General features: G+C 51.4%; 1 protein-coding gene across 1 annotated transcript; it reads left to right on the forward strand.

Annotated features, from left to right (window-relative positions):
- Positions 1–18,992: 18,992 nt before the first annotated feature.
- Positions 18,993–37,753, forward strand: KCNG1 (potassium voltage-gated channel modifier subfamily G member 1). Its single transcript, XM_004430270.3, has 3 exons — positions 18,993–19,205; positions 31,087–31,886; positions 36,538–37,753. The coding sequence occupies exons 2-3, from the start codon at positions 31,113–31,115 to the stop codon at positions 37,306–37,308; spliced, it is 1,545 nt and encodes a 514-aa protein (XP_004430327.1). The 5' UTR covers positions 18,993–19,205; positions 31,087–31,112; the 3' UTR covers positions 37,309–37,753.
- The last annotated feature ends 23,195 nt before the right edge of the window (positions 37,754–60,948 follow it).

Here is a 60,948-nt window from a genome sequence, read left to right on the forward strand (position 1 = left end):
CTGACCTGCGGGGGAGGCCCGGGGTGTGGTCTGCAGAGTCAGCGCAGACAGCAAGGCAGGCAGGCACCTCGGCTGGGGGTGGTGTGCCTGGGTCCATCCTCTGCCTGGGCCACGCAGTAGCTCTGAGACCTTGGGCCGCGACCTAGGCTCTGCGCCTCAGTCTCCTCACTGGAGTAAGAAGAATGAGAGTGGTGTTACCTCACAGGGTGACCGTGAGCAATACATGAGATGACATGTCAAAACACAAAGCACCAGGCCTGGCCTATGCTGCGGACGCAATAATCATAACCGCAGCTGCCAGATGTCATGGACTTCACCAATACAGTTTCACACTTCCACATTTATAAAAAGTGATGCTGAAGGTACAATTATCCTCTTTTGCCAGAAGCATCTGAGACACAGAGCGGGTTAAATAATTCATCCAAGTCCTCAGAGCTACATGAGTGACAGAGCCAGCATTGAAACCCCGCGCCACCAGACTCAAAGCCAGTCGCCTTTCCAGCACGGTGCCCTTCCCAACCGGTCCAACGACTGCTGTTCTGGAACGCAAAGAGCTAGATCAGGCGGCTGGAGGTAGAACAGCTGTGGGGATGAAAAGGCAGCGGGCACAGGAATCGAGGGTTGATTTGCAGCCAGAGATGCATCCCAGCTGAGGCTGTGACTACTGCAAATGTGACCCTGGCATGTCTGTCCCTACCTTCAGCCACTGCTCGGCTTCTCAGCCCTAAGCATCCACAGCGGACCTTGGCGTATCAGTTTTCACCAACTGCTCACACTCGCAAGCCTGCTCTTACTGTTACCTTTACTGAAGGCATACGCTCTTAGATTCAACCTTCCAGCATGACAAAACTCATGTTTACCAAGCACCATTGAGGGGCCCGGCATAACACCAGGCGTCTGACAGAGTGGTGGTGGCTGGAAAACAAAGAGATAGGAAATTGAGAACCCTGCCTCGAAGAGCTCATCTTCTTCCTGGAAATTCTGATATACTTACTCATTCACTCATTCATTCATTCATTCGTTCAATTTATTCAACAAAAATATTATTGCACAATTCACAAAAAGAAATGCAGATGTCTACTAACCATACAAAAAGATGCTCGACCTCGCTCATAATAAGAAAAATTCAAATGAAAATTTCACTAGTAAACCACTTCTCCTCTTTGGCTAAAATCCAAAGATTTGCCAAGGTTTGGGGGAAACCAGCTCTCTCATACATTGTATGTGGTGACGCAAAATGCTATAACCACGTGAAGGGCATTGGCAACATCTGCTAAATTGCATGTGCATTTACTCTTTGATCCAGCAATTCCACTTCTAGGAATGTCTCCCAAAGTTGAACTGGCAAACATATGAGAAGATCTATGCACTGCAGCACTTTTTGCATTAGCAAAAGACGGAATAATCTGATGTTCGTCAAGAGGAGACCAATGAATGACGCATGGTGCTTCCACACAATGGACTTCTGTACGTCTCCACATACTGCTGTGAGCGGTCTCTAGAATATTCTGTAAGTGAGAGAAACAAGGAAGAAAAGAGCTGTACAGAACGTTATTAACCTAATAAGGGGATACATATGTATATGCATTTGGTTATATGTTTATATAGTTGATAATATATATATTTTATCATATTTTTAAAAGATGGAGGGATAAGCCACAAATATACTTTCAAGATAAGAAAAGGGGGAGGATGGAATAGGGTAGAAGTGACAGGAATAAATGTTAGACCTGGTGTTTGGGACTGCATGAGTTTCCTACGGCCATTGTTGCAAATTACCACGAGTTTCATGGGTTAAAACAACACAAATTTATTCCCTTACAGTTCTGGAGGTCAAAGTGCAAAATGGGTCTCACTGGGCTAAAATCAAGGTGCTGTCAGGGCTGTGTTCCTTCTGGAGGCTCTAAGGGAGATCCATGCCTCGGCTTTGCCAGCTTCTAGAGGCCGCCTGCGTTCCTTGGCTTGCGGCTTCCATCTCCATCTTCAAAGCTGCCGGTGTAGCATCTTCTCTCCTCTCTGACCTCTGCTTCCATTACGGCATTTTCTCTCTGACTCTGACACTCCTGCTTCTCTCTTATAAGGACCCTTATGATGACACTGGGCCCACCTGGATTGTCAAGGATAGTCTTCCCATCTCAAGATCCTTAACCCCATCTGCAAAGTCCCTTTTGCCACGTAAAGGACATATTCATGGGTTCCGCGGATTAGAATGTGGATGTCTTTGGGGGAGGGGGCATTATTCAGTCTGCTACAGGAACCATACAAATATTTTACATATTTATAAATGAAGTTAAGTTTTTTACAAAGCAATCCTTGAAAAACGAAAACAACTTCAAGCAAAAGACCCTGTGGATGCAGTTGGTGGCATAACACGTAGAGAGGAAGTATGCCAAGTGACTTAAAACTACAGTATTTTGGGGCCACCCGGTGGCATGGCGGTTGGATGCTCGCACTCCGCTGCGGCGGCCCAGGGTTCGCAGTTTCAGATCCCGGGTGCGCACCGACGCACCACTTGTTGGGCCATGCTGTGGCGGCATCCCATGTAGAGTAGAGGAAGATGGGCACAGATGTTGGCCCAGGGCCAGTCTTCCTCAAGAAAAAAGGGGTGGATTGGCATTGGATGTTAGCTCAGGGCTAGTCCTCCTCACACACAAAAAAAAAACCTACAGTATTTTGACTTATATTATTCTAAGGGAAAAAGGACTTCAAGTAAATCTTAAGCTGTTTTTAGTAATTGTATTGTTGACAGTAATGTCGACATTGCTCTTCTGAGACTGTGGTGTGTGTGTAATGGGATAAAGAAGATGAGTAATTATGTTTCTGTCAAAAGAATGAGGTTTTTGGCACAAGAGAAGGAAGACACAATGTAAAATTAACAACGTTAAGCAAAAACCCTGTAGTTCTGAATTTGAAATAAGAAATCATAACTTATTTTATGTATGTTCTTTTTTTTTTTTTTTTGCTGAGGAAGATTCACCCTGAGCTAACATCTGTTGCCAATCTTCCTCTGTTTTGTATGTGAGCCACTGCCACAGCACGGCCACTGATAGACGAGTGGTGTAGGTCCGCACCTGGGAACCGAACCCGGGCTGCTGAAGCAGAATGCGCCGAACTTAACCGCTAGGCCAGCAGGGCTGGCCCTTTTTAATATATTTTTTAAAGTAATATATCCTGACTTTATCTTCTGAAAAGACCTAGCAGCAATGACCAACCTCATAGCAATGACCACCCCAGTGCCTAGATCATCTCCAGATGTCATTTCCCGATAAAGGAACCAGAGCCCCTTAGAGAAATGACTGATTCTAGGTCTGGGGCACAAAATACACAAGACGAGTCTGGGACATCTCGTCATAACAGAAATCGAAGAAGCTGTCGAAGACACTAGTGGTCACCCGCCAGGAAAGGCCTCTGAGGGGAGGTGACTTTTGAGCTGAGACGTGAAGAGCAGAGAAGAGGCAGCCAAGAAGGGTCTGGAGGGAACACTGAGGGCGAGAGCAAGCCCTGAGCCCGTTCAAGGTGAGGGGAGAAGCCCAGGGTGGTGTGCTGGCCAAGGCGAGGGACAAGACACAAGGCCAGAGGGGAACAGGGCCCCACCGGACCCCTGGAAAGGAATCTGGATTTTATTCCTCAGTGCTATGCAGGATTTTAAGCAGGCAGATGACATGATCTGAACTAGATTTTCAAAAGATCCCTCCGTCTGCAGGGAGGAGAATGACTTGTAAGAGGACAAGAATGGCCCCAGGGAGACCAGCTGAGAGGCTGCAATGTTCCTCCAGGTGGGACATGATGGTGGCCTGGATCGGGGGGACAGTGGAGGAATGAGACGTTAGATTCAGGATTTTTTGAAGAGAGAACCAATACAACTGGTTGATGGACTGGATAGGGGGTGGGGAGAGGGGAGAAATAGAGGATGACTCCTAGGATTTCAGGCTGATACCGTGAGGGTGAGGAAGATGGGGCAAGAGTGAGCTGGAGGACAAGATGAGGATCAGTGGCACTCTGTGATATCTGAGCGGAGTTGTTGAATAGTGAGTGAGACAAACGAGTCTGCAGATCAAAAGAGAACCCACGCTGTAGATGTGAGTTCAGGATTCATCCAAATATAGGTGGCTTTCTAAGACTTGGGCCTGAATAGGATCACTTAGGGGCTATACATAGACAGGGGACAGGAGAGACGCAAAAGCTAAGCTGTGGTTTTCTTCAATCTTCAGGAGTCAGGAGGAAGAGGAGGAACCAGCAAAGAAGGCTGAGGAGGAGGGTCAGGGAGCCAGGTGGAAACCAGGGGCATCTGGGTTCCCCAAAGCCAAGGAGAAAGTGGTTCAAGAACCACATCGACTGTGTCGCCTGCCGCTGAGAGTTCAGTAAGAGGCGACCGGGAATGGATCCCTGGCTGTAGCAAGACAGAGACTGTTGATGGTTCTCTTGAGCAGATTCGGCGGAGAGGTCAAAAGACGATGGGCGGGGAAGGAACTAGAAACATAGGTACATACAACTCAAGGGAGTCGCTGTCAAGAGAAGCATGAAACTGGGATGGCGATTAGAGGGGGCATGGAATATAGGTAGAGGTTTTCCTTTTAATGTTGAGGTGGAGGAGACAACACAAGAGATGGAGAGGAGACAAACACAGGAATAAAGTCCTCGAGGAAGGGGGTGGGTTCCCGGGCACAAGTGAGGTTGGTTGTAGATGGAGAAGAGAGAAAAGGCGGAGCGTGTGACTACCGACACAGGTATGCTGAGGGCAAGGAGAGAGTTCTCTTCTGTTCCTTCCATTTTCTCAGTGAAATAAGAAGCCACGTCATCAGCTGAGAGTAAGGAGGGTGAGAGCCTGTGAAGGTTGAAGAAGGAGGAAAAAATGCAAAATAGTAATCCTGAGCAGGAGAATGAACGGACTAAGGAAGTGGAGTGGGACTGTCGGGCACTGCTGAGGGTCCACTTAAGGTTTGCACATATAAACTTAAAAAGAGACCCTTCGCACTGTTGTGTTTTTGTCCAGCTCTAGACAGCTGGGGTCGGGGTTTTGCTGGAAGAACTCGACAGAGGGAGGACAGGAGAGCTGAGGGCGTGTGCGCGGGAGCAGCTGTAACCATGGAACTAGAATTTAAGATGGGCCTGCGCCTCCCAGGGTTGTTACATCAGAAAGTAGGCGTGATTCTCATCAGCTTATTTCAAAGACTCACAGAGAAACAGGGCTTGATCTCATTGCCCCTTGGCCATGACTTATCAATCCATCTCGGCCTTCGTACTGGGTGGAATTGTATCCTCCAAAAAGATCTGTTCAAGTCCTTATCCCTGGAACTGTGAATGTGACCTTCTTTGGAAATAGGGTCTTTACAGATATAACCAAGTTAAGATGAGGTCACACCAGATTAGAATGGGTCCTAAATCTAGTGTCTTTGTAGGAGAAGGGAAAGGGAGATTTGGACACAGAGACATGGACACAAAAGGGAAGAAGCCCATGTGAGGACAGGGGCACAGGTACATACAGAGACATGCACATATATACATGTGTATATGCATATATGTGCATGTCTTGAATAACTAATAACAACAACAACGACGACAATAATTTACCCTCCAGAGTAATACCAGGGAAATATTTCCCACAACCTGCAAAATCTTTAGCCTACACCTTGAATCAGTAGTTCTCAACCAGGCACGATTTTGCTCCACAGAGGATTTTTATTGTTAATTTTTATTGGAATCATTTTTGTTTGTCACAACTTTCGAGGCGGGTGCTATTGGCATCTGGTGGGTGGAGGCCACTTGATGCTGCTAAACATCCTCCAATGCCCAGGAAAGCCCCACCACAGAGAATGATCCAACCCAATGTCAATAGTGCCTAGGTAGAGAGAACCTGCCTAGAAACACAAGATATTCAAATTGGAAGAAACATCTCATATCACAGAAAAAATCCCCCATAATGGGTAAACTGAGGCCCAGAAAAGGAAGCAACTCGTCCAAAGGTATAAAATCAAGGAGGGGCGGAGCTGAGACAAATACTCAGGCTCTCTTTGCCCAGGTTGGAGTTCTGACTGCTGGACCCAAGACCCCATTTCTGGAAATAAGAATGGAGTCAAAGCTGCCAAATGAGGAAAAGAGGCCCTCTTCCCCACCCCCAACAACCAACATGGTTCTTGACTCATTGTCAAAGCTGGAGACCGACAGCAGGCAGGGTGGCTGGCTGAGAACCGCCTGTAACCCTGCACTTGGTACAACGTACCGTACTCAGCCCTGAATGCCAGCTCACAGCAATTAGCCACGCCGTGCCCACCAGCCAACTTCCCGCTGAGCTAGCGGCCCAGATTGCTAAAGAGACGCGCCCTCTGCAGCTAAACGCCTTGGCAACACGGGCAATGTTCTCTGCTCTCCCTGGAGCCAGGAACACAGGGCTCCAGCCGTCGGGTGTCTCCTCCTTGCTATAGAATGGTGCACGAGCCCCCAGACAAAGGAAGGGAGGTCTGCAGTTTTCCGTTCACACTTCCTACAGCTTTGCAGGCAGCACACAGCTCTGTCCACCAGGCTGCCATCCCCCCTCACCCTCGGAGAGTGCTCCCTTTGGCTGGAGTGAGGGAGGAATGGCGGATGAGAACAGATCACTGCTTGAAGCATCTATTAAGCTGGAATCAAGATCTTGTCCGTAGGCCTCCAGCAAAAACTGGGTATCTTGCATAGTGATGGGTAACAGAACTGCTACCCACACCTGGGATCTTCAGAATTTTGTGGATTTTTCCACTAGAAACCAATTTAAGTACATCGATCAGGCTGAAAACCTCTGTCATTCCCAGGTCCTCATGGTGACCATAACCCATTCTGCATCTAGACTTGGAATATCCGAGTCAACAATGGAAACATGGGCTGGCGGCTGAGGTTAAAACAACCAATTTTATCCAAGACTCTGCCGTTTGCAAAGCACTTCCACATCCTGAACCTCAAAGAATCTTCACAACCTTCCAGAGAGGATGTGGAGTAGGGATTTTCAGTTGCATTTAACAGAGGAGTATCTAGGCTCAGAGGGTATGGCGACTTGTCCAAAGCCACACACCTGGTAAGTGGGACAGCTGAAGTTCAAATTCAGGCCTTGTAATTCTCCACCTTCTCTCCACCACACACACACCTGTGGAAATGTTAGTGGTCTGCTCAAAGTCCAGTCCACTGGCTCACCCCTTGCCCACTGTGATGGCCCCAAAACTCTTTAGTAAAACCCTAGGGCTTCAAATAAGAGTTTAAAGGCCAAGTCCCCTCCATATCAATTTTTCCACGCTTCTCTGTGCCCTTGGAGGCTGACTTGTTCCTGCCCCCATCTTCTGATTGGGCAAGGCCAGTGGGGAGCCTCAGCAAGATGGAGGGAGGAGGGCACAGTTGCATCAGGCTGCCTGGGTCCCCCAACTGCAGGTCATTGGTCCTCTCAAAACAGCTCTCTATCTCCACAGCGCTCTCCCTCTGGATTCCAGTAGTTGCTCCCACGCCTCATCCCTTCTGACCTAAGGGTAGTAACACCTAATCCAAACATACAGTATGTCAAAGGACGATAAAGAGCTAAGGAGCGAAAGAAAGCAGGGTGGAGGGTGGAGGGTCTGGAGCGGGGGTGGGGTTGTTGCAATTTTGTATAGGGTGCCCAAGAAAGACTTCACCTTAAAGCTGGCATTTCAGCAAAGACCTAAAAACAAGTGAATGGTCAAGGCGTGCAGATATCTTGAGGAAGAACTTTCTAGACGCCTGGTGTGTGGGAGCAGCGGCAAGGGCAGCTGGAGCAGATGCACAAGGGGTGGACCCGGGCACAAAGGGATGGACAGGGCCAGGGATGGACTGGGTTTAGGGTAGTGCAGGTGCGGCGGGAGCCAAAGAGAATAGGGCGAGGGTGGCCACAGCTTAGCCCAGCGAACCCCTTCCTAGTAGAAGAACACGAGGGACAAGCTGCTTGGAGAAAGGATCTGCGGCTCAGCTGTAAGCCCTTCGAGAAGTGACTATTGAGTGAGCTGAGTGTACTCAGCCCTGGACATCACTTTCCCAGAGCTGCCCCCATGGTTCTAAAACCCTCACCCACTTTACTTTTCCTCCCTTCGTTTATCATTATCTGTCATTACACGTCTTTGTTTACTTGTTTATTGCCTCTCGCACATACTAATATTTAAAGTGCATGAAGACAGAGACCTTCCCTGTCATGGCCAAGGCCATTTCCCCAAGATCCAGTAGAAGGCTTGGCACACAGCTGGTGCTCAATAAATGTTTGTTTAAAGATGAATAAATGTGTGGATCAATAAATGCACAAACTACTACTAGCGTTGATAGCTAATTTTTTTCTTTTCCCCCAAAGACTTTTCATTCCAGTCCCTATGAAAAGAAATGTAAGAAGCATTACCACTGAGAAGAAGCGTGTCTTTTAATCACTCAGGGTCCACGAGTCACAAAGCATTTGGCACACAGTAGGTGCTTAATAAATAGTCACTGACTTGACCAGGGATGTAACCTGAAGTGCTGAGGAAAGCATTAGCCTGAGAGCCCCAATTCTGCCCTGAACCTGTCTCACAATTTCTAAATGTCACAGTGTACTATCTTGAAATATGTCTTTAGGCTTTTGTTGCCTTCTCTGCCCATCCTTCCCGTACAAGACTCTGCTCTGATAAATCAGAGGGTTCCACACCGTGTGGAAGAGAATTAAAATTGTTTCAGCAGAAATGAAAGGAGGAATTGATAATGTTCCCTTTTTTTTCTTACTTCAAAAAAAGCTCTTGAAAATAAATGGGATGCCCCAAGGGAAACAAGGCATTAAGGGTATGCTGTAATAATGGTATGAAAAGAGAACAGAGAAATTGCCAGAGACCCCCATCCCAGTGGTGGCTGGACGAGACTGGGAGACTGAGGGGACCAGACTTGGCAGGACCAAGAATAGGATTCAAGACAGCATGAAGAGAGCTCTGGAAGCTCAGCCCACCCCTGCAGACCCCCTGCCGCCAATTAAATAACCCCCTGAGCTGTTCAGAGCCAGACAAGGGCCTTCCATTGGCAATGGTCAGAAGCCCTCAAGGATCACCCAGCAGGATGGTGCCCACCTAAAACCAGGACTCTGTTGAACACTAACTGAACTGCTGTGGGTCAACCCTCTTGTCAACAGTTTGAGATACTTCTAAGTTCCACCCACATACCACCCTCTCAACGTCCATGGGTTGGTAGTATATGGGAGCAAAAGTCCTATGAGACCTTTACCTCTGGAGCCTCTGTCTCCTCTCCTGTAAAGTGGAGAGGGTGGTACTTCACCACCACAAGCAGATAGCCAGCAGATTAAGAGGAGAGGACCTTTCCTCCACTCGAAGTGCTCTCAGCAGCACTTGTGTAGGAGAAGCACAGGGGAGGGGGTGATGGCTCCCCAGGAGCTGGCCTCCAAACAGCTGGGACAGTAAGCCAGGCCATCTGTGGCAGAAGTGCTTCTCGAGGAAGAGATGGTGGGATCAAGGCAATAAGCATTCATTCATTCGGCCAGCCAGTCATTCATTCTACAAATATTTATTGAGCATCTTGTATGTGCCACTGTGCACTGTGCACGACCCTGGGAATAAAGCTGTGAACAAGAGAACACAGAGTTTAGTGAGGCAGACAAGTACTTCAAGATACTTAAAGATAAGTATTTAACTACAGTTGTCAAAAGAGCTGCAAGAAAAAAAAATACAGAGATCTCTTTTGTCAAGAACTGTGAAGGGTCTGAGATTCACCCTACCAGCAAGCTGACAAGTGAGCCTCCCACAGTTACATGGATATTGGCAGAAGACACGAGACTCCTGGGTCAGAGACAAAGGATAGTTGATTACTCGCAGCCATAGCAGTAGCCGGAGTATCAACATGTTCTTGCACTAGTTCCCTAAACCCTGATGCCCGCAGAGCAGTGCAAAGACACGCAATGAGTTGCATTATAGGAGACGAATCCTGAGCTTAGGAAATCCAAATCTTTTGTGTGTGCGTGGTAAAAACATATAATATAAAATTTACCATCTTAACCATTTCTAAGTGTACAGTTCAGTAGTGTTAAGTATAGTCTCATTGTTATGCAACAGATCTCCAGAACTTTTCCATCTTGCAAAATTCTGTACCCATTAAACAACTCCCCATTCTGCTCCCCACCCCCCAGCCTCTGGCAACCACCATGCTACCTTCCACCTCTATGAATTTGACTACTCCAGTTGTCTCATATAAGTGGAATCACACAGTATTTGTCTTTTTTGTGACTGGCTTAATTCACTTAGCATAATGTCCTTAAGGTTCATCTATGTCATCACATGTGTCAGAATTTCCTTTCTTTTTAAGTGTGAATAATATTTGGAAATCCAAATCTTTTATAATAGCCGGTAAATATGCCTGCCGTTTGCTCTGAAGAGAGACACTATCCCTATCTTCCAAGACCAGTCACTACAGGAACATCCTCTAAAATATAGTCTGAAGGAAGGCAGTTTGTGCCTCTGCTTGCAAGATGTGCAGAGACACAAGACACTCAGGAGTATTGTCTCCAAACAACTCTCAATCCAAAAAGAGATTCCTCTATGCTGGGTATAGACCAGCTACTAAACACAGCACTTCAAATAGTAATGGTCTGTGCCCTCACACAGTTCACAACTGGTCTTCAGCCACCTCTGCAGACAGAAGACTCTGGTACAGGGAAGTAGTATATCATTGTCATTGAGGACGTGGGATTTTTCACCTAGCAAGGTTGCTCCCAGGAATTTACTAAAAATGAGTGCACATGTCCACAAAGAGATTTGCACAAGAATGTTCACAGCAGCTTTATTCACTGTAGCCCATAACTGGAAACAGCCCAAATGTCCATCAAGAGATGAATGGAGAAACCAAATGTGGTGTGTCCATCCAAGGCAACATAACTCAGCAATAAAAAGGAATGAACTACGATACTTGCAACAACACAGATGCTGAGCATGGAACTTGACGCTGAGCAAAAGGAGGCAGACACAAAAGAGGACACTCCATGTGCTTGCATTCACATGCAATTCCAGAAGACACAAAGTTAACCTACGGTGAAAGAAATTGGAGCAGTGGTTGCTCTGGGGTAGAAAGGCCAGGGAAGGGGGCTTGACTGGAGGAGGGGAAGGAACTTTCTAGGGTGATGGAAATGCTCTGTACCTTGATAGGTGTGTGAGTTACACATGTGCATGCATTTGTCAAAACGGCTCAAACCATACACTGAAGATCTGTGCATTTCACTCTGTGTAAATGATACCGTAATTGTTTAAAGTACTTTTTAAAGAACATGGGCTTTGGAGTCAGGCAGACCAACCCTAGACTTTTCAACCAAGTGAACCAGTGGATTCTTCTTTGTGTTAAGCCAGTTTGAGAAGAATCCTGGCTCATTCGGCGTCTCCTCGTGTCTGCGTGTCCAGTACCTTGCACAGGGCATGGCACAGACCCGGAGCTCAGCAACGGTGTGAAATGCACCAGTAGAAGGGGGACTAGATGTATGGCCTTGAAGCATTTTTAGGAGTGGGCTTTGTTTCCACAAATAAAATCTTATCTAAAGCAAATGAAAGTGATTCCACAGACATTTAAATTTTCATTGCTTACTGAAAACTGTTTCCTGTTTAAGGACCATTTGAAGTCCCCGAAATCCCCCTGACTAGGTTTATTCCTTCATTCCATACACAGGTACAGAGCACCTCTTGTATACCAGGCGCTTGAGGGATGGCGGTGAATGAGACGGACACCAGACGCGGTCCCTGCCCCGTGGAGCTCGCATTCTGGTGGGAGCAATGATAAAAATGTAAATTAAACTCTGACGGGAGATCATTTCAGGTACTGATCAGAGCTCTGAGGACAAAACAATGGAGGATGTGAGAGAATGTGATAGAGCGTGACTGGGGGGTTGCTTTAGACAGAGGCAGCAGGGGCGGCCTCTCTGAGGAGGGAACCTCTGAGCTGAGGCCAGAAGGGGAGAAGCAGCAGCTGTGAAGAGCTGGCGGAAAAGCACTCCAGGTAGCTGGTGCGTAGGGAGGGGTTCCCTTGAGGCTTGGCCTTCTGAGACTCTGAAGAGGCAGCTGGCATAATGTAAAAGGGCTGGGGCCAGAGCCTGTCAGTTTTGCTCTGCCACTCACTTGCTGTGCAATCCTCACAAGTCTCTTGCCCTCTCTGGGCTTTGTTTCCTTATCTGAACACTGAAAGAAGGTCTGACAACACAATCCCTAGGAGCCATTCCAACTATGACCATCCAGGGGCATTTGACAGGACACTTGCAAAGCACCAGCTGCACTCTCTCAAGGTTTTGAGTGCAAAGGGACAAAGACGGAGGGCCAGAGTCCACCAAGGCAGCGCCCTCTAGGGCAAAGCAACATGCATCTCGGGCCACAGGGGATGAGGGCTGAGGCTCGAAGGCTCTGACAGCTTTGCTCCTGCAAGATGAAGATGTTCTCCTGTCTCCCATCCCTGTCTGCAGGAACAAAGCAAGGTGGCAAAAACCCAGAGCACTCCGCCGAGCTGTCGGCAGCCCTCCGACTGGCTGCAGCCTTGGAAATAAATGGTCCCATCAGCTGCCGAGGAGGGTGAGCTCAGGATTTCAGATGAAAATGAAATAAGAGGGAACACAGCCCAGAAGCAATGCAAAGTAACGACAAGGGGACTGAAATCTTCCACTGCAGCAAGACGGATGCTCAGAGCCGTGCGACGGGGCGCTGACCTCAGACGTGGGGACACTGAGGGAATGAGCTCGTGCCCAGGGGCTGGCAGGTGGGCCCTGCAGTTCTGAGATCCCTGGGCTGTCTGGGGGGACCCCGTCTGGGCTGGCAAGACCCCTGCTGTCTTGCCCCACCCCGACCCTGTCCTCCTCTTGCCGAAGCCTTATAGTCCTGGGGGGCCAGCTAACTTCAACCCTGGCCAAGAAAAGAAAGCCTCAAACTTGACAGACTCCTGGCAGGAGGGAGACAGATTACAATCCCAGGAAATGAGACGATGCAGAGAAGACAACAATAAACAAAACCCCATCACACCAGCACCTCCAATCCTGCTAAAATCGAGGTTCCACGGTCATCCTGGCTATGTTGCAATCACAGCTTCTTGTTTTCTGGCTGTGCGTTCCTGAGCGAGTTACTTACCTGTGTCTCAGTTCCTTTGTCTCTAAAATGGGGGAAATAATAGTGTTGACCACACAGAGTTATTGTGAAATTAAATGTAAAAATCTGAGAACAGTATCTGGCACACAGTAAGTGCTCTCAATAGGTTAGTTTTAATTTTTATAAATTCATTGTTTTATATTCATATTAAGTATATCACTATATGTACAGGTAAAGCAACATAGTAGCAGCCAAGTTCAAACACTCGAGTTCATTGATACTAAGCATCTACAGACTGATTCATAGCCTGACTCTCCCCTCCCTTATCCACCCAACAATCTTCAGAATGATGCCCAGCCTCCCTTTGAGCCATGCTAAGCATCTGCCAGTGCATAGCATTCTGATGTGCTGTCTCTCTTCTTAAAGAAAAAAGTTAAAAGAAGGGATTAAAATCTCAAAAGCCTCTATGGACCAGGAAGGTAAAGTAGATAAGTAAAGGGAGCCTAATGCTATACATTAAGGAGTAGTGGGGACTATGGTAAACTGGAGAACCCATGCCCCATTTAAGGAAAAGTTGCTACCAGCTCTAGCCAATTTTTGCCAGGGAGGAATGTACGTTTAGGGTTGGCACATCTTCTAAGTTTTCAAGGGAAGCCGGAAATCCAGATTTTTATGTGAGATCTCCTCATTTTCAAGTATTGGCACATAATTCATTATTTTTAAAACGTGGAAGTCCTGGCAAGATACACCTGTTTGTACCCTCTGAGTGGAGGGTCAGAGCCCTCCCAGCTGTTACAGACTGCCAGGCAAGTGCCCTCTCCCTGCAAAAACCAGAACATTCTGGCTGGGCTGAAGCAACAAGGAACTCTAGACAGATCTTAATTAAGCTCCAGGCAGAACGCCTATTAGTTGGTAAAGGCTTTGGGAAAGAGCGAGGGAAAGAGTCCCCTGAGGGCCGAAGCAGTGGAGGAGAGCTGAAGGAAGGAGGTGGACTTCGAAATGGGCTTTGAGGGTTGTCAGCACCAGGAAAAACTGAGGAACAAACCACAGTCCAGAGGAGGGACGGAGGCAGATGGGGAGCTAGAAGGAACTGAAATCTGAGGCTCAGAGCTTCGCCCATTCACGTGTGGCTGCAAAACGGAACCCTGCAGCACTCTCTGGAGGAGAGGCATCAGGAAGGCGAGTGTACGCTGCTCCGGGCTGCTGGCACTTGGAGACAGCCCCGAGGATGCAGGCTCCTCCCGGGAGAAAGGACAGGGCATGGTTCTCTCCACGTGCCCTTCACTTAGCTGGAAGTCCTCTACCCCAGGCGGACTTCTCTCAGCACACGGATCTGCCTACGTGTAGTCTCCCCTGCCAGAATGTCAGCTCTTCTGGGGCTGGAAATGTGTCTTTTGTATCTCGAGTGCTTGCTCAGTGCTTGGCATATAGAAGGCTCTTAATGAATGTGTGTCACATGATCCAGTGAATGAAACCAAAGAACGAGAAGCAAGACATCAAAGAATAAGGTGCACGGCCACCCCTCCAACCCTGAAATGTCCCCCCAGGACAGGGAAAATGACAAGGGCATCAATGCACATTGCACGAAGCAGCCATGCAGATGTTGGCACAGAGGAACACCTCACATGGGATGCTGGGAAAAGGAAGTGACATCCCAAAATGGCCAGAGTCAGAGGCCTAAAACAGCCCCAAAGCCCCCAGGAGACGGACCCAATGCATAAGCTCTCAGAGCTCTAGTGAGTGTCCTGGAGCATTCTAGAACTAGAGTCAGGTATAACCCCTTCCCTGGATACATGGTGCAGCTGAGAGGCTCAGGGCGCCGAGGGGACTTGTGTTCAATCACACAGCTAGTCTAGCGGCACAAGCTGGACCAGAACCCAGGTCTCCTGACTCCCCGTCCAGAGCACCCTGGACTAGGAGCCGAGCTGGGGCTAGGGAGAGGTGGGAGGGGCACTCGCCGGGGGTGTAAAGTTTAAGGAGGCGCCAAAAAGCTCAGGAATCGAGATAAATAATATTTTGACACAATATTTTTTTTTGAAAGATTTGCCCTGAGCTAACATCTGCTGCCAATCTTCCTCTCTCTGTCTTTTTTCCTCCCCAAAGCCCCAGTACATAGTTGAGTATTCTAGTTGTAAGACCTTCTAGTTCTTCTAGGTAAGCTGCCGCCACAGCATGGCTACTGACAGACGAGTGGGAACCAGACCAGGCCGCTGAAGCAGAACACACCGAACTTGAACCACTAGGCCCTCGGGGCTGGCTCTGATATGATAATTTTTAAAAAATAAAATTTAGTGCAGAACAAATCCCTGATGAACAAAATATCAACTTGTAAAATAAAGACTTAAAGAAAGTTATTCCTTTGCATGCCTCAACCTCACCTGCTGGACCCCAATCCTGCCCAGGAGTAGGAGTCCTGAGGTGGCCGTTGACTGAGACCCAAAGGAACTGGTTATGTGGAAGTCTGCAGGAAGATCATTCCAGGCAGAGGGAGGCAGCTTTCTTGGGGTGTCCGAGGCACAGAAAGGAGGCAGAGTGCCTGGAGCAGAGTGACTGCAAGAGAGGTGGTGGATGAATGTCCCACGTCCCCATCCCCACCGCGACTCGCAGAGCAGTGCTTTTCCTGCAACAAGCCATGCTCAGGGACACCCAGTTAGACTCCCTGCCAGGAGAGCTGAAGGAGAAAATGCCCCCTACTCCCCTGACTCCCACATCCCCAGACTCCTCTCTAACTCTCACCAGTTGTCTTGCAAATCTAAGCCTTTTCATCGTGAGGGGGAGAATGGACAAAGAAGCTTGGACAGCTCTGGACAACCCTTCATGCCATGGAAAAACAACCCAGGACTTTATGACTTCCTGACAGTTGGTTATGAATGGGAGGAAAGCATATTCTTAAACTGCTGACAGTGACTCCCTTTTAAGGTATTTCATCCGGGCCAGCGAGGCCACATCCTCCCCCTGCCCCCACTACTAATAGCAGCTGGTTTTTCAGTGACAAGTTGGGCTTTTAGGTCAGACAGGCCTGGGTTCAGATCCAGCTTTACCATTTACTGTGTGATCCTAGACAGTTTACCACGATGAGAGGGCAGCACCTCCTGCTTCCAGGGGCCCGGTGTGACTTAAATGACATGATGTGGGCTGAGGGGCAAACCACAGGCAAAGAGGGCCACGACCTAGCACCAGCACACCACTCACGTGAGGATGTCAGCCAGATCTCCCAGTGTTTCAGAAGAAAAAACTTTATGTGAAATCTCCCGATTTTTAAAGATTGGCAAATAATTCAAAATTCTAAAATATTTTTAGCCAGAGAGCCAAATAAAAGAGGTCTGCGAGCCAGAACCCACTGACTGGCCCATTCTGTGCCTCTGACGTCTACAAATCACCCAGCAGCCCACCCAGCACCTCGTACATGCTCAGCAAGCATCCATCGTTCCATCTTTCCAGAAAACTCTCACAGGCATCATCAGCATCCCTTTCCACATAACAGCTTGGGAAGGGATGCTTCTCAGGAGGGAAATGAAGATGCGAAGAGAAGAGCTGAAAATCTGGAAGGCTCTAAAGGGAGGGAGAAACTGCAAAGAGGGAATTCCTTAAAAGGATTTAAAAGAATTTTATTGGACATAGTTTAGCACAAGTCAGGGATAAGATCAGGCAGTAATTTAACTCCCAGCCACAGCAACTGAGTCTGTGCACGTGGGGGGTGCATGGGGGCGGGAGGGAGGGATCGTTCTTACTGATGGGCTCCACCCAGTGTTTCCGGGTCTTCTGTCCACAGGTCACCCCAACATTTGACTCAGGCACACAGTGTTCTGAAAGGCCCAGCCCCCAGGGATAGCCCCTCTGAGATACTCACAAGGTTCAGCTAATCCTACACAATAGGAAGCAAGGCTCTAGTCCACAACGGATCTGGTAGCTCATGGGAGCTCTGCAGTCAGATCCAGCTGGGTTAAGTTTCAAGTCTTCAACATCAGTGGTTCTCAAAGTGTGATCCCCAGAAGAGCAGCATCAGCATGCTGCTCCCCAAACCCACCGAATCCGAAACTTGAGGGGGCAGGGGGCAGCCATCTGGGTTTTAACAAGCCCTCCACAATGAAGTCTGGGAACTCCTGCTCCACATCCTCATCCTGTGGGCTTCTGCAAGCCCTATGTCTCTCTGAGGTGATCAAGTCTATCCCACAGGATCGTCCTGAGCGTTCCTACAGCGTTTATTTCAGAAGCCTGGTCTGTGTTCGCCTGGCAGTGGAAGATGCTGGGGGAGAGCACATAGCCCTGGCCCTGATGGAGCTTGACGGCCTAGTGGCCAGACAGACAACAAGCAAGGAAAAAAGATACAAACGCCAATTTTCAGACAGAAGAAGGCAGAGACCTGATGCACCACCTAGAGCTGTGTTTCTCAAAGTGTACTCCAGGGACCACCACACCGCGAAAGCCCACACGCCCTCCCCAACACCCCTCTCTGAGGTCCCTGCTTTTGCTCAAACATGCCTCCTCTCTCCCGCCTCAGGGCCATTGTCTTTGCTGTTCCATCCACCTGGAACGCTCTCTCCCCAGATCTTCCAAAGATGGGCTCCTTCTCCTCGTTGAGGGCTCAGTGTAAATGTCACCTCCTCAGAGATCTACCTAAAGTGGTCTCTCCCCTCGCTCTGTACCTCCCACCCTGCTCTGGCTTCTTCCTTGTCTTTCTCACAGACTGCAACTGTGCGCTTTCGCGGTTTTCCTGGTTCTGCCTCTCCCCCAACAGCTGAGTTCTTGGGGGCAGGTCCTTGTCTGTCGCGGTCGCCTCCACAGCACCAGTGAGCCAACGTTTGCGAATGAATGAACGCTCCATCCCTAATTCTCTTCATGAAGGCCCAGAAAGAGTGGGCACTCACAACTCCGGAGCCTGCTCCCCACCCTTAAAAAGAAGGCCACAGGCGGGACCCACAGCAGGGCTTCTGCACGGCCTTTCTTGGTTCTCTGATGGTGGAAAAACGCGGTAGAGACTGGAAGGAAAAGAGGAAAGGAGGGTGCGAGGCAAGCGACTCTAAGAGGCCGGCTCTGCGGTGGCTCCCTTCCGGACAGAGCCCTCCAACCCAACCTCAGCAAAAGCGCGACTCCTACCAACTCCGGGGCAGGGCGGCGCTCCCAGCCGGCTGCCTGCGCTCCGGGCGCGGGACGCTGGGATCCCACGACCCATTCCGAGTGCCCAGCCTGGGCCGGGGTGCGGGCGGCTGGGCCACGCGGACTCCGGGGCGGTGGCGCATGCGGGCCTAGAAGGAAAGGCACCTGGCGTGGCCCGTGCTGACCCTAAGAAGTTGACGTGGAAGGCGCGTGCAGCCCGGGTCCCGCAGCAGCATGAGGGGCAGAGGGCAGCGGTGCACTGGGACCTTCAGGGAAAAGCACAGGACACCGCGCGTGTGGCCCCGCGATGTAGAAGCGCGTGGAGGACGCGGCCCCCGGACAGCGGAGCATGGGGACTTTACACGGCACGTGTAGACCCTGGGACAGTGGCGCAAAGGGTCCACGACCGGCGGTGCCCTTAAACCGCCAGGGATAGCACGTGATATGGCGCACGACCCCAGGAGGCTGGCGCACGAGGGGCGCGTGCAGCCCCGGGGCAGCCGAGCGCGGGGACCTGAAGCGCGGGCGCGGGTGGGCGCAAGGGCAGCGGCGCGCGGGCGGGGGCAGGAGAAGAAGGGGGCGGCAGGGGGCGCTTCGCGCGTGCAGCCGGGCGCCGGGGCTCTGGAAGGTGTCGCGCGGAGCCCTGCCCATGCGAGGGACCGGGCCGCGAGCTGAGCCGCCCGGACGCCCGGTGCCCACGCGCGTTGTGCCTGCCGGGGCTGCGGGGCGAGGCCGGGCGCCGGGCTCTCCGCCCCCTCTCCCCGCCCCGCGCGCAGCCCCTCCCTCCGTCCCGCCTCCTGCCCGGCTCCCTCCCTCCGCGACTGGCGCGCGGCGCACTCGGAGCCCGGCGGGGACCGGGGCGCAGAGGCGGGCGGCCCTGGGTCCGAGGCAGGAGCGGAGCTGGGCCCGGGGGCCCAAGTTTGCCCGTGGCTCCGAGAGGCGGCGCGGGCGCGCCGGGCGACTTCCAGCCCCTTCTCGCGTCCTCGCCGGGGACCCGGTGGCAGCCCGGGGGACGGAAGCCGCGGCACGGCCAACTCCGAGGCGGGGACGCCGCGACGGGAACTTGAGGTGGGAACTTGGCGCGCTGCAGCCTCGCCGGGCGCCGCCGAACCCCCGACCGGCCCCCGCGCATGCAAACTCGGGCTCGGGGGGCGCTGCACGTGGCTGTAGCCCCGGGCTCCCCTGCGGGGGCCTCGAAACCCGCCGAGCGGGAAGGCTAGGGCGACAGAAGAACCGGGGACAGCTGCGGGAGGCGGCGTGGGGCGCGCTTGCCGAGGTCACGGTGCGGGTCCAGCTTCAGTTCTTCCCGAGGGGTCCCCGGGGCTCCAAGTGCTGGACGTTCGCGGCCGCGGTGACCGGGCGGGGGGCGCATCCTGGCTGTGGCGGAGATTTCTCGCCGCCTGGCTGGATCCAGGGAGGGGGGAGGCGGAAGGGGGGCGTCTGTCACTCGCTCATTCACTCTATCCTTAGGCACAGAATGGAGCATCCCCACCAGTGGGCTTTATTGAGTCATTCATTAACTCAACAAGCTCTTATTGAGCGCCTACTGTGTGCTAGGCGCTGGGGATTCCGAGACAGCTCTGTTCACTGGAGGCTCCAGCCTCTGGTAGGGAAGGTGGGTGGTCGCCTCCTCAGCCTCGGAGCTTCAGACCTCGCGGAAGCGGCTCAGTTTGAATGGATGGGAGCCTTTGAGTGAGGAAGGAAAAGAGAGAAGAAGTTCATCCATTCATGGATTGGACAAAGATTGATTGAGCACCTACTGTGGGCAGCTCAGCATGCATGATTTCATTCATTTCGCAAACAGTTCTTGAGGCACTGTGCTGGGGAGAGAGCAGTGGAGGAGAAGGACGGTGTGGGGGCGGGACGGGATGGAAGCCGCGTAGCAGCCTAGAGAGAAGTGGGGATTAAGACCGAGCCCTTCCCTTGAGGAGGCCCCAGCCCTGTGACAGGCTGAAGGTCACTAGATAGGTTGCAGCATGGCCTTTCCTTGGCTCATTTAATATGTTCATTCTCAAGGGGAAGGGGAGGCTGGAATAGGTTCTTGGACAGGAAGAAAAGGTCTTTAAACAGCTCCCTGGGGGGGGGGGGGTGGTAATGGGGAGGGGTGTTGAGAAAGGCTGATCTAATCTGACTGATGAAGGCAGGCTCCCAGCAATGGGGTTTATTAGTTAAGCTGCCCATTCCGCAGGCATTTTCTTAAGCACTTGCTATTCTTAAGCACTTAAAGGGTGCCAGGCACCAAAGTCCCCCAGATAGATGAGACAGACCCCCTTCACTGACACCTTGAGATAAGTGCAGGGGGAGGTGAGAGGAGGGGCAGGAACTGCTCTGATTCACTGCATGTGCGTGGTGGGGGGAGGCCTGCCTCTGCGAATCTGAGCGGAGGTTTATTCACTAGGGTGTGTTTGATACCCACACACATTACTGCAGCCAGAGTCACTATGGGGGGCCTCGCCAGAGCATGTCTCCAAGGAAAGTTCGGCACTGCTGGAGACCCAGCCCCAGTGCTGGGGCCAGGGAAGGGACACATGGCCAGGGCGTGCCGTCTTTCTTGAGTGGACTTCCCGGGCTCTGCCGGACCTAAGCTCAACCCGTGTGTCCTCTGTCTTGGAGCTCTGCAGAGGCACCTGCCGAGTGGGGAGGGAGGGAAGGTGTGTTTGAAAGACAGGCGAGGATGGCCCCTGGGGATTGCCCCCATCAGTTATTCCCTAAACCAGCCCGTTCCAGTGGAAAGATGTCTGTCATGGGACACACTCCAAACCTGTGGGGAACCATGAATGTGCTGGAAACGAGACAGCCTTGATTCCTGTCCCGAGACTTAAGAACTCAGGCTGGGGGCACCTGGAGCCTGACTGGGGCAGATCTGGGAGCCAGGCTCCCGTCCCACTGCTGCTTTGAATTCTCTACACGGGACACACAGCTGGGCTCTGGCAAGAAGTGTGAGAGATGCCTGGAACCGAAGAGCAAAGAGATGTGTCCCGGATGCAGGGCTGAGAGATGCAAACCCGGACTAAGGAATGAACCCCCAGCCCCTGAAGGGCGTCTTGACTGGGCTGTCCTTTCTCCACATCCCCTTTCTGAATCTGTGATCAAGAGTCAGCATTTCCGGTTGCCAAAGATAAAGGGGTCTGGGAATCCACTCTTGGACTCATTAAACCCGGAAATGGAGGCCCGGGGTGGAAAACGGCGGCTGGAAAAGCCACTCTGGATAGAATTAATACAAAGGGAGAGGCAAGGAAGGCTAGTTGCAAGCTCTCAATCACAGTTGGCCATTTTTATTATAGAGCAGACAGTATTTGATTAACAAAATCAGAACATGCAGTGGATGTGTTACAGATGGGGTCTGATTTGTGCCTTGGATTCTCCCCTGCCCTGTGGTGTCTGTGCCACACCCCGCGCCTCCCCAGCCAGGCGGGCACGACCATGCTCTCCCTCCTTCCTTCCTCACTTCCCCAGAGCCTGCAGCCTCAACACTTACTAAGGAAAGAGAACTGAGGGATTGTTTAAGCAGGTGTCCCCTTCCTGCTGCCCCACAGTCCCCCTTGGTCCCCCCAGCCTGCTCCTCTACTGATGCCTGTGTTCCCAAATTTCAGCCTGCAAGGAGACCAACAGAAAAGGACTTTCTGGCTCCTACCCCAAACACTTCCTGGTAGGAGGCAAATGTGCGTTTGGTGTTAATTTGCCAGCAGCAGAGTGGGGAGGCCCCAGACGCCGCCTCTGTCTTTTTTATAGCGGTGGAGACTGGCACGTTTTCTCATTTGGGGGCAGGAGGGGGATGGAGGGAAGAGCCCAGCTCCCAGCGAATATCCCCCTCAAGGGACTTGGACCCCAGCTCACAGGAAGCAGGCCTGAGGTCCAGCATGGTTGGATGGTGACGAGGATGGATGGCAGGTAGCTAAGAAAGACAGATTCTCGCGGGTGCAGCATGTCTCAGAGATTCAGCGTGCCAGGACCTGGGCCAGGCTAATGGCTGGATCCGTTTTGATTAATATGTTAATTGGGGATTAATTCAGCATGACCCGCCCCTGAGTCAGCCCAGCTAGGAACCCTAACCCTGACAGATGAAACCGCACTGGCAGGGGAAGGGCAGTGTGGAGAGATCGAGGGTCCCCTCGACACCTGCTCGGAGTTAGAGAGTGACACAAGTTGAGAAGCGTTGAGGGAGAGAAACCAAGGCCCGAGGAGCTCAGGAGAGAAATGCTTTTCTTTTAGAAAGCTGCCTTGGAGGTTGTGTTAGTTTCCTCCTGCCACATATTACCACCAGTTTGGTGGCTTAAAGCAACATAAATTTATTATCTTACAGTTTTGGGGGATCATAACTCCAAAATGGGTCTCACTGGGCTAAAATCAGGGGTCAGCAGAGCTGTGTTCCTTCTGGGGGAGGATCCATTTCCTTGCCGTTTCCAGTTTCTAGAGGCTGCCTGCACCCTTGACCCCTGGCTTCGTGTCACTCCAACGGCTGCTTCCATCATCACATCTTCCCTGCCTCGGATCTTCCTGCCCGCCTCTTATAAGGACCCTTGTGATTACATTGGGCCCACCGGGTGATCCAGGATCATGTCCCCATCTCAAGATCCTCAATTTAATCACACCAGCAAAATCTTTTTTGCTCTGTAAGGTAACATATTTGCAGGTTCCGGGGATTAGGACATGGACGTCTTTGGGGGACCATTATACCGTCTACCATAGGGGCGTGCCTCATCAGTTTATGTTATGGATGGGGAAACCGAGGCCCAGCGAGGGAGTGACTTGACTTCAGTGCCAGGTGACGGGGAGAGCCAGCACTGAAGTCCCTGCTCTGGAAGGTGTTTTCTGCTTCACGTTCCTCCTCTGAGAAGGGAAATGTGAGGGGAGTTGTGGGGAGGTGCCAAGCTTGCTGCACAAAAGCCGCTATAGCAAACACAGAGCTGTTCCACTGTGCCAGGCGCAGCCCCAAGCCCTTATGAGGCGGATGCAATGATTACCCCAGTTTACAGCTGAGGACGCTCAGGCACAGAGAGGTGAAGTCACTTGAGTGAGGGTGCACAGCCTGTAAATGCTGAGCCAGAGGCCATACCCTAACCCCTGGCTGGTTCCTGTCTACACTACTGGAGAGCTCTTCTGCCCAGAGGCCAACTCAGAATTTGACAAAACCAGGGTTTTTGCTGATTTCTTACTCTGCTCTTGTGCAAATACACAAGAGGAATAAAGATGTTTCCCCCAACCGTGGGTAGTTGCCTGCTTTCCCCAAAGACGTTCCAAAAGCTTGTCCGTAGAAAATAGAGACAAGAGATTCTGTCCCTGGCTTGCTGCAGGTAGTGGACACACACACACGCACGCACACACGCACACACACACACACACCCAGGAACCAGGAATCTGGGGAGGCAGTAAAATACAGAGGTAAAAGAGGTTTGACTTGGAGTCTCACAGACCTAGTTTGATTCTGACTTCATCCTTTATCACCAGAGTCGTGAGTGTTCACTTCTCGAAGCCTCAGTCTCCTCATCTGTAAAATGGGGGTGTTAATGGTACTGCCTGCCTCTTGGAGAAGGACGTGGGCTCACACAATTAAAGCTCTTAGCACAGCCCCTGGCACTTAGTGAGTGTGCAATTAAGAGAGGCTGGTTGTTGCTGTTACAGCCCAGTGGGCGTGCAGCACTCTCTCCTCATCCTTCCCTCCCACTCGAAGAGGGACAGAGAGCTCGGTCCTAAGGGATGGGCATAGGACTGGAAGAGCAGAGTCAAGAGAGGCCAGTGATTTGTTGAAATCCTGGAGAGAAACCCAGGAGGTATTTTTGCAGTTGGGATCAAGACGCAACAGTTTCTGGAAACCTTTCGTGTCCTTGATGGGATGTGGCCATGGGGACGAGAGATCAGGTGACACTGCTAATTCCTGCAGCAAACCTCCACTCACCAGATCCTCATAACAGCCCTGGAAGGTAGGCACCCTTATCCCACCCTGTAAGAAGGAAACAGGCTCAGAGAGGGCCGGTGACTCAGGGGGTGCAGATGGCTGTCTCAGGCCAAAGGGTTATTAGTGGGATCAGCAGTGATGGCCAGGCCAGCCTGGCTTGGCCCTTCATCCATCCTGCCACCTCCTCCCCAGGCCCTGCACCCCGACCCGTGGTCAAGCGCTGACCACAGAGCAGCCTCACCGTGGGGCTGCCACTCAGAACTCTTTTTGGTTTAAATGATCGTTTATCTTTAGAAATGTGTACTCAGCCCTCGGTCTTAGCTTGTGGACATCATCTTTCTCCCAAGAGGAAGGGAAAGAAATTGCAGGGGGAGTGCCAGCCGATCTGTGGGCTCACGAGGGGGAATTTGATCAAGGCAGCCCCAAAGCAGGTTTTTCTCTCTAACCAGAAGGGTTTCCACTTCTCCACTAAAGCTCCCTAAGTGTGGGACCCACAGCGCCTTCCAGGACCCCAAGGAGGCTGAGAAGCTGGGCAGGGGCTTCCCTCCAAAGCCCAGAGCAGCTGTCACCCCCCAGCCCCGGGGGGGTCTCCAGGCCTTCGTGCCACCCCCCTTTTCTCTCTCTGGATCTTCAGCGCACATAAGAATCTCTAGGGGAGCCTGTCAAAAATGCCACTTCCTGGGCCTCCCGCAGGGATTCTGTGTCTCCCCTGAGCGCCCAGGGCCATTGGGAGCCTGGTGTTTGGTTGTCCTTGTGCTCTTCATTTTTTTTCTTTTTTTAACCTGGATTAAAACCCAGAGTTGTGTTCGCCACACTCTTGACTTCATAGCCCTCCTCCTCACTGGCCCGGCCCAGGCCGGCTCACTCGCTCACCCCTTTGTTCCAGTCTCCGTGCTTACTCCCCTGCCCTGCCCCCAGGCACCCTCCCCCTGGCTGATATAGATCCTTACGTGTGCTTGAGTATCTGTGAAATACGTAACGGTGTGTGTGTTCATTTGCATAAATAGCATGGTGCTGTTCTGTTTCTTCTTCCACTTGGCACCATGTTTTGCAGACTTAAATGTATTGCCAAACCTACATCTAGTTCCTTGCTTCTAATTCCTGCGCAATCTATGGGAGTCCGCCATCTGTATCTATCACTTGTCCGTTTCCCCCAGGATGGATGCTAGGGGACCTCACAGCACCAAGAGCAAGATGGGACACACTTTCCTATACCTTGTTCCTCTTTTAGATCTGATTCTCCAGAAGCAGATCCTGAGTCAAGGATTTAAGTGCGAATAATTTATTACTAACAATGTCTGCCACAACCCCAGGGACCCGGATCTGGGAAATATAACCAGGAGTGGGATTCCTGGGTCGTAGAGCACCAGCATCCTTCATTTCCCACTGTACCCCTGATGGCTTTCCCAGAGGCTATACCAGACCACACTCCCTCTAGCAGTGGGCTCTGGCGGTCAGGCAATGCTGGGTTCAAATCCCGCTGGATCAGATTAAGAAAGAAGTCACCCCTCGCTGGTGGAGGGGGTGATGACAGACCCTCCTCATAGCTAATAATAATACAGCAGGTATCTGCTGAGGGTCCACTGCGTGTCAGGCATTGGGTCAAGCACGTCACCCGTGTCATCTGTTTTAGTCCTCTCCATAACTCAAGGAGGTAGGAGCTATTCATATCCCCATTTTACAGATGACGAAACTGAGTCTCAGAGGCAGGACAAGACTTGCCCAAAGTCACAGAGTGACTGGCCTTGAACCCAGGTCTCCTGATTGCAGAGCCAGTGGGCTCTTCCACTTCCCCAGCTTGGTGTCCCCCAGCTGGAGGAGGGCCAGCTTTCTCTCAGCATCGCCTGTGTTCGTTTCCTCTTGCTGCTGTAACAGATGACCACAAACTGAGTGGCTGAAAACAACACGAACTTATACCTCACACTTCTGGAGGACACAAGTCTCAAATGGGCCTTGCGGGGCTAAAATAAAGGTCTCGGCAGGCTGCATTCCTTTCTGGAGGATCTAGGGACAGTCGGTTCTTTGCCTTTTCCAGCTTCGAGAGGCTGCCTGCTTTCCTTGGCTCGTGGCCCCTTCCATCTTCACAGTGGCCGTCAGCATTGGCCAGTCGGGTCTTTGTCACAGCGTCGCATCACTCTGACACCCTCTCCTGCCTCTCTCTTCCGTCCTTTAAGGACCTTGTGATTGCATGGGGCCCCCAGAGAGTCCAGGATCATCTTCCCACCTCAAAGGCAGCTGATTAGCATCCCTAATTCCTCCTTGCCATATAATCTAACATATTCACAGGTTCCAGGGATTAGGATTAGGACGTGGACATCTTTAGGGGGGGTGGAGGGGGCATTAATCTGCCTACCACATCCCCCCTAGTGGTGTCTACGTGCACTAACCACTCGGGCCTGGTGTGGAATGCAGCTTCAGCAGGGAAGTGGGTGCTGGGCGCTGGGCACAGGGACCACTGGCCTCTGGGCTTTGCCCTATCTCTGCTAGCCTGGCCCTCCTACCCTCTCCAGCCCAGCCAGGTCAAAGCTACCAGCTAATACCACCCTCCCCAAACACACACACACACATGATCATCAGGTCAGCTTTGGTGGTCCGACACCGTCCATCCATGTGAGACACCCCATCCCTGCGCTCTCTGCAATTTGCCCACACCCTCTCCTGTCCATCATCCCCCAGCCAGGAAAGGCTGCCTCTAACTCAGGTCTCATCATAGCGCCACCTATCCATCACCTCAGTGAATGGCACCACTGGAATCATCCTAATTCATCTCTTTTCCTCTCACTACACTCCCGTCCCTCAGCAAGTCCTGTCAACTCGTCCTCCCAAGTCCATCCCAAATCCATCCAATTCTCCAGGCCCCTCCACTGGTCCAAACCTTGGTTGCCTCTTTCCAGAATGACTACAGGGGCTTCTAGCCTGGTCTCCCCAGCCCACCCACAGCCTTCTCCTGAGGACTCCCTGTCCCATGTAGAATAAACCCCAGCTCCTTGTCATGGCCCACTAGGCACTGCTCCGTCTGGCACCTGCCAACCTTCCCACGCTCATCTTCGCCCACCTTCCCCTCACCCACTCTGCCAGGTCACTCAGCCTTCTGTTTGGTCTTTGACCATCCACGCCCATCCCCAGGTCGGGGAGCAAGCTCTTCCAATTCCCTCTACCTGAGACACCCTCCCCCAGGTCCTCACAGGGGTGGCTCCTTCCCATCCATGAGGCTCAGCCCCAAGGACCCCTCCTCCGAGAAGCCCTCCCAGACCCCTCCGGCTAATGATGCCCGCAGTCATTTTCCATCTGTCACCTTGTTCCGTTCCCATCACAGCACTCACGACAGCCTGAAATGATCTGTGTACTTATTTAGAGACTGTCCCCCACTAGAATATCAGCTCCATAAGGACAGGGGCTGGGTCTGTCTTGTTCTCTGCTGTGCCTCTAGACCTAGCACAGGTCTGACGCGTGGTAAGTGTTGACTGAAGGAGTAACGGCTTCCTCAGGACTCCTCCTCCTCATCCCCACCATTGCAGCTCCTTTTTCAAACGGCTTCCTCTTTTCGGGCATCCATATAGAGCCTCAGAAGCAAACTCACTAATACCCATCATGCTCTAGAACTGACAGAGCTAACACTGCAGAGAAATTTTAAAAGACCAGACTTTCTGTGAGGGTATCAGGTGGGGTGAAGAGGAGCATCATTTTCCAGAAGCAGGACTGTGGGGCCTGTTTGATCTATGAACTTCACTCGCGACTCTGGAGTCCAGCATTCAGAGCCATGCTCCCCAAACCCATCACACTGGGCTTCCCCAAGACCCAAGGCCAAGGAGAAGTGTACCCACCCTCATTTAGCAAATTCCAGCGTCTGGCCCTCCCCAGGGAACTCGGGCCCTCTCTGGACAAGCAGCCTGACCGAAGCGTGCTTTTTCCTTTTCTCCGTACTGCACAGTCTGTTGGGACAGGCTAGCTTTCCACGCAGGATGCTGAGGCTTTAACCCACAGCTGACACAGTCCTGAGAGAAAGAAATGAAGAATTGCTGATTGAGGGAGCTTTCTGCTGGAGGGCGCGCGGGGAGGGCTGAAAGAAGCGATTCCCGGGGAGAAGAGGTGATTACAGCCCTGGGGGTTTCACAGGAGCCCCCAGGGCTTGCAGGATGAGACGAACGTTCCTTTGCCTTCATCACCATTCTCACTAAACAGAACATCATTTTTCCTCTCGTCTTTGGTGGCAAAGATAAAGCAGCAGAGCTGAACCGCGGCATCGCTGATGTGAAGAGCCTAAGAGGGATTCTTCCCACTCGTCCAAGGGATTCTGGCAGGCTCTGCCGGAGGAGACGGGTTCCAATTTTAGGAGAAGTTAAAAACATTCTCAACATTCTAAAATCAAATCATTTTAATTTCAAACACAGGTGTAGCCTAGCTTTCCAAAACCCAATCTGTGAAACTAGCTTTTCCCAAAGATAAATGAGTGGGGTGATGATTGGCTTTTGTAAAAGAATTCCTGTTAGGAAGGATCCCCTTTCAAATGTGGAACCCTGCCCACCACTCCCCCCCCGCCCCGCTCCTATAAAACTTTACTGTTTCTCATCCGTACAGGAGTGTGTGTATGTGTGTGTGTGTGTGCGTGTTTTCCCTGAACATGTCCATAGCACAGATTGACACTCAGATGTTGGAAATGGGTTTCCATTTCCAGTAGATTTTGCTGGTACCATTTGCTTCCATGAGGAATTGGGCTGGGGGAAGGATGGTGATATTAAAAAGCAAAGTATTAGAATCTTACTACTTTTCTATGCATTGGCTTAATTCTGGAGAGCTCTGTTGCTATAATCCAGGGGTCTCAAACTCAAATGCCTACAGGGGCCAGGAAGGAAACATACGTGAGAGAAGGGGAGTGGGTGTTAGGAAGACAATGTGGAGGAGTGGGGACTGTGGTAGATTGCTGCATACATGCCCTGCCTAAAGGGGACAGCCATTTCTCAGCTGGAATTTGGGCCAAATGTTGCTGGATAGTCTGATTTTTCAAGAGAAACCAAAAACATGAATTTTTACATGAAATTTCTCAATTTTCAAAATCTTCTCCAAGCCAGGCAAAATATCTGTTAACCAAATTCAGCCCATGAGCTATGACTGAATAAGCAACCTTATTCTAGTAGTGCAAACTCTTAGCTTTGAGGATTGGGAAGGAAAGAGAAACTGAGAGTTTGACCTCAGTTTCTCAGAAGTGCCCTCATCATGTTGGCCTCCCCGACAGGAAATGTACTCATTCGGTGAGCACTTCTTTGAGCTCTTACGCTGCTGGGTACGGGGATTCAGAGATGAGTAAAGCACAGTTCTTCCTCCACAGAGCAGGCAGTCTAATAAAGGAGCCAGGCTTGCACACAGATAATTCTAAAACAGAGTGGGAACTGCGGTGAAGATAAATGCACCAGGTATGGAGGAGGGGGACTCACTTTAGCTGGAAGAGCCGAGGAAGGCTTCCTGGAGGAGTGAGCATGCCTGTCCAGTGCACCCCTGTATCTTCAAGATGATGTGTGCCGATACCTGAGCAAACATGGCACCGTTGTGATAACTGTGCATGTCTTTGGACATTGCCTCTTATTTATGGCAAACGATATAGGTTTTCCATTTATGGAAGTAATACAAGGTGTCGCTTTAAGATAAATGCGAATAGTAATAATAGACAACAATTATTGAGTACCAACTATATGCCAGGCATGGCATTAAGTGCTCTTATGTACATAATTCATTGAATCCTCTCAGTAATCCCATGAAGCAGGTCATATGGTTACACCCATTTTACAGATGAGGAAATTGAAACACATCAAGATTGAGTAACTTGCCTGGGCCGTGAGACTCCCAAGTCTGCCTGTAACCACAACATCAGAGCCTCTGGCCTCAGCACTGTGGATATTGGGGGCCGGATAGTTCTCTGTTGTGGGGTCTGGCCTGTGCATCACAGGACATGTAGCAGCATCCTTGGCCCCTATCCGCTAGATGCTGGTAGCGTCCCCCATCATGACAATCTAAAATCCCTCCAGACATTGCCACACGTCCACGGGGGGACAAAATCGGCCCCGGTTGAGAACCACTGGTCTCCACTAAACTACTTTTCCAAGCTAAATAAATACAAAAAATTGGGGCGAATTTAAAATCAAGTGTTACGTAAGTAATAGTACAGATGTTGCATGCCAGTCCACTGGGATGCAGCTCTGGGGGCCTGGGGACCATGTCTGATTCTGTGCTTGACCGCCAGCCCCCAGTGCTTAAAGCAGTGCCTTTTATAGCATCAATGAGGTGGATATGGAAGAATTAGGAAATGCTGAACCATGGTGTTGCTAGTTTCACTTTTTTTTTTTTTTTTTTTTTTGGTGAGGAAGACCAGCCCTGAGCTAACATCCGATGCCAATCCTCCTCTTTTTGCTGAGGAAGACTGGCCCTGGGCTAACATCCATGCCCATCTTCCTCTACTTTATATGGGACACCGCCACAGCATGGCTTGACAAGCGGTGCGTCCGGTCTGCGCCCGGGATCCGAACTGGCGAACCCCAGGCCACCGCAGCTGAGCGCACAAACTTTGCTGCACCACCCGAGGGCCCGCTATTTTCACTCTTAAGTGAATTTCTTAGTCAGCTTGGGCTGCTGTAACGAAGTACCCAGACTGGGTGGCTTAAACCACACACATTTATTGCTCACAGTTCTGGAGGTTGGAAGTCGGGGTCAGGGTGCCAGCATGGCCGGGTTCTAGAGAGGACACTCTTCCTGGCTTGTAGATGGCTGCCTTCTCGCTGTGCCCTCCTGGTGGAAGGAGCCAGCGAGCTCCAGTGTCTCTTCCTCTTCTTATAAGGGCACCCATCCCATCATGGGGGCTCCACCCTCATGACCTTATCTAAACCTAATTTCCCCCCAAAGTCCCGCCTCCTAATACCCTCCCATTGGGGGTTAGGGCTTCCCCTATGAATTTGGGGCGGGGGGCGGGGCACAATTCAGTCCGCAACAGCAAATATCTGCAGAACCGGCGTTGTCCGCCAAGACTGAGGAGTCACTGCAGTCTTTCCTTGCTTCTCCCCCCAGGCCCCAGAGGGATGTGAAGGCCCAAAATGACCCTCCTGCCGGGAGACAATTCTGATTACGACTACAGCGCCCTGAGCTGCGCCTCGGACGCCTCCATCCACCCGGCCTTCCTCCCGCAGAGACAGTCGCTCAAGGGCGTCTTCTACCGCCGCGCCCAGCGGCTGCGGCCGCAGGACGAGCCCCGCCAGGGCGGCCAGCCCGAGGACCGCAGGCGGCAGATCATCATCAACGTGGGCGGCATCAAGTACTCGCTGCCCTGGACCACGCTGGAGGAGTTCCCGCTGACGCGGCTGGGCCAGCTCAAGGCCTGCACCAACTTCGACGACATCCTCAACGTGTGCGATGACTACGACGTCACCTGCAACGAATTCTTCTTCGACCGCCACCCGGGGGCCTTCGGCACCATCCTGACCTTCCTGCGCGCGGGCAAGCTGCGCCTGCTGCGGGAGATGTGCGCGCTCTCCTTCCAGGAGGAGCTGCTCTACTGGGGCATCGCCGAGGACCACCTGGACGGCTGCTGCAAGCGCCGCTACCTGCAGAAGGTCGAGGAGTTCGCCGAGTCGGTGGAGCAGGAGGACGACGACGACCCGCTGGCCAGCGAGGACCGCGACAGCGAGGGCCCGGCCGGGGGCGAGGGCCGCCTGGGCCGCTGCATGCGGAGACTGCGCGACATGGTGGAGAGGCCGCACTCGGGGCTGCCGGGCAAGGTGTTCGCCTGCCTCTCGGTGCTCTTTGTCACGGTCACCGCTGTCAACCTCTCGGTCAGCACCTTGCCCAGCCTGAGAGAGGAGGAGGAGCAGGTAAGAAAGAGCCCAGAGCTGTGTGCGGGAGGCTCGCTGCAGTGAGGGAAGGCCTCTGAAGACAGGAGATAAAATGGTCTGCTGGACCACTGTCCTCCCAGAAGTCTACATCCTTCACGCCCGCAGTCACCTCCTCCAGGAGGCCTTCCCTGACTGCGCTGTCTGAGTAGCATCCCCATTCCCTCCTGACATCGTGTGTACATGTGTCCTGTCCACCTCCATGTTCAAAAATGAGCTCTCTGCCTGGTGTGGTCTCCCCTGTGCCCTCAGTGTCAAGAATGATGTCCAGCATGGATGAGGCACTCAGCCACTCTCTGTTGAGTGGACGACTGAGTGAATAAATGGATGATGTGATTTGTGATGTGTCTGGCCCTAAGCTAAGCACATGACATATATCATCAAAATTTATTGGAGTCCTTTCTCAGTCTTCCTAGTTCTCTTGTGTAAAAATATCCTGGAAACATTTTATGGGTCTTGAACATCATTTTTATTGATAGGTGTGTGTGTGTGCTCGTGTCTTCAAATAGTGAGCATTTCTTTGTGTTAAATGAGAGAATGCGGGCAAAGTGTTTATCCAGGGCCTCACACGGGTGTGTGCTCACTTCTCAGGGCTGCCCCTTAGCAGGCAGTTAATAGGCACAGGGGCTGGGCTGCAGCTCTGCCTGCGTCTTGTTCTCTGGGGGAACCTTCCAGCAGCCCCGTACAGGAGGTGTCCTCACACTCACCTAACTGATGAGGACACTGAGGCAGAGCAGCTCGCCCAGACCCCGATCTGACCGAGTCCAAATTCTGTGTTCTTAAACACAGAAGTATGCGTCCCACATGGCAGGACCTCATTAGCCACGGAAGTGTGATGGTCCACACTGTGCTTTCCAAAACTTTGACTTGGTTGCCAACATTTAAAAGTAAGGTGTTTTTCATTTAAAAATTCAAACTCCCAGCTTCTCTTAAAATTTGTATGGTCGGGCCCCCTGGCCTGCGGTCCCTCATGGCAGCTCTTGGTGGGAGCTGGCTCCACGGGACTTGCGTTCCCCAGGTCAGCCTCCTGATGTCTGAGACCCTCAGGCCTTTGAGTGGGAGCCCTGCCCACACATAAGGGTTCTGGAAGCGAGTTTCAAGACAGCCCGGAGTTTCACACAGGTACAAATTACATGAGTATTGGAGAAATAGATATGGCAGTGTGAAATGAACATAAACGTCATGGCAGCCAGCATCTATTGAGCACTGGCTGTGTACCCTGCATGCGCTAAGTGCTTTATATGCTCTCTGATTGCACATTACAACTCCTCACCACGTGCGGGTTTTTCCACGTACAGATATGATGGAGGAAGTAGCAATGGCTGTTGCATTTGTAACTCACAGGGGGTTTCTGGGCCTTTTTATCTACATTGAATTTTAAAAATGAGTATTCAGAAAACAGCCCTCAACTAGTAAAATTAACTTCTGATAAGCATAAAGGGCAGTGAGGAAGAGGGCAGGGCCAGAGCCACATGGCCTGAATTTGAATCCTATTCCGTCCACGCTGGCTGTGTATCTGTAGGCAACTTACTTACCCTCCCTGTGCCTCAGTTTCCTCACCCGTCCACGGGGCCGTGAACAGGCCCGCCTCACAGCATTGTGAGGATTCAGTGAGTGAGTCCACGTGAAGCGATTGGAACAAGGCCTGCGCACGAGCGTGCGGGAAGTGCAAACTGTACGGATTATACGCGCCTGCCAAGAAAAGAGAGAAAACGCTCGTCGTTTGAGACCTGTTGGAAGTGCCTGTACTTCGTCTAGATTTCTTCTTAGCTCCAACATATGCAGTCCTGATTTTATCAGGAAAATACTAATAACACCACTGTTTTCTTCAACTTCTGATACTTGCTTTTTTTTTAATACAGCCATGTGTCGCTTAACGACGGGATATGTTCTGAGAAATGCATCGTTAAGCAATTTCATCGTTGTGCAAACATCATAGAGTGGACTTACACAAACCTAGACGGTGTAGCCCACTACACACCCGGGCTGTATGGTGCTCATCTGTGGGACCCCCGTCCTACGTGCGATCCACCATTGACCGAAACGTCATTATGTGGCGCATGACTGTAATACCTGGTCTGTTTCGTGATTCAGTGAAAATGCTGTTCTCTCCCTTCATTTTGGGGACCAGTAGGTTCACTGTTTCACTTGCTCCTTAGCACACATTTGAGTGCCTACTGTCTTCAGGCACGGTGGGGCAGGCAGAGTGACCAGAATGAGCCTTCCAGCTTCAAGGAGCTTCACGTCTAGTGGAGGGGGGACAGTGACACCCCCATATGTGTGAGACAAGCTGAGGGGGCTCTTGTGAGAGGCCCCCCAACTGTGCTGGGGATACTTGGAGGGGGCGCACTCCAGGAAGGCTTCCCAGAGGAGAGGGCTTCCTGTCCCAGAGGTCTGAGACCTCTAAGCCCCACCCAGTACTAGTGCATCTCTCCGGTCTAACGGATTCCTGGAGAGCGTGCCATTAGAGCAGGACTCGAGAACCCGCTGTGCCCAGGACCCAACAAGATGCCCCAGGCTAGAACCGTTAGCGCCTTCCCTCTGCCAAAGGCCGCTTTGAGCTTGAAGGTCAAAGCCTCTAGGGACCGTCTGCCGTCCAGTTATATTCCAGAGAGACGAGCTGGCAGCCAGCATGCCAAATACAGTGCACAGATGTGTTTGAGTGTTTAGGCCCAGAGACTGTTTCCTCTCTATTGAGTTATCACAACATTTAAAACCCAGGAGATTTCACATAAAACTCCAGATTTCCAGCTTCTCTTGAAAGCTTCAGTGAGGCAGCCTCAAGCCTGTTCGCTGGGGCAGTGATCCGAGGGTGCTGAGCAGGACAGCCTTGCTCTCCAGCGGGCCTCCACCCAACCTGGCCCTCCTTCCCCGTTTTTCCCTTGCCTGCCTGGCCTTGAGTTGGCACCTCTGTCTAAACACCAGTCCAGCGCTCTTCGGCCAGCCCGGTGGCGTAGCAGTTAAGTGCGTGTGCTCTGCTTCGACAGCCTGGGGTTCGCAGCTTCGGATCCCAGGCCTACACACCACTTGTCAGGCCATACTGTGGCAGCGTCCCATCTAAAGTAGAGGAAGATGGGCACGGATGTTAGCCCAGGGCCAGTCTTCCTCAGCAAAAAGAGGAGGACTGGCAACAGATGTTAGCCCAGGGCCAATCTTCCTCAGCAAAAAAAAAAGGAAAAAAGAGAGAGAGACCCAATGCTCTTCCATCCATCCCAGTAACAAATGTGAGTTGATCACCTGCCACATGCCAGGCCTTCCCACATGCTGGGGTACTAGCAGTGGACAAACCGCCCACCCTGTGGGGCTACAGTCTGCTGGGGCAAGGCGGCAGGCAAGGCGGGGGGCAGAGACAGACAATAAATGAGATAAATAAGTAACTTATAAAGCATATTCAAATATGGTGGGCTCTTCGAGCAGACAGCACAGGATAAGGGGAATGGGGGGAGGACAAAAGGGGTGGTCACAAAAGCCCTCCCCAGGAAGGTGATATGGAAGCAAAGAGCTGGGGGAAGGGAGGGTGGGTGATGTGGGTGTCTGGGGGAAGAGGAATCTCACAGGGGAAGCAGGAGGTCAAGGCTGGGCTCGGGGGTGAGCCTGAGGTTGGAGGAGCCATGAGGAGCCCATGAGGCTGGAACAGGCAAGCAAGGTGGGCGGGGGGTAAGGGAGTGAGAGAGGTGGTGCCGGGGCCACGGTACCCTGGGGCCAGAGGAGGGGACTGAGCTATCTCTCTGTGCCATGGAGGGGCTGAGCAGAGGCGGGACAGGGTCTGATTCATGTTCTCAGGGTCCCTCTGGCTGTGTGTACAAAATGGACTGTAGGGACGAGAGAGCCCAGGGAGGGCGTGCCAGCAAGAGAGGATGGGGGCTGGACCAGGTGGGGGCAGTGGACCTAGGAGAAGTGGTTTGATTCTGGAATTGTTTTAAATGGACAGCCAACGGGATATCCTGAGGATTATATGGGAGGTGGCGGGAGGAGGCCAAGTCTCCTGTCCAGAGCAAGGGGAAAGGTGGGATTGCCGATGGCTGAGAAGGGAAACCACAGGCGGTGGGTGTGCAGGAGAAATCAGGAGCCCAAAGAGACTAGATCTTATTGTTGCTGCCACAGAAAAGAAACGATAATTATGTGGCGTGTTAGAGGTGCTGGCTAATGCTACAGCGCTACTAATCACACTGCAATACATAGATGGATCAAAGCAACTCATCGTACACCCTAAGTTTACACAATGCTATATGTCAACTGTATCTCAATACAAATAAATTTAAAAGAAGAAGAAGAAATCAGGAGCCTGGTTTAGGACATGACGAGTTTGAGACGGCTATCAGACGCCCCAGGGGTGTCATCAAGGAGGCAGTCTGTCTGGGGTCTGGAGGTCGGGGGCGAGGTCTGGGCTGGAGAGAGAGTTGAGGAGTGGTCAGCTTCTAGATGGCACTTCAAGCCCGAGGCCTGGACGTCATCGTCAGGGAGTGAGCATAACTGCAGAGAGCCCCAGGGCCACACGACATGGACAGGCGGGTTGGCCGTGCCCAGACCGCCTTTCACCAGGTAGCGAGCGCAGCCCCCCGCCCCACAGAGCTCCGTGCTCCTTGCTGGTGGGACCTCTGACCTCTCCCGTGACCTCTCCCCTCTCTCCCAGGGCCAGTGCTCCCAGATGTGCTTCAACATCTTCATCGTGGAGTCCGTGTGCGTGGGCTGGTTCTCCCTCGAGTTCCTCCTGCGGCTGGTCCAGGCGCCCAGCAAGCTGGCCTTCCTGCGGAGCCCGCTGACGCTGATCGACATGGTGGCCATCCTGCCCTACTACGTCACCCTGCTGGTGGACGGCGCCGCCGCGGGCCGCCGCAAGTCGGGCGCGGGCAGCAGCTACCTGGACAAGGTGGGGCTGGCGCTGCGGGTGCTGCGGGCGCTGCGCATCCTGTACGTCATGCGCCTGGCCCGCCACTCGCTGGGGCTGCAGACGCTGGGGCTCACGGCCCGCCGCTGCACCCGCGAGTTCGGGCTCCTGCTGCTCTTCCTCTGCGTCGCCATCGCCCTCTTTGCCCCGCTCCTCTATGTCATCGAGAACGAGATGGCCGACAGCCCCGAGTTCACCAGCATCCCTGCCTGCTACTGGTGGGCTGTCATCACCATGACGACTGTGGGCTATGGAGACATGGTACCCAGGAGCACACCCGGCCAGGTGGTGGCACTCAGCAGCATCCTCAGTGGCATCCTCCTCATGGCCTTCCCGGTGACCTCCATCTTCCACACCTTCTCTCGCTCCTACCTGGAGCTCAAGCAGGAACAGGAGAGGGTGATGTTCCGGAGGGCCCAGTTCCTCATCAAAACCAAGTCGCAGCTGAGCAGCATGTCCCAGGACAGTGACATCTTGTTTGGAAGTGCCTCCTCGGACACCCAAGACAACAGCTGAGGCCAGAGGACACGCCTCGTCACCATCACCACCAGGACACCCTCAGCCCCGCCTGCCCTCTGCGGCTTGAAGCCATTGTCATCACTGCAGAAGCCCTGGAAGGCACGTGCCGCTTCTGAGCGCGGCCCTGGCATAGGACTGACTGGAACCACACCCCAGGGAGGACGTCGCACCATCCGCAGAGGGGCCTTGCCCTCCGCAAGCGAAGAGGAAGCTGTCCTGACCCCAGCACACAGCTGCGACCAGCCCCCCCCCCCCCCCGCCCCAGCCCCTGTGTCTGTTTCCCTTGGTAAGGAGATGGCTTGTTCTTTCCACCATGTAAATAACATGCCCAGCAAAGACTTGCTTTATGGGTGTGCCTAGAGAAAAATATACAAACAGCAGCAGCAGTGTGTCTGTCTGTCTATAGTGTGGATCATATGCAATTAAAGAAAACCTTTGAAAAAGAGAGAAAAAGCCTTCTGTCAGGCTCTCTTAAGAGAGGAAACTGTCTCCCAGCAAAGCCAGCCAGTGTGGGTGCCGGAAGGAACGGGGCCTGTCTCCCTGGGTCTTTCCAGCCCGATGGGCCCCAGTGGGTTTGGAGGAAATGGGAGAAAACAGAGAGCTACCTTTGGGAAAACTGCTGGTAAATACTGCATTCCCTCTCTTGTTTGTCTCTGACTCCTCCCACCTCCAGCCTCTCTTTCTCCCTTTTTCCTTTTCTCCCATCCTCTGTTCTCCTCTTTTGTACCTTAAGGCCTATTTTGCAAACTTTTCCCCCAAGGCACCCCTAACAGTTGGGTGGACCCCAAGGGGCCTGTCAGCACTGCTGACCACAGGTGAAATCGCTTCATTTTATCTCTAAAAACTAGTGTGGGTTTTTATTCTACTCCACATTTATTTTAATATTTGAAAAAAATGCTTTAAATCATTTACCTGAACCTAAATCGACACCTAGAGTGGGGTTGATGCTTCGGGAAGGTGGGCCATGGTCCCCGGGAAGTCTGAGAAGCACAGTCTGAAGCCCCCAAAGGCCTCGCTGTGCTCCACAAAGACCTGCAGAGCCCCCGCCTGACCGGGAACAGCTCTCTGCCCTCACGTGGTATGGATGACATGTGGTAGAGGGGGAACCCAGGCCAGCCCACCAGCTTGACTCAGCTGGCAGGGATCAGAGCCCCTCGGTGCCAGGATGGGGAGGGGCTTCAGCCCAGGTCGCAGTCACAAGTCTGTCTTCACCCTCAAAGATACGAAGATACAGCAGCATCACTTTCTTCTTCATTCCAAACCTCCTGCTGCCTTGGCCATGGCCCTCCCCTCGGCCGGCAGCAGAAAGCACTCTCTCGGAATCTGATCACACCGCCGCCCTGCCTAAATCCACCAGTGGCTGTCCCTCACGTTCAGAATAAACCCAATGCCCTGCGTGACCTGGGCCCTCCCCTCCTCACCAGCTTCATCTCCCACCTCTCTCTCTGTCGCTCACTCCACCCAGCCACACTGGCCTCGGTTCTGCTCCTCCCGCGCACCCAGCCCAACCCACCTCAGGGCCTGCCCGCATTCAGATCCCTCTGACGGGCATGCCCGTCCTACAGAACATTGCATGGCTGGCTCTTTCCCATCACCTTTCTGACCACCTCCCTATAGACTCCACTCCAGCACCTCTGCCACCACCACTCTCCCCCCTTACCCAGCTTGATGTTCTTCATCCCCTGATCGACCTCTGAAATTGCCTTGTTTGTTTCTCGGCTACTCAGTTACGGTCCGTCTCCCGCACAAGGAGGTCAGGGATACACTGGCGGGGACTCAGCGATATGGCTGACCCCTGACCCCCAGCACCTAGCACAGGGCCTGGCACCTGGTAGGTGCTCCATAAACGTTTGTGGAATGAATGAACGAATGAATGAATGAAGGGAACAGGAAAGAGGGCCAGGAAGTAGAAAGCCGTTTGCTTTCGACGTGGGATGCCGGGGTGTCCGAGCACCTCTCTCTTTCTCTCTCTCTCTCCGGTGTGGGGCCCGGCTCTCTCAACGCCACACACTCGGTGATGCAGAGTGGAAACATCATCTGAGTCACGAGGGCCTTGTTACAGGCTCTCCTGACACCTGCTTCCAGTGACTCACGCCTAAAAAGTCAGTTTTCCAGTTAATTAACTCTGCCTTCCCCAGCCCAGTGGGTGTCACAGGAGACAGGCATCATGCTGGTGTGGTAATAATACCTTGATTTGTGGAGTGACTTTGTTTCCCCTCCAAAGTGGCTGTGAGAGACAGGAGACACTTGAAAATGCTAGACAGACAGAAAGGTGGCACAGGAAGAGGTATACAGTGGAGCCCTTTAAAACTCAAGGGAGCGGAAGGCACATGCCATTTGGGGTGAAGGAGGGAACCCCAAATGGGGTGGCGCTGGGAGGGAGCTGTGCCCCCACTACACTGAGGGCAGAGGCTGGGGCTGGGGGCACTGAGGGTCGAGGTTTCCTGCGTCTTCTTGCAGATTCTGACCAGTGCTGGTGGCTCGGGCCGAGGTCCAGACCTAGGCGCCTCTCAAGACCTCCCTTGGGACAAAGGGGCTCTCGATACTGAGCTGCACACCCAGAGTGGGGCAGAGGGGCCGTTGGCCCTAATGAAGAATCCAGAGGCCTCGGGACGCCTGACTGACCGCTTCTAGGACCATCATCACCTTCACGATCACGGCTTTTCCACTCTTGCTAGAGTGGACATTGCTAGCACATTGCTAGAAACAATGTGAAATCTGACACAGAGAGGCCAGCTAGAAATCGGATCGAATAGGATCTGTTCTGCCTGAGGTGTGGGGGCACCATTCCTTGCCTCTGCCCTAAGGGGGCCTCCCTTTCCACCCCGGTGCAGGCGACTAACTCCGCACAGCCCCCCGAGGGACGGTGAGTGAAAGTCACTGCTCTGGGGGAAACAGCAAAGCAGACCTTCCCAAATCTGATTTATTGTTTAGGTCACATGGTTCCCCTCATCTCCGGTTCAGCTCAGCGCTTCTGGAGGACGCACAGCGGGGGTTTGGGAAGCTGACTTAGTACAGATTCTCAGGCCCCAGCTCTGAGCAGGGCAGGACTTCTCGCCTGGGGCTCAGAATTAAAGAGGGAGCCAAAAACACTCAGAAATCTAGATACATCATACTTTAATGCAGAATTTTTTAAAAATCAAAATTAATGTCAAGAATCCACAATGAACAAAATATCCAGATTTTGGATAAAGACAGGGTCTGCCTCTGCACTTGCACAACCCAGCCCCACTTGCCTCTCCCGAGTTCCGGTCCTGTCCCCACACCCCTGGGGACACCCCAGGCATATCCTGCGAGACAGCTGCAATCGGCCGAGGGCAGGTCTCCCACAAAGCTCGGGGGGAGCCTTCAGCTCCTGGCACCCGCAGCTGCTGGGGCCTGGGCACCTCATCCCTCAAGCGGACCAGGGCGGGCCCCACCACCACCTCCCACCCTGTGAGCGTTTCCGAAGCAGGCCCTGCCCTCGTGGGGCCCACACGGCTATGGGGAAAGAGAGACAGTGAGCATGTGAATTAAAGAAAATAGCTTCTGATGTCGGTGAGCTCAGGGTGACCTGGCAGAGAGTGGCTGGGGCCACAGGGAGGTGGAGAGCAGCCACTTGAGAGGGTCAGGGAGGGACTATCTGAGGAGGTGGCATTTGAATGGGGACCTGGAGGAGGGGAGGGGCAGTGATCCAAGCAGAGTGGACAGCCAGAGCAAAGCCCAGAGGTGGGGAGGACCAGACATTCCACCAGCCGTCAAGGGCGCACATGGGCACGGAAACATGTCCCCGCTGGGACGCCTCCCAGGAGAAAACTCAGATATGCAAAGTAGACACTGAACAAACATTTCCAGAGGCCTGACTCTGAACCAAGCCCTATCGTAGCAGCTGGGGGAAAACCAAAAACAAGACAGTGGACTCCGTCCCTGCCCAGAGGTGCTGATGGGGAAGACGACACATGAACGAGACATTTCCGCACGTGTAGATGGACGGGGGCAATGCAGGCACAGGGGCTGCGGGAGCATGGAGGAAGACACCAGAAAATAAAGGAGGATTTCACTCAGATTTCCCTCTGCTTAGATGGCCTCATATGTTTTCCTCCAGAAAAAATAAATAGGATTCCTCCTAACACCGGTTCTCCTCTCTCTCCCTCCCTTTCTCCCGTCCAGTCCGGTCAGCTTCTATCAGGAATCTGACCACTCAGCCTCCTCCAGTGGTCCAGCCCCCATCCTCTCCCACCTGGATTGTTGTCAGAGCCTCCTCCCTGGTTCCCCTGCTGTCCTGCCTCCCCCCACATCTGCTCTCTGCACAGCGGCAGAGGGACCTTGTTAGAACCCAAGTCAGATCATGCTCCTCCTCTGCTCAGAGCACCCACCCACCCCCACCAACCTACTTTCCATCCTACTCACAGGCAAAGCCAGAGTTTCTCCCGGCCCCACCTCCCCAACATGGTCTCCTTGCCTGCCCTCATCTCTCCTTTCCAGCTACACCAACCTCTTCTCTATTCATTGAACAAGACCACAGATGATCCCAGCTCAGGGCCTTTGCACTTGCTGTTCCCTCTGCCTGGGAGACTCTTCCCCAAGATATGCCCACATTACTTGCTCTCTCTCCTCATTTGAGTCTCTGCTCACATGTACTTAAACAGAGAGGCCTTTTCTGACCTCCTGCCCACAGCCCTGTATAAAAGACCACACTCCCAGCATGCCCCCAGGGGATTAGCCAGGTCTTTTATTTTCTGCATTCTGATGCTTTGACATCTGGGGCCTTGCAGACCCTGGATGGACTGACCCTCCCAGGGTTAGCCAATTCCTAGAGATGGTAAACAACCACCATTTGAAAAGCGTGCTTTTCAAATACAAACCAACAATCCAGAGCCCACATCCCACCCACCTCCTTTTTCTGGCTCTCACGCTCCAGGCCGCTATCCCCTGCCCTAGTCAGCCCAGCCTGGGTACCACACAACCAGGGACAGCCACCAGGTCCCAGAGCCCGCTTAAATCATTCAAACAGCCAATCCTATTCCTGCCTACCCCGTCTTGCCTGTTCCTTCCCTTGAAAGCCACAATAGAATTTCTTGCCCACAGTTCCGCCTCTCCCTCTGCCTCTGCCCAGCCCTGGTGCTTCCTCCTGGGCCCCCCATGGTGTGCCATGCCCCCTCCTCTTGGGATCTGTGAGAATAACAACCTACCTTTTCAAGGGCAGTCCTCTCCTGACCTGTTAGCCTGCCCACACCTGAACAGTAATGGAACCTATGTTTTAAAACGCCCAGGCTCCTTACCTGGCTTCATCCTCCTCCTGGTTCATGACATATTTATTTGCTCACAGTCCTTCTCTCTCCACTAGACGGCCAGCTCCCTGAGGGCAGGGACCTTCACAGCAGGATCCTCCGTCCAGGACAGCGCCTGGCACATGCAGCTGCTTAATAAATGAATTGTGAATCCCTTCCTTCCCAACAGAGTCTTACAAAACACACACACACACATTGGCCATATCGTGGCGTTAAAATCTCATTAAGGGCCAGCCCCGTGGCTTAGCAGTTAAGTGCGCGAGCTCCGCTACTGGCGGCCCAGGTTCAGATCCCGGGCGCGCACTGACGCACCGCTTCTCCGGCCATGCTGAGGCCGCGTCCCACATACAGCAACTAGAAGGATGTGCAGCTATGACATACAACTATCTACTGGGGCTTTAGGGGAAAAATAAATAAATAAAATTATAAAATAAAATTAAAAAATCTCATTACAATCTCTTCCTGTTTACTGACATCACAATTATGGCAGGCAAATAACCGGTATTTGTCACCCAGGTCACCCGATGATTTCTGCTTGAATGACCTCTACCATGTGACTTGAGTTCCCATCAGCATCCTTGCGTTTTTGAGTTAAATGTACAACAAGATACTATGGGACTCTGTTTACAACCATAAAACACAGGCTGAAAGATTTTTTCATTTTCTTTTCTGAAAAGAACATGTTGCTTACCCAAATGACCTGTAAAAGTCCAAATAAATAAATTTGTTGAAATAAATTTAAAGCCACCAAGTGGCCTTGCTTTAAAAAAAAGGAAAAAAAAAAAGAACCTGAAAGGACTATATCCCAGGTCTGGGTTACTTGGTAGCTATTGGTCTTCCACCACGTTTATTGTTATATACACATGGGGCCCAAAAAAGAAGTTCTTAGAACCATTCTCTAAACGACAAATCCATTTAATATGTGGCCAGGATTGCTGCTAAACAGACAGAGGCTGTCTCTCCATAAAGCCGATTACGTGGAAAATGGCTCCTCACCTTAGAAGCCCGGGGTCTTCTGCAGCTGGCATAAAAACGACTCAGCAGTGAATGTGGACAGCTATGGGGGGGAGGGAGCAGGTGGATAAGAAGCAAGACCCTTATCCTGTGGCCCCCAGCTATGCCATGTTATCCCACCCGGGGCTGCTGGCCTGTGTTTTGCTTTCAAAGGAGAATAAATTGGGAGGCCCAGCTGAAAGCTCGTTCCCGAACACTAAGATTTACGGTCTGTACAAAGACGTGGCGTGGGCCCTCCAGCCTCCTCCACATACACAGAGCAGAAACTGAGTCAGCCCAGAATTTCAGGACAGGGTCTGGGGGCGGTTATGAGGCGTCCTCATCTCCCTTGGGAAGGTCTAACATATCCACCTGCAGGGACCAGGGAAAGATCTGGAGGGGAAATGAGTAACAACCACTTGTGTCTGCAGAGTTGTGATCAGTGCTCAGATGTTGCCTCGCCCCCAGCATTCGGGGGCAGCCGGTGTGAAAGCCATCCCTGACTTCCACACAAACGGGTCCTCCGTTTGCCAATCCCAGGGTTTACACCAACTGTGGTGATCCGGTTGCCACATGCCAATGCAGCATTAGCACACGTGTGACCCCGTCCTGGCCAATGAGACCCCAGAGGACGCCTACGTGAGGTTGCTGGGGACAGTCTCCCTCTGATAAGAGAAAGCCCTTTTCTCCTCTTCCCTCCTTTCTGCCTGGATGCTGCTGAGAGAGGACATGGGTAGAAGATGCTGTGGGTGTCCTGCCTGGTGCACGCAGCCCCGGCTGCCGTGTGTTGTCATAACTCACGGCAGCCCCCTCTCCAGGGAATCACAGGATCCAGAGATGCCCGCAAAGTTACACCCCCACCCCACCAAGGCAGCTCACAGCCAATGACCGGCTGACACTGGAGCCCCTGGAACTTGTTCTGTGATGCTGTTCATGCCTCAGAGCTCCCCAGGGGATCAGGCTGAAAATCAACTCCAGCCGAAACCACATCTTCGCTTATCTCTTTCCGTTGCTTAATCCTGCTTCCCTCCTCCCTTGCAGGTTTCTCCTGAGAGCTCGCCTCAATAAATCACGGGCACCTCAGTCCCCATCTCAGCCCCCGCTGCCAGGGAGCCGGACCTGAGACCATGGGTGCCAGAGCTGGGGAGCTGTACTCGGGACCCGGGGATGGCAAGTCGGAGGAAGGAAACCCAACCTGCTAAGAGGGGGGATCTGAAGGATGCAAAGAGCTTTCTTGGGTCCGTGAAGATGTGGTTAAGCTGCTGAACCCACCCAGAGACGCCCACCTCCAAACCATAAATGTCTTTATGATTTAAGTCACTGCTACTTAGAGCCACCAACCATTCCAGTTTGCCTGGGACTGAGGAGGTTCCCGGGATATTGCATTTGCATTTAATATTCAACGCTAAACCCAGAGAAGTCCCAGGAAAACCGGGATGAGCTGGTCACCCTACTGCTAGTCGGGCGTTCTCTGCTTGCAGCCAGACGCATATCCAGCTGATGTGATTATTGTCCCCATTGTACAGTGGGAGAAACTGAGGCACAAAAGGCAAAATGATGTGTATGTGACCACACAGCCAGTTAGTGGCAGAGCTGGAATTAGCAATGAGAACTATTTTTGTGTGAGGAAGATCGGCCCTGGGCTAACATCCATGCCAGTCCTCCTCTTTTTGCTGAGGAAGATTGGCCCTGGGCTGACATCCGTGCCCGTCTTCCTCCACTTTGCATGTGGGATGCCGCCACAGCATGGCTTGATAAGCGGTGCGTAGGTCCTCACCCAGGATCTGAGCCTGCGAACCCTAGGCTGCCGCAGTGGAGCATGCAAACTTAACCACTATACCACCGGGCTGGCCCCAGCAATCAGAACTTTTGACCTCAAACCCAGAGTTCTTTCTAAAACACCCAGTCAAATGAGGAGCTATTACACGAACTGTGCCACACCACCAACTGCCAACTGTAGCGTGCACGGGTAGTTTGTCTCCCCAGCCTCCATCCCCCCAGCAGCTGGCAATGGCCACTGGGACAGAAACTCCAGTGGCCCATCCACCATCCACTCTCCTACTCCTCCTTACTACTCCTAACTGAGCCCCAGTTTTATCCAGCACGCTGCCACTGGGTATAAAGACTGTATTTCCCAGCCTGCCTTGCAGCTAGATGTGGTCAGATGAAAAAGTTCTGACCAGTAAGACATAAGTAAGTCTTGTAGAGGACTTTGAGAAGGCTCCGTAAAAGGAGGAGATGGTCCTTCTTTTGTTCTCCTTGTTCCTGGAACATAGACCTGATTGCTGGATCTCTAACAGCCCTCTTGGACTGTGAGGTGACCATAAAGATATAAGCCAAGTGCTGAGAGTGGTAGACCAGGAAAACGGGAACCTAGGTCCTTGAGGACATCTTAGAGCTGCCACAGTCCTGGACTCCATCCTCCAAATAGGTGTTGGGATTTTTATAGGCCCTATCAGCAAAGACCCTCTCTCTTTCTCACTGGTTATAACCGTGAATGGTGTAGCTATGGGAGCCTAAGAAAGGAGCCAATACAGAGGAAACAGAACCAAGGGATGGAAAGAGAGAAACTAAGTTCTAATGTCAATGATGAGGCACCAGCAGTGCCTGAGGCCATCCCTTCCCCTGGACTTTTCATTCATATGATCCAATAAATTGAGTATCTGTCATTTTCACCGACTGATACATACCTGAATCAGAAGTCCAGGAAGGGTCCTGTGAGCTTTAGCATTTATCAAAACACCCTTAACAATAAGAGTGTCATAAAGCCAAACCGCACTCTAGCCAACCGGGCACACTGGTCTTCCGAGGAGTCAAGCCACATAATTTTCTTAATCTGAACCACACCAAATAGGCCCATACTATTATGTGGGGGGACAACTTCAGTAGCAGAAAGTGTTGCAAGTCCCAGAACAAACAGAAGGGTCTTGGGCTTTGGAGCCAGAGAATCTTGAGCTCAATTCCCTGACAAGCCACTGCCTTGCTGTGTGTCCCCGGGCAAGTTACCGAACCTCTCATTCATCCTCTGTAAAAAAGGGACAATAATACCCACCATACCAGGGCGACATGAGGATTAAATGAAATCAAGAACAGAATCTGGCCCACAGTAAGCACTCAATACACAGTAGCTATTGCGATTATTGTTAATTATTCTCCAAAAACTCAACTAGCAACAAGGAAAGGGGTCTGATACATGAACAGCATACACAAGATAACGGGGTATGCTTTAGCCTGATTTTTTCTAACACTTCAAGGGACTTTCATACATTTCTCATCTGCCTGCATGGCCGCGGCTGCTAATTACAAATGCATGTTCACGCTTCGTTCCCACGGAGTTGGCAGAACCACAATTGGGAGATATTCTCATTAGCAGTTAGATAATGAATGTGGGGGAACTGCATTGTTGTACGATTCCTCGGGGATCCGCTCTCGCCCCTGCCCTCCCCTGCGGCCTGTGTGTATTCCCTCTGCCTCGATGCACGGCTCCGGCCACCTGAGAAGGTAGACAATTGGCTTCCACTCTGCTGGGAGGCAGCCTGGGCTGGTATAAAGGGCTGTGACCTGCTTCTACCACGACTAGCTGGGTGGCTCCAAGCTAGTTACCTAACTTCTCTGAGCACTGTTTTCCTCATCTGGAAAATGGGGCTAATGATAACGCCTTCCGCCAAGGGCTGTGTGCAGATGGGGAGAGGATTAAATGAGATAACGCTGTAAAGTGCCTGGCAAACCGGACATATTTAGTAACAGTTTTTTCCTAAAGCCATTGTGTAAAAACTGAAAAGGGTATTATATCAGGCAGGATGATTATGCTTCTGAATAGCAGAAAACCCAACTCAAAGCGGCTTGAGGAGGGAAAAAATGTGGTGGTGGAGGAAGGAGTGTGGGGAGGGGACATTTATAGGCTTGCATCACTGAAAAGGCCCAAGGTCGTGCCAGCTTCAGGTGCAGCTCAATGTCACGAGGAGTCAGTTTCTCTCCATCTTACAATCTCCACCTCGTTGGTTCACTCCCGTGTCCCACCTGGCAGCTCAAGACTTTCCCTTCATGATGACAACGTGGCTGCAGCAGACCAGCCTCTCATCTTCTCAAGTTCAAGCCCAACAGGAAATAGCAAAATGCCTTTTGGGTAGCTCCTGCCAGAAGTCCTGAGATTCTCTCTGGAGTAGCTTAGACCATGTGCCCCTCACTGAGTCAATCAGTGAACCCATGAGCATGCAGTGCTCTGATTGGCCAGGCCCTGGGGACATGCTCCACCTCCTGGACTGACAGCAGATGGAGCAGAGCCAGCAGTGTCCCTCCAGCGTCCTCTGCTGAGAAAGCTTAACACTGCACTCACTGTGAAGGAGAGATGCTCAAAGGAACCTGCTCTGTCCATTGTAGCAGAGCAAGTATTGAAGGGTGACTTTGGAGCCGAGAGGCAATAAATTGGTGACTGGCACACATCTCCAGGCCTGGAGCTGTAGAAGCGTCTGCCTGGCAGGAGCTTCGGTCAGAGAGAAATGCACAGCTGCAGCCCAGAGCGGGAGGGAACAGCTCATAAATTCCCCAACACCCATCTTCTGCCATTGCCTCCCTTTGCAAACCCAATCTGAAGCCAAAGGCAGGAGGCTTGACTGATACAGTCCCTAATGGTCAGCCTCCCAGGGCAGATATTGGGTCAGAGGAGCAAAGAGGGAACGCCCAGCTCAGGAGGCACAGTCGCTATGCCCATTTCACAGATAAGATAAGGAACTTGCCAAGGTCACGCACGACCCACGACCCATCTCCACCACGCTGAACTGCCCAGCCCTGGAGCCATCGTACGTAAGCAGCAGCGAGCCGGAGCAGGGTGATGGGGTTGCTATAACAGAGACTCGAGAGCTTCAAAAAAAGCATTCCTAGAAGCTCAAGCGTCAATATTGTCCCTCCAGCAGTTTCAACAAACTTGCCTCTACTTGCTCAGGAGAGGGAGAGAGAAAAAAATCTTTATTTCAATTTCTTTCCAACAGGCGGCCCAGCAAGAGTTTCTGCCTGCCCCGGAACTGTCTTTCATTTGCACATTGACTCAGGTTGCTGGGGGCTGAAAAGTAAATAAGATAACAGGAGAGAGGAGGAGAGAAGGATGCAAAATGCAGCCACACTGCACCCGAGCAGGAGGGACCAAATAACCGCAAAGAAAACCAAATAAACAGAGCGTGTGATGGTGCTGTTTGTGAGTGGTGTGTGTGGATTTTAAACAAAAATACATCCAGCTGCTGATTTTCACCACAAACCTGGGGCCTGGACAATCCAGTGGAGACGGGCCTGGGTTGTATTTGCCTCAGGAAATACAGATGTGCTTTTTGGATGATCGGAGCCTCTCTCCTCGTTGTGGTCAAAAGCAGCTGGTTTACAGTGAGCCTGCGCGCACTCTCAACCCTTGGTACTCAAACTGTAGTCTGTGGACCAGTGGCACCTGTGCCTCCTGGAAGTCTGTTAGAAATGCAGACTCTCAGGCCCCAACCCAGACCTGCAGAAACAGAGTCTGCAGTTCAGCAAGAGCCTGGTGATCGGTGTGCGTGGGGAAGTTTGAGAGAGAGTGGTCTAAACCCACACTGGTGGGACCAGGACAGGCAGGGACGAAGGTGAGAGACATTTGGCTTCGGCTAGGGTGACTGGCTGTCCCTGTTGGCCTGGGACTTTCCAGGTTTTAGCACGCAAATTCCTCTGCCACTGGAAGCGCTGATGACCCTCGCTGCTGCTCCAGCCACCTGTACCAGCTTCTGGGGCCCAGATGCTTTACAAAAATCCTAAAGAGAACACCCCAGCTCCCCAGTGCCCTCAGGCTAAAGCCTAAGAGGTGAAGGGCCTTCTGGAGTCTTCCACAGCCTGGCCCCAACCCTCCTCCCCAGCCTCCTCCTTCTCCACCTCTCCCTCCTCTCCTGGAAGCTGCAGACATGTCGGGGTCTGCAACCAGGGCCGTGGGCGTGCAGAGGGAGGGGAAGTCAGACGCAGGCAAGCCACAGCTGATGGCACAAGGGCTCATGCCCAGACCTTCCAGTTTCTTTCGTCAACACCAGACTTGGCGTGTGCAGAGCTCCCTCTGCCTGGGATGCCCTTCCCGCCCGCCTTCTCCTCACTCCCTACCCGCCTCCCCAGACCCCACTGTGAGCTGCTGTGACTCTCTGCTCTGCTGCTCATCCCAGCACCGACCTTGGGCCCTGCTCAGTGCACGTCTGCAGAGAGGCACAGCCGGTCCCATGAGTGGACAGTGTGTAACGGGACTCACCACGCTTAGCTGACCCAAGATTCTTGCTTCAGCTACGCAGAGGTTCTCAGCCCTGCTCACACTGGAATCTTCTGGGGGCTTTTAAAAGTTATGGATGCCTCGGCCCAATACCAGAGATTCTGGTCGAGAACCACAGAGATGAATCTGCAAGACATTTCTCCTCTGTCCTCACCCCAAAGGTCTCAAGGAACTGGGCAGGGGTCAGAAACTCAAATGCAAGACTACAGAGCCCAGACTGGCATCCTGCATGTTGGGAGAAGTATCAGATAGTAGAGGGTGGCAGGGTGTGGAGAGTACATGACCCACTCAAAGGCTGTCAACATAGCAGCCCCAGCAAGCACATTCAATGAATGGCATTGAAATGAAATGAATTGAAAGTGGTTAAGAGGGAGCACCTTCCCCTTTCCGAGCCTCAGTTTCCTCATCTGTAATATGAGTGTGCTAATGATAATACCTATCTCACAGGGTTGTTGTGAAGATAAAATAACTTACTGCATGTAAAGTGCTAATATTGCTTGGCACATAGTAAGTATTCAATGAGCATTGCTGTAGTTACCACCATCTGCCAACCAGAGCCCACTGCCTGTGGGCTGCCCTAGAAGTTATATCTAGGGTGATATAACCCCCTGAGCCACCAGATTTATATCTAGGGTTTGCAGTGAAATTGTTTTTGTTTTATTTGGTTTTTTTGTCTTCTGAACTTCCTTCCAAAATTGAGGAGTCCCAAACTTTATGGTACAGAGCCAGCCTCCACCATTGGACTCACTTTCCCAGCCTCCTTTGCAGCTAGGACACAGGCACACGACATAGACCCACCAATCAGATGCAGCTGCCCAGGGACGGCCAGGAAGAGGCAGGGATTGCACAGAATTCCTCCCGGTGCCTGCTCTGTGTCCGGGCTCCATCTTTGATGGCAATAATGGGAAACAGGAGTACGTATTCTATTGAACTTTGAAGGCTACATGACCTTTAAAGAGAATCCCTCTAGTAGGCTCAGCCATTAACACCAACACTTCCCTTGTCATTCGTAGGAATGCAGCATAATGGCTGACAGCAGAGGCATTACTCAAATCCAGCCTCCAACTTTCTAGGTAGACAACCTTGGCCAAGGTAGCTTTCAGAGCCTCAGATTCCTCCTTTGCCAAAAAGGGGTGCTAATAACAGCACCAACCTCAAAAAGCTATTTTGAAAGTTAAATAAGGCAGGATATGTAAAGCCAGCACCTAAAACAGGGCACCTAACCATCAGGCACCTGCTCAGCATAAAATAAAATTATAGGGTTGCAATAGAAACCTATCATGTTGAAATATAGTTATCAAAATATTTGTAAAAACAGTGGCTCAATAATAAATGTGCTTCTTTATTAACCCATTAATTAACAAGATAGAGCAATGGTGCTAATAATGACCATAACTTGGAGATTTTGCAGAACATAAATGATGTTTTAAGATATCCGCAGCAAGTGTAATGTAATATGAAAATATCTGGGATTTTATCCGTGATAGATGATAGGTGTAGAGGAGGAAAAAAATCTTTTTCTTTCTACCTTTCTAGGTTCTCAGTCGGGCTCTGTAATAAAGATAGATTAACAAGACAAAAGCATAAAAATTTATCTGTTTTTTTTATGCAGACACAGGAGCCCTCACAATGAAACAAAGACCCAAAGAAGTTACTAGGTCTAAGCGCCCACACACTAGGTTGAACAAAGAGTAGCAATTGTGGAAAAGTAACTGAAATATATGGGGAGACTAAAGGGAGATGAGTTTTTAACAAGGTCTGTCCCTACAGATTTCTCTCAGCCCGACTCCCTGTCTCTGGTGATAACAATGTGTCTTTCCTCCTGATATAGGGAGGGCATCTTTCACCTGGGAATTTATCTCCTGCTTTCAGAAAGGAGAAGGGAGGTCCGAGTGTCCTTTTTTTTTTTTTTTTTTAAAGATTTTATTTATTTATTTTTCCCCCAAAGCCCCAGTACACAGTTGTCTGTCATAGCTGCACATCCTTCTAGTTGCTGTATGTGGGACGCGGCCTCAGCATGGCTGGAAGAGTGGTGCCTCGGTGCGCACCCGGGATCCGAACCCGGGCCACCGGCAGCGGAGCGCACGCACCTAACCGCCAAGCCACGGGGCCGGCCCATCCGAGTGTCCTTTTTGCACCTGCTGTTTCTCAAGTGCCTTTAGCTCAAAATAGTCAATATGCCAAAGTGACGTATTTTGCAGTGGTGTGTCTGAATTCCTTCACATGTCCTGAACACTGTCATTGGTCATGGGCACTGCTAATACTTCAGAGAGTTGTTGCTGCATTCACAGCAGGAGAAAATGCTCATTTCAGTTAGAGGTTAGTGAAATAAAGATTTTTTTTTCAGGCAGCATCTGCTTTCTGGCTCTGAACCCCGGGTTAAAAACCCTTGGCCCAAAACAAAGTAACACTTAGTGATTAGCTAACCGCTTAGCATCTGTTAGTGGCCTCCCCACCTCCCCCCCGCCCCCACCCCCGAGTTTAGTTGGCTTGAGTGAGTTAAATGTGTCGGCTTGGCCACTGATAAAGTGTAGGACTTGGCCAAGTTCCTTAAGATCTCTGCGCCTTATTTTACTCATCCTTAATATACCCTCAGTCCTCAAAGTGTGACCCAAGGATCTGCAGCATCAGCCCCGCCTGGGAGCTGGTAGAAATGCAGACTCCCAGGCCCCACCCAGACAGGCTACAACAGAAGCTTCATCTTAATAAGATCTCCGGGTGACTAGTGTGCACGGTAAACTTTGAGAAACACCGTCTACACTTCATGGCTGTGTGATCAGGGTGAAATGAGCTCACGCCTGGAGAGAACCTAGAACCGAGCCTGGCACAAGGCGGTCTCAATACAAGAGGAGGGAGAGGGAGGTCCACAGACTGATTTCCCCCACGCCCAATGGCTTCTCTCTCTCTCTTTTTTTTGGTTATGGTAAAATAGACATAAGATTTACAATCAGGGACATTTAGAACATTCACAATGTTGTGCAACCATCATTACTACTATCTAGTTCCAGAACATTTTCATCACTTCAGACAAAAACCCTGTGCCCATTAAGCAGTCGCTCCCATTTTCCCTCCTCTCAGCCCCTGGCAACTACTAATCTGTTTTCCACCTCTATGGATTTGCTGACTCTAGACATTTCATATAAATGGAATCATACAATATGTCACCTCTTGTGACTGACTTCTTTCACTGAGCATGATGTTTTCAAGACTCACCCGTGTTGTAGCATGTGTCAGTACTTCGTTCCTTTTTACAGTTGAGTAATATTCCATTGTGCGAATGGAGCTCATTTTGTTTATCCACTCGTCAGTGGATGGACATCTGGGTTGTTTCCATCTTTCGACTATTGTGAATAATGCTGCTATGACGCAGACCGATTTTGAGTGGGCGATTTCCAGATTTCCTGGTCACTAACTTCTGAAGGAGGCAGTGTGGTCTGGCTTCAAACCCTGCTTTGCCTTTTATTCACCGAGTGACCCCACAGCAGTGGCTTGAACTTGAGCACCTCTGCTTCCTCAGAATGACTGCTTCATAGAGTAGATAACGGGTAACATGAGATGACAGATGTAAAATCTCCTCCCAGGCTCCTGACAACACACACGAGGACTCTCTTCTTCCCAAGTCAAGAGACCAACAGCAACTTTTTCCAGAGGTGGAAACCTGGTAGCATGGAGACTGCACCCAGCCCATAGAAGCGTTTTATTTGGACCACACATTGTATTGTGAGTCATTAACATTTTAAAACCTGGACCTTTACATAAAAATCTAGATTTCTGGCTTCTCTGCAAAAGTTGAACCTTTGGCAGCACCAGGTCTGTATTCCCGCCAAGCGGCCACTGGTGCAGCTGCATGACAGCCGCCCCCTTCAGATGGGCCTTTGGTGTCCCTTGGCTCAGAGTCCCCACCAACAGCAGACAGATCAGTTACTGCCTGACCTCCAGCCAGAGTGTCTGACGCTGTTTCTTAGGGCTGTAATCTTTCTCACAGTAGAAAAATATTTCTCTGTACTTATGATGCTTACCCAAAGTGGGGAAATGAAAAACATTATGAAAGGACACATGTTTCTCACACCTCATGCCTTTCTGACTCATTTATGTTCCCTGCATGACCCCTGATTTGTATACAGTCGTGCATCGCTTAACGACGGGGATACGTTCTGAGAAATGAGTCGTTAAGCGATTTCGTCGTTGTGCGAACATCAGAGAGTGTACTTACACAAACCTAGATGGTATAGCCTACTACACACCTAGGCTGTATGGTACTAATCTTATGGGACCACCGTCGTATATGCAGTCCGTCGTTGACCGAAACGTTGTTAAGCAGCACATGACTGTAGTAGTGGGAAGGAGGAAGAAGAGGTTTGCATGCAAATAACCTTTGAGATTCCTTGGCCCATAACAGGTGCTACACAAATGTTTGTTAATTTCCCTTCTTTGGAGCTCATATGTAATCAGACATATTAACGTACCAGAAGCTGCTTTCATACGCTCCCCTCCCGAGCTAGACTCAGAGTGATTGGCTTGACCTGAATTGCAATGGGTTGGAGGCTGCAAAGAAGTGCTGTCTGTTCCTTGTCCTTCACCCCCACCTACTGGTCTCTCCAAGAACTACAACCTGGGGTCAAGACAGAGCTCTCCCCGCAGACCCTGCTTGTAAATATCCAGGTTTGTCAAGTTCTATAAAGGAGGCAAGAACCCTAAAATATCTATGCATCTATAAGAAGTTCTCTCCAAGGCTCCAGTTTATTCCCCATGTTCCTCCGGACCCTTCCATATCGGCAGGGGGAAATCGTTCACTGTCTCTCACATCTGTTCTATGTCATGTAGGCATTTGGATTCTCTTCATAACAGTTTTATGGTTTTAACTTCAGATTAGAAGTCAGTCGCAAAACTTGGATAATGTAAGCACGAGAAGAATACAAAAAGAATCTTCTCCCAGATCTTCACGTGCCCGGCTACTTCTCATTCTTCAGCCCTCAAACTCAAATATCCCTTGCTCTGTAGGCTTACCCTGGCCATCCTTTTATAAGAAGCCACCACCCACCTGCCCACCCAGTCCCTCTAATCACATCACCGGGACTGATTTCCTTTACCGGTGAAATTATTTATCACTTAAGTATTTTCTACCTGTTCATCACCTGTTGATCCCAATAGAAGGTAAGCGTCCTTCTATTTTGGTTTAATTTGACCCTCACTACCACCCTTTAGGACTAGCATTATTTTTATAAATACCCTTTTTTCTACATAAAGGCAGTGCTTTCTCATGGTAGAAAGCTGAAGTCTTTGCCCTAGCAATTCCACTTCTAGAAAGTTATCCTACAGAAATAAGTAGGTATGTGTACCAGGATGTTCATTACAGTGGTTTGTAGTAGAAAATAGACTGGAAACCAGTTAGCGTTCCTTATCCCACGGTCCACAGACTCCCAGAGAGTCCATGGATGGAACTGTGTTTCTGTATAATTGGTTTCCCTTGTATTCCTATGTATTTTACTTTATGCACTTCAAAACATTTTTTCTGAGAAGATGTCCATAGGTTTCACCAGACTGCCAAAGGGAACTATGGCACCAAAAAAATGAAAAACCCCTTCATCAAAAGAGAGTGGTTGATTTGATTATGGTACATGCATACGGTGGAATAGTCATTGAGCCATTGAACAGAATTAGGTTTATCTATGTACTGATCTAGTACAATCTCAAATGTACATTGTTAAGTGAAAAATGGTGTGTAGAACAGTGTGTAGGGTATGCTCACATGTGTATCTAAGAGAAGGATGCTCTTACATCTACGCTCGTGTATGCACATACATCTCGGGATGGAGACACAAGATGCTGATAGCCACGCTGCTCTGGGGCAGAGAAGTGGGGTCTGAGAGCTGGGGTGGGGAGGATACTTACTTTTTACTCTTTATCTTTTTGTATTGTTTGGATTTTTTTTAGAACTGTGCAAACATCTCTTTTTAAAAAGTTTGTGTTGAAAAGTTTAAATAAGTCTGAAGCTTAATCCTTGAAGGCACAACATTTAGTAGCATCTCATTACATTTGTTGGGAAAAAGATAAATAAATAAATATATGATAATGTGACCACATACTTACTAAAAAAAGAAAAAAAGACATACTAGATCAAGGTCACGGTCCACCCTGCTCAGAAGCCTCTCCCAGACAAGGGCCCTCGCAGTGGCGCCAGGGGAGCCTGACTGTAACAAGGTAGATGGAAAGGTCCCCAATTTCTGTGCTCTCCTGTGGACACCATGCCGTGGAGTCCACCATGCGTGCCTTTCTTCCCATTGTCTTTGACCCTTTATTTTGTGTTGAAGAATATCTAAACGGCTGGACCCCAAATAAGAAAAGTTTTATCCTACTTTTTTTTTCGGTTTTCAATTGTGGTTAAAAACACACACAAAAAATTTACCATCTGAACCAGTTTTATGTATATGTACAGTTCGGTAGTGGTAAGTATATTCACATGGTTGTGCAATAGATCTCCAGAACTTTTTCATCTTGCAAAACTGAAACTCTGTATCCATTGAACAACTTTCCATTCCCTAACCCCACCCCTGCCCAGCCCCGGCCCCTGGCAACCACCATTGTACCTTCTGTTTCTGCTATTTGACTCCTCTAGGCACCTCTTATAAGCGCCCCTAACACTAGCCACAGGGGACGCAGGGCAAGTCTGGTAGCCTCTGCCTCAGTTTCTTCATCTGTAGAGCAGGGATAACAATAGCAATCACCTCTTAAGGTGCTTGCGTGAACTAAATGAGGCCATACGTCTAAAGCTGTTAGAACAATACCTGGCTCACAGGCAAGGCTGTATAAAGGATTGCTGTTGTGGTGGCCGGGATGTACTTATTTTCATGTATGTTAGGGAAAAGATTAAACCAGCACAGCAAATCTATGATTTCATGGATATCATTGCTAAAAATGAGACTAAAGTATGTTTTTAATTTAAAAAAAAAAAAGGTTGATTTAAAGAATGGTAAGTTTTTTAAAACTACAAGTGTACAGAAGGACCAACTTTTAAAAAGTGATCTGGCGCCCCCTCCTGGTGGGACAGCAGCCGTCAGGCTGATCCTCCCATTCTGAAGCAGAAAATGAGAAAGGCTGGTAACGGCCGTGCCGTAGCAGCCCCAGGCTGTGGTGCTCCGACGGCCGGCCCCGAGGATGTGGCCCTGCGGTGCTGCAGTTTCCCACCCACCACGCCGCTGTCGTGCAATGGTGATTAAGGGCTCCATGCGGCCCAGGTTGACAGGTGACCCAGACTCGGCCCAGCCGCCCTGCACCCACTCCGGGCCCCCTCTCCGGTTTCCTCAGAGGGCACGGCCACGGATGGCCTGGTTTTCTCCGGGAATGTCTGCAGGCTTGAGGTCTTCCCGCTCCAGCAGGGGCCTGGGTTCCCCCAGCCATGACACACCAGAGAGAAGGACTCCCCTTTACTGCCCTGAGCTCCCTATACATCGTGTCACTGAGTCCTCCCTAGGTCCGTAGAACACATCACAAATTCCTCACCGCGCCCTCCCAGTCTACATCCTGACCTTACCCTGTCCCCTCCTCTCTCTTCCCCGACTCCAGCCACGCTGGCCTCTGGCCTCAAATGCACTGAGCGTTTTCCCACCTCAGAGCCTTTGCCCCTGCTGGCCCCTCCGCGAGGATTTCCACACAGTTCGCTCCCTGCCTGCAGATCTCTCCCAGGTGCCACCTCCTCCTGATGGCACTACTCACGCTGGCCCCCACCCAGCTGGCCCCCAACCATCTGTGCCACTATCCTGTTTTATTCTCAATAGTGCGTGCCTTGTCTCTCTTTCCTGACCTGTTTATCGTCTCTTTCTCTTACCAACTGTGAGCTCCCAGGAAACAGGTACCTGTCTGGCTGGCTCACTCAGCATCTCCAGCCCCTACTCAATGTTCAATAAATATTGGTTGAATGAACGAACATTGTCCCCACTTTCCACACAAGGGAACTCAGAGAAGTGGAGTGACTTGCCAGACAGTTAGACATGTCTCCAAATGTCAAGCCTTCGACCTGTGCCACACTGCCCTGGCCCAGCGTGGCCACACCCCTGTGGGGTCAGGTGTCCCCATTGAAATCGCTTTTCCCTTTTGCGTGTGTTGGGGAGGAGGGGGTCCTTTCTGACTCTGGAGACGTCACAAGGGGGAGATTTAGTCATCCTGGCCAGCTCCTTGGTGCAGTCCCTCAGCCCATGATTCATTCCCACTGACATTTTCAAAGAATGTGCAGACACAGTATCAATGGAACTTTTCACTCACAGGGAAGAGTAATTAGTTACTCATGCCTTCAGCCACCAAGCTGGCAAGCAAACTGCCTCTGAGAGCTGAGGACGAAAGGGGAACCCTTGTGCATTCTCAAACTCAGACACATCCACCAGATTTTTTTCTTAAGGGTCATCAACTATTCCAAACCCTTATTCAGACAGTGAGATGGTTGCCAGAGTGATATGATCAATCATTTGACAAATATTTATTGATCAACTACTGTGTCCTAGGCACTGGGGTACAGACGGGAACAAAACAGACACACGTCCCCACCATCGCAGAGCTGATGTTCTAGTGACAGATGTCACTAGAACAAATAAGCAAATAAGCAAGAAAAACAGTATGGCAGAGGGTGACACACCATGGAGAAAAACAAAGCAGGGAAGCCCAAGAGGAGGTGTAATTTGAAATTGCATTTTTTAATTTAAAATTATTTAAATTGAGTAATTAGGGAAGGCCTCCCTGAGAAAGTGACATTTGGGCTAAGCAGAAGGAATTACCTGTGCAAAGGCCCTGAGGCACCTATCTGGTACGTTGAGGCACAGCAGTGAGGGGTGAGGAGGGGCGGAGTGAGCAGGAGAGAGCACAGGAGACCAGACTGTAGAACTGAGGAGAGCAGATGGCCATCCTCTGGGCAATTTGGTTTTTACTCCAAATGAGATGGGAGTCAGGGGAGGGCTTTGAGCCCAGGTGTGACAGGACACCACCGAGGTGTTAACAGATTCCCTCTGGCTGCTGTGGGAGAACAGACTGAGGTGTGGAGGTGGCGGCAGGGAGACCAGGGAGGAGGTGACTGTGATGATTCAGGCTAGAGGTGACGGGGCCTGGAGGCGGAGGTGGTAAGAAATGGGCAGGTTCTGGGTGTATTTTGAAGGTAGTGCCTATTGCCTATGTTTGATGACAGATGGGATGTGGGAATAAGAGAAAGAGAGGAGGCAAGGAGGATTCCAAGGTGGGTGGCGTCGGCACCCGGGAGGATGGCAGTGCCACTTCCAGAACCGGGGACTGCTGCGGGAAGGGTGGGTTTGGGCGAAAATCAGTGTAGCAAACCAAACTTCTTTGGGTCCATAAAGATCAAGATGATCCCAAACAGTCGCTTGCAAAAACCCAAACATCAGTCCAGCGCCAGGAGAAACCGCTCAGTTCAAGCAATTTGCAAGCAGCTAAATGGATGTGCAGAAGCTCCTGCTGGAATACGATGGGAGAGAGACGGGCTGCCAAAGAGAAGAGAAGGATGAGAGCTGAGCACAAAGCCTCTGCTCGGGGAGGGGGCGCACTGAGACCTCCTCCCCCCACGGAATCCAGGACCCGGGCTCAAGGCCGCCTTCATTTGTCAGCTCCCACTTCTGATGCGATTATCAACCACAAAACCACAAGGAGGCACCTTCTGATCTGCAGCTCCTATGAAGGCCCAGCTCCCTGGGGAGGGATCTCAGTAAACAATGTGGGAACAAAGGGGGCAAAGCCCCTTAAACAGCTCAAAGTGTCTCAAAACCTGACAGTCTGCTCTCAGCAAAAACCGTCTGAGTGGCAGCCGCCCTGACGCGCATCTCTCACCCTGCCCCGCGCTGGTGCCCGGAGATGACTGACGTCCTGTTAACGCCTGAAGACAAACATCTTCAATTGCTCAGATCACTCCCTGCTCCTGGCAACAGCAGGCACAGTTTCCGGACGGTTTTAAATAAAACAAGAGGGCCGGGTGCCAGGGGAGGTGTGAACTACAGCCGCTGTCAACTGCCAGCTTCCCCGACAGTGATGTGCAGTGAATGGCAGTGGCAGATGCGGCCCCGTGGACTCAGCAACCGGGGGCCGAGAGGCCTGGAGGGGACCTGGACATTTTTTCAGGGGTCCCAGGGTGGGACTCACCGGGAGGCCTGTGGGTGCAGTACATCCCAGGGACAAAGAAAGCTGGTCCTTCTGGCAGTGCAAGGATAAAAACTGACAGAGTAAGCAGAGTCCTAATTTGGGGTCAGAAGTGGCTGGAATTGTATTTCTGTAGTGGATATCTTTTGTTCTGCCTGCCCAGTATCTGTCTCCACTTCTGACCACAGAAACTGGACTTTTATTTGGGGAACTGTATTAATTATATCTTTTTATTATGTATTCTTGATGCTTTGACATTTTGGGGTCTTGCTGATCCTTGAGGGACTGTCCCTCCCAGAGTGAGCCTGTTCCACTCGCCCGGGAGCGGGCTCTTCATATGCAAACCAACAATCCAGAGCTGTTCCCCCAACCACCTCCTCCACTGGCTCTCACGCTCCAGACCACTCTCCCCTCCCCTAGTCACCTCAGGTACCCAGCAATTAGGGACAGCCCCCATGCCCCAGAGCCCACTGAAATTATTCAAACTAGCCTGTCCAAGGGCTGCTTACCCTGTCTCCCCGTTCCTTCTCACACAAACCACAGTAAAGGCTCCTGTCCACGATTCCCCACCCCCTCACCCTGGCCAACCACAGTCCTCCCCATGTGGCTCCCCCATGGCATGCCCCCTCCTCTTGGGATCTGCGGGTATAAAACCATCTTTTCAGGGGCTGTCATCTCCTGAATAATACAAAACCTTCTCTTTAAAACCAGAAGCACCTCTCCCCCACCTGCAGTCCATGGGACTGGATGGAGCTTACCCCACCCCAGCTCAGTTCCAGGGGTGGGTCTGTGACCCCCACCTGGCCAATCAGAGTATCTCAGCCCTGCCTGTCATAGTTAAATGTCCAATGAGAGTCAGTCCTGAGATTTTAGCTAGGACGGCTGGGAAGGGAAATGGTGGTCGCGAGGATGATCACTCATCTCTGCTTTGCTCCTTCGGCTCAGCTGTCAAGCAGGCTCTCCCAGTGGCAGCCCAAGGAC

Source organism: Ceratotherium simum, chromosome 21 (genome assembly GCF_057802395.1).
Source record: "Ceratotherium simum simum isolate JZ-2026a chromosome 21, ASM5780239v1, whole genome shotgun sequence".
In the NCBI taxonomy this organism is placed as follows: domain Eukaryota; kingdom Metazoa; phylum Chordata; class Mammalia; order Perissodactyla; family Rhinocerotidae; genus Ceratotherium; species Ceratotherium simum.

Excerpts from the sequence above, each read along its gene's own strand:
- KCNG1 (XM_004430270.3), top strand. The coding sequence starts at position 31,113 with ATGACCCTCCTGCCGGGAGACAATTCTGATTACGACTACAGCGCCCTG. Across the intron at positions 31,887-36,537 it reads TGAGAGAGGAGGAGGAGCAG|GGCCAGTGCTCCCAGATGTG; the intron begins GTAAGAAAGAGC and ends CCTCTCTCCCAG.